Genomic DNA, 72,089 nt, shown 5'->3' with positions numbered 1-72,089 from the left:
CTCTAGAATAAATAAACTCATAAGGAAATCAGAATAAAGTTATTAGGACCTAAGAGAAGCAGGGTGGGGAACTCATTTACTTACTATGTGTAGAGTTTTTGGTGTGAATGATGAAAATATTTTGAATATGGCTGTGAGCGTTGTGTGACATTAATATTATTTAATGCCACATCACATATTTATGTTTAATGCTATTGGATGTGGCATTTAATGCTGTATATGCTTATGACTGGTCAGAATGACATGCATCATCCTTATTGTAATAAAAATGCAAAAAATTTGCCAAAGTAATATCTGAAGGACAGCGACAGCAAGTAAGGAGAGATCCACATCACGTCATGGTTAAGGTGTGGGCACAAAACCATCTGATGGAGAAGGCAAAGTCTGCAGCTCCTGGCACTTTCATTCACCTTCTGAACAAAGTTCCTACTTAAGTGTTGCAGGAAAAAAGGCAAGCTTGGATCTGGAAATATACAGAAACTATAAAAGATGACATAGTGCATTTGAAATAGGACCAAACTGGTATCTTAGCTTTAAAGCATAGTAACTGAAGGGCCAGCGTTGTGCAAGCTAAGCCACCACCTGTGGCTCCGGTGTCCCGTATGAGAGTGCCAGTTTGAGCGGTGGCTGCTCTGCCTCTGATCCAGCTTCATCACCTGTAAGATTCCTGGAAGCTCATTTGGCTAGCTCAGAGGGCCTAGCAAGCACATCCTTAAAGCCTGGAGTCCTTAGGTAAGCCTTGTTCAGCTCTACCTTGTGTAATCGTTATCCTAGTGCTGGCCACTGCTCACTGGGAGAGATTGTCGCTGGTTGGAGAAGCTGATGCTGAGAAACAGTTTTATTTTATGACCCAGTTAGTCCTGGACCCTTGAGTTTCTTCTCAGTTTTGCTGGCAGCATGAAGAGTTCCCTCAAGGTCATTGCTAGGCTGTGTGTGCCCTGTGTCTTATCCTATGCAGATATTCTCAGCGTTCCCTCTGGGCATCTCAGCCACAATCATCATTTCCTAAATAGGATATATTTTTTCCCCCCTCTCTGCCAAGTTACTGCCAATTTGCTACAATCTGGAAGTTCTTGCTTCCTACCTCCCAACTTCACATATTGGAATCCCAGCTCCAAAATGATGGTGCTGGGAGCTGGGATTTTTGGGTGGTGCTCCAGGAGTAAGAATAGTGCTCCAGGATAGGGCACAGGGAGAAGACAAAGGTGTATTAAGCAGGAAACAGACCATGGTGCCTTGATCTTATACTTCTCAACCTCCAGAACTTTGAGAAATGAATTTTGATTGTTTATGAACCACCTAATTTATCAGGTTTTGCTACAGCAGCTTGAATGGACGAGAACACGATTGCTTCCCTCCATAACCCAATGGCTGCCTTTTCAACAGCTGCCAGGAAATGTTGCTCCAGCCTCCTCTGATTGGCTGTTCATCATAGCTCCAGGCTGTATCAACAGTTCTGTGCCTGACTTCTCAGCTTCCACCTGCTGTCTAGTTTCCAAACCAACTCCCCACATCACAGTTTTTTTTTAAAGGTTTTTCTGCCTCTGCTTATGGGTACCAACTTCTGTTTAAGTCGTAACTAGTGACTCTGACACTCCAGGGTTTTAAACAATCTGTGGGCAGACTAGAAGATTCTTCTGTCAGTGCCTCCTTATGTTCACTTATCTGACTATATTCATGTGAGCTGGCTGGATGCAGGATCCAACTCTGATGCCTGGAATAGTGTGTGGAGCCTTTCTCACCCCAGAGTAATAGCAAGAACTGTGATTCATGGGGGACCCTTAACATTGTCGTGTACCCCACACCTTTAAAGGACCAGCAGCTTTGTTGAGAGCAGTTGCTGCAATAGGAATGAGGGTACTGAGAGCAGCAAAAGTGACAGCTTCAGTACCTTGAAACCAAACCAAAAACCACAAAAAACCAACCAACCATGAATTCCATTCCCAGTGAACCTATCTGTCCAAGTGAAAACAACATCCATGCATCTTTAGACGACCAAGACTGAGAAAGTTTGCTGCAAGCAAATGCCCCCTAGAGAGAACTGCAAAGGATGAACTTCAGGCAGATGGAAAGTCATCTCAGAGGGAAAATCTGAGATGGAGTTTGAAACGCAGTAAAGGAAACTGAAGCAATATCTGCAGGGATTATAAACAGGGTGGCTCCAGTGCGTGCTCACACAAAGATGTTTAGTTGGAAATGGAGGCAAGTGCTTTAAGTTTTTGGTTTGTGGACAATCCAGCAGTATGCCTATTGATGAAATCCAGGATTTGTTAAGCAGCTACTCAAGGATTAAAGAGAAATGTAGGGTGGGTTGAATCACTGTATAGCACAAAATGATGGAGTTGACAAAAGTCAAAATATCTCACGATACATTTTGGGCAGTATAACCCATCCAATCTCAACATACAGAAAATGTGTGAATGTAAGGAGGAAAAAAATACAAGCTGACAGTTCCAGCAGATGAGTTTAACAAATATTTCTGAATAATTGATGAACTTAGCAGGAAAGAGCTGGTTAAACCATTGAAGCTTTTCATTGCATGATTAACAAACTTGACCTAATGAACATAGACAGAAAACCATACCCACAGTAGTATACATGGAACAAGGACTCAAAACCAGAGCGTAGAGTAAGCTTGGCTTAATTACGGTGTAACTAAACCAAAAAAAAAATCAACAAGATAATATGAACTCTATACATTTTAGTAATTAAAATATACCTTACATACACAGTGATCGAGAAAGCATTGTAACAAAAATTAGGTAATATTTTGAACTGGCATTAGTACACACTTAGCTGCCTGAGGAAGGCAGCTAACATATTTTATAAAGAAAAATGTTAACCTTTAAATGTATATTAGATAAGAAGGGTTGCTTAAAATTAGTGAGCTAAGTATCTGTCATAAAAAGTTAGGCAAAAATCAATAAAATGGTCCTCCCCTCAAAATGAAGGACGGGACATAGAGTACAGAGGTAAATGTGCAGCAAAGGAAGACGTCGTAATAAACAGATGGTGGAGGATGGTTTTTGAGAACAGAATTAAAGCCAAATGTCCCGAAAGATTGAGTAGGACCAAAATAATAGTGTGTAAATAACCGACAGAGTGAGTGAGCGTGTTGACTAAGGATGCTGTAGTTATTTTGGAAATAAAGAAGATAATAAAAGCAATTTTCTAAAATTTCTGAACGTCTGCATCCTAAGCTGATGACTTCATCTCTTCCCCGAGAAACTTGAAACAACCAGAACTTCATGGAGCTCCACTGTGCCACCTGCTTCCTCAGGAGCCTCCCGATCTGTCTGTCCATACAACAAATTTATGCTGCCTCCCACCTGAACACATATTTCCATTTGTACACCAGATTTAATCCCTCTCTCCTGCTTAAGGAGAGTTTGAATACCTATTCTTCTCTCTTAATTCTGTTTCAATTAATTAATTTGAAAGGGCAAGAGGGAGGGAGAGAGAGAAATTCATTCCCCATCCACTGGTTTATTCCCACTAAATCTGTAACATGCAGGTTGTTCCAGGTCTAAGCCAGGAATCTGAGACTCAATCCGGGGCTCCCACAGAGGTAGCAGGGACCCAGGTACTAGAGCCATTACCTGTTGCCTCTTGGTGTGCGCATGAGTAGCAACCTGAAATAGAGTGGAGTTGGAACTCAAACCCAGGTACTCTAACAGGAGCTGCGGGAGTCCCAAGCAACAGTGCAACTGCTGCACCAAACGCCCACCCACAGTGCTTGTTGGGGTTATTTCTGTAAGCAGATATGAGCTTGCTATTCATCCTGGTGGCCTGACTCTCCTTAGCCATCGGTTTCTGTATTCTCTTTGTATCCCCAAAGGCTCTGAATGGTTTCTATAGAGTCTCCCCAGGGTCCTTATCTCCCCCTCTCCACTCACCCCTCATTCTTTTTATCTGATGGCTCCACCCAAACAGCTCTTGACAAGGGGCATCAGCAACCTTGTTAAGTCTAATCAGTCACAAATATTGGTATATGATGCGCAAGTTAGGTTTGTGTAAGGAATATGTGGCATTTTAACATTAGAAAAATCAATATATGCTGTCACCAGATTAAATTCTTGCAGATGACATACCATAGTGTTTCCTTAATAAATATTTATAAAAATGTCTGCTTGATAGCATTATAGTTTATTCATAATAATAACATGAAAACCACTTTGAATCAACTAAGAATAAATGGAACTTTCTTATGTCAGTGAGGGCATCTAGAAATTCTACAACAAATACCACACTTGATGAAAAATGAAAAACTTTCCTTTGCTTAGGATTAAACCTGAACGTTTATTCTTGCCATAACTTTTTTACCGGACGTTTAAGTTGGAATAGTAAGACAAGAAGACAGTGGAGGAAAATTTCACAGGGTTAATACAGGAAGGAAAAAATAAAACTGCAATTACATAAGACTATACATACAAATTATTAGAACAAATAAATACAATCTATCAATGTTTTTGGGTTCAAAGTTAGTACGAAATATGTACTTATAACTGTATGCTAGCCACAAGCATAAAAATGAAAATTTTAGAAAATGAAGCAAGAAATATTTCTACAGGGGCACATAATCATACTTAGAAATAAATATAACAAAAATGTGCAAAAGATTCCTATGGAGAAGATACTAAAATACTATTGAACAGCAGAGAAAGTCTAAATAAATGGAGAGATATACTATGACTGTGAAAAGATTCAGTGTGCATGCCAATTCACTCTAAATCAAATTATGCAATCCTTTCGGTTCTGACAAAAATTGTAACAGATTGCTATTGAAATTGACTTGTTGCTTCTAACATGCATAAAGTGCAGATGATTAAAAAGAACACTTTTGCAGGAAAAACCACATGGTGTAGTTAATTTACCTAATTCTATAGGGGCCATCACTGTGGTGCAGTAGGCTACATTTCTGGCCTACAAGGCTGGTGTCTCTTATACGTGTCAGTTTGGGTTCCAGCTGCTCCACTTCTGATCCAGTCCCCGGCTTATGGCCTGGGAAAGCAGCAGAAGATGATCCAAGGCCTTGGAACCCTGCACCCATGTGGGAGACCTGGAAGAAACTCCTGACTCCTGGCTTTGAATCTGCATGGCTCTGGCCATTGTGACCACTTGGGGAATGAACTAGCAGATGGAAGATCTTTCTCTCTGCCTCCTTCTCATTGCAAATCTGCCTTCCAGCTAAAAATGAATACACCCTTTCTTAAAAAAACTGTTTATTTGAAAGGCAAAGACTAGGCATGTCAAGGGTAGGAAGGTGACAGTCAGAAGCAAGCTTCCAGCCACTAGGTCACTCCCCAGGTATTCACCACAGCCTGGGCTCGGTCAGCCTGAATCCAGGAGCTGGAATTCCCCCTGTATCCTGCGTGCATGGCAGGGACCCGAGCACTTGGTCTGTCACTTGCTGCCTCTCTTTAGCAGGGACCTGGATCAGAATCAGGACACTGATCTGGGGTGCCAGTTTCAGAAACTGCTGGGGCACGGTGCCAGCCCTAAGATCCTATACATTACAAGACTTGGAGCTATCGAATCAAGTATCATTGGATTTTGATTCAAAGAAGCAGCTTATAAAAATTAAGAGGTACACATCTATCGTGAACAATTGGAGGTTTGGATACTGAATACTAACAATTGATGATACTGTGCAATGGTTTTAATGTTGAGCGATAAGATAATTATAGTTCATTGTAAGATTCCTTTTTCTCATTCATAGGGAGGATCAGAGACCCAACATTTACAATCACATTGAACCTAATCACCTTTGCAAAGTCCTATCTCCAAACAGAGTCACAAGGAGAATTGGTGCTTCAACATACGGATTTGAGGGGATGTATTCCCACTCGTGGTCCTCCTCGTGCAGGCCTCTGCTGCCCAGGCGGGGTCTTTGTTGATAACTCAGTACCTGGCAGCACCAGATGTGGGAATATTTGTCGGACTTCACGACAGTCCATATGGCTTGGCACCTCTTCTAGAGCTTGGCTAAATTAATCAGAACAAATCAGATCAGAGCATCTGATAGGATATTGCTTTCCGTTAGTTCTTCCCATCACGAGAGTGAATACAGAACATAATTCATCGGTCACAGGGCAGAGATGGGAAAGGTGGTGTGTATATGTGTGTGAGAGAGATTTCAGTTTTGAAAACTTTTTCTGTGAAAGCAGTGTACAGAGATTTAGCTCAGCTGCTTTGGAATGTTTTCATTTTTATTTATTTGAGAGGAAGAGAGAGAGCAAGGGGCAGAGACAGAGAAGAAAAGTGCTCCAACCCAACTGACTCGCTCCACCAATGCCCATAACATCTGGAGTTGGGCTGGGCTGACCAGGTTCTAGGCACTCAAACCACGCCTCCCACACAGGTGGCAGGGACCTAACACCATCTCCTGCTGCCTCCAGGGACTGTATTGGCAGCAGAAAGTTCAAATCCGGAGCAGAGCTGGAACTCTTACATGTGCTTTCAGCATCTTGAGTGGTATATTTGCTTTTTTCCATTGCAGATTTATTTATTTATTTGAAAGAGCAATGGAGAGAGAGAATCTTCTTCCTGCTTATTCACTCCCCAGATGACTTTAACAGCCAGGGCTGGGTCAGGCTGAAGTCAGGGGACCAGAAGCTTCTTTACAGGTCTCCCATATGGGTTCAGGGGTCCAAGCACTTGAATCATCTTCCACTTGTTTTTTCCAGGTCGTTAGCAGGGAGCTGGGTTGGGAGTGGAACAGCCAGGACAAGAACCAGCACCCATATGGGATGCCAGCATTACAAAGGTTTGGTTCTTACCTTCTGCGTCACAATGCTGACCCCTAAGTGTCCTTTATAACTTGGGCCGAATGCCAGCTCCTTACTTGCTTTTGGAAGTGAGAATGAAGAACACAGCAATAATAGCACTTTGTACCAGCCGTACTTCAATACTAGAAGCACTTGAAAGGAGGAGTGGGATAGCAAGAAAGGACAGGAAAGGCAGAAGAAAGAAAGCAAGAAAGACCAAGAGCACAAGAGCAGGTACGGAGTAAGGGAACACCACAAGGAAGCAGGAGCCCTGGAGAGCTTCCTGGAACACACACGGACATCCCTGATGGCATCCGCTGCCACTGGGTTTCCCATCAGCAGCCATTCTGACTGGCGTGAGATGACATGTCAGCGTAGCTTTGATTGACATTTCCTTGAAGATTAGCAATGTTAATACATTTTTTTTTTTTTTGGCATTCTTATGAGGCCATTTATCTAATTTTAAATCAGGTTAGTTTCTGTTTTTTTTTTTTTTTTTTTTTCAGCTGAGTTGATTGAATTGTTTGTATATTCTGAATAATTAATCCCCTATCAGACAGGTAGTTTGCAAATATCTTCACCTGGGTCAGTCTTTGATGCAGCAGTTAAGTTCATGTAATACATGGGTTTGAGTCCCAATTCTATTCTGATCCCAGCTCCCTGCTAATACATGTCCTGGGTGGCAGCAGAGGACGGTTCCAGCACCTGGCTTCCCATCATTCACATGGAAGACCCTGGTAGGGTTCTGGGCTCCTGGCTTCAGTCTGGCTCAACCATAGCTCCTTCAGGCATTTGAAGGAGTAAATTAGATGAATGGTCTCTCTCCTTTTTTCTCTCTCTCCGACTTTCAAAAACCTAAAAATAAACAAGATTTTAAAGCCGTCGAGAAGGTATTTTCTCCCATTTTGCAGTTTGCCTCTTTGTTCTGGTGACTGTTGGCGAGGAGGTGCAGGAAGGAGCGCCCTTACACAATGTTGAGGACAATGTAAATTAGTGGAGGAGCCATTATAGAAACAGCATAGCGGCTCCTCGGCAAACCAAAAATAGGACTGCTGTGTGATCCCAAGTCCCTACCACTGGGCATAGAACTGGAGGAAATGAAATCATTGTATCACAGAGATAGTTTGCAATAGCTCAGCTCTCATGCCTGTGCAGGGCGGGTGGATGGGGACTGGGAAACGCCCATTCAGTGTCAAGGAAGATTGTGGGGGTGATCTTGGCTGTTGGGAGCTGGTAGATGGGAGGGAAGAAGGACTAGGTTCTTGTAGTGAGGTCTCTCCAAAGATATTCAAATTCTGGACCTGGAGGACCTCAGAGGTGAAAAATTTCTTCTTTCTCAGGAGAGATATGCCTTGTCCTTAAATACTTCTCCAATCAAACTGTAGCAAGGAATGATTTCTCTTGAAAGACACTCTTTAAAAGTGGCAATGTTTTGGGGCTGGCATTGTGGAGTGATGTTGGCATCCTAGGTACGTGTCGTTTCGAGTCCTGGCTGCTCCACATTAGCTCCCAGCTAAAGCTCCTGGGAAGACAGCAGGTACTGCCACCCACATGGCAGAGCTGGAGAGAGTTCCTGGCTCTTAGCTGGTCCAGTCCAGCCATTGTTGTCATTTCTCTCTCTGTGTCTCTCTCTCTCTTTCTCCCTCCCTCCCTGCCTCCTTCCCTCCCTCCTTTCTTCTTTTTTTCTTTGTAACTCTGCCTTTCCAAAAAATAATCGGGCAAATGGTGGTGACATCTTTTCAAATGAGAGCCATATGATTTTCTTTGAGGCCTTGATGTATTCGAGCCTCATGTAGGAAATTGGGGCTTTGATAATGGGATGGGAAAGTAGAGGGAAGAGGTGAGACTTAGTGAGGTAGGGAAGACATGAAGGAAAAAATGGGTGTGTGTGTTAAACTTTGGTATCATGCGTGGAAGGGATGCTGAAAGGTCTCTAATCCACATTAGTGTCTGGCTGTAATGAGTTACTAAGGCCTTGGTCAATACTGATTCTCACGGAGTTCTGGAGGTTGGAAATCCGAAGTCAAGGTGTCTGCAGGGGCATGCTTCTTCTGAAGGTTAATCTCCCTCGCCTCTTCCAAGCTCTGGTGGCTCCTGGTGCTGCAGCATAAACTGTCTTTTCTGTCCATGCACAGGACCCCTCATTGTTTAAAGAACAAATCAGTAGCTTTCCTTCTAAGAGCCATCCTCTAAATCCAGGATGGTTTCCTCTCAAAATCCTTGATTGTTACATTTATAAAGAAGCTATTTCCGTACAAGTCACCCTCTGAGGCTTTGCTTGAACATGAACTTAAGGTGGGTAGGGAACCAGTATTCAACTTGTCACACAGGTATTTTAGGGAGCAAGGAGCAGGACTGGGAGTGCTCAGCTGATGGGGCAAATAGGTCATGGAACAAAACTGCTGAGTTAAATGTTTTTCCCAGAACTCACTCATCTTCATTTGCTGGGTGGGGGGTTGGGTAGAGTAGTTGTGGCATTCACTCCTGTAAATGACCATCTCTAACCATCTAGGGATGTATTCCACCTTGCTGTGTGTCTCCTCAACCTTTCTAGTAAGTACCACTTGGGCGATCCCAGCTCTGACAATCGAAGGTTTGGAGCTTGCAGGTGTATCTGGAGTTCCTCTCTGGGCAGTGCAGTCAGACCAGAGGTGGAACGTGGGCTTCCTATGGGCCAGGCTGTGTGCTCTATGCAGATGGGCTGGCTGCTTTCCTTTTATGTAAATGTCTGAGCCACAGCAGCATCCCTTTCTGCTTTCATCTCAGCCCTTTTAAGGTAGGAATTATTTGGCAGCTCTATCAGAGATGTTGGCCTCCTTATATCAAGAGCTACAATTTCTGACACAGCCCTGAGATGCCTTGAGACAAACAGTTCATATATTTTCAGTTTGATAGCACGTTAATCATGAGGGTTTTTTTTTTTCTTCCCTTTGGATGTGATGAAAGATCTAGTCAAATTAGCTTAAGTTCATGAAGTAATTTAATACGATAGTGGTGGAGTTCCTTACATAATCATAAGAAGGGTTACAGAAGCAGCCAAACAGAAGAAGGGCAAGGATACAGCTGCACCCAAGGAAAAGCTGTGAGTGGAAGTTTGAACATCACAAGAAAAGCTTGGTCTCTGCTTTCCTTTACCTATGGCTTCCATTGTCATTGCAAGCTGGCCCAAGTTTGATACTTGGCTGTCCTCACAGCCAGAACAGAATAGACACTCTCTCTTTCTGGTCCCAAGGTCAAATAAAATGCCAGGGAAGGGGCTGTGCTTGCCCCATGGAATACCTGTCTGGAGATGCTCCTGCTTTCAGACAGCTTCTCAGCTTGTGCCGCAACATGGGAGCCTGACAATGTCTATCCCCATCTGGGTTGAGTATGGTGTTTGATTTCTCTGATAGACTCCTGGTATAAGTAGACATATTCTTCTGCTCCAACTTGATTGAAGCAAGTCTGAAATTTTGGTGAAAGTTCCCTGCAAAGTGCTATCAGGTAAAGGTTAGTTGGTGTTATGGAAAATCTACAGATTTAATAAGCATTACTTTCAGCAGATCTCTCACAAGCATGGCAGGGACCTAAGTACTTGACCTAGCATCTGCTGCCTCTTGGGATGCTGTTAGAAAAGCATTTGAATTGAAGGCAGAGCCGAGACTCAACCCCAGAGACAGGAATATGGGGTGCAAGTGCCCAAATGGTATGCTAAAGGCCAACCTTTGTGGTTCTCTTTTAAAAGCTATGGGTTGGTAGATTCCTCAGGTTTCTATGTTCGTGTCAAGGCTCTTTTCAAGTACCCCATCATTGGGGTATTTTTCTGAGAAAGTAGAGAGTGTCCAGGGAACATTGCCAGTGCAGATCAAGGATCACTGTGTTGAAGGGTCAGGGGGTTGGCTAACTCTATGAATGACTGACTTGACCGCTAGAGCATAACAAGAAAGAGAACCGACAGGCCATCAGAGACAGTGTCATGTAAACATTCAGGCATAGAGATCCTCATCTAATGAACTGTTATAAATGTCAAGTGCATCGCAATTGCTGAGGCAGAATCAGAGAGTGGCCAAACACCAGGCTATGCCAATGCAGGGATGAAATAATACTGCTGTATTCTCTACTCATTCATGCCCATTTTTTTTCCCTGGAGAGACATTTCTCTTGGCATTAGAGGGATAAAGACATGGATGGCATTGATCTTCTCTGGTTCTAGATATCAACCTTGGTTTTATAACTAAAGCATCCAAAGATATCGCAATAGTCTATATACATATCAATGATAGGCACCAGAAAGAAAAAAAATTGATGAGGCAGGGTCTATATCAATGGATACAGTTTGGTGGAAGGGTAAGAATCTTGCCCTTTCCAGGGTGACTAAAAAAATGACAGAGGACTCTGGGAATTCTGATCCAGATCCAGCTTCCTGAGACTTGTACAGCCATAATGGACAGTGACTGCATCTGGAGAGATGTGGCTGAGCTCCACCTGTCTGTTGCTGAATTTGGAATGTCATTCTAGCCAAGGACTCAACCTCCTGCTCAGAAGCTATCCCACGCACTTCTGCTAAGAGCCAGGAACACTTTCCATTTAATCTCTCCTCCAATAACAGTCTGATGCCTTAACTCATACAAAACTTACACAATTCTTGGAGGGCTGAACAGTGTGTGTGTGTGTGTGTGTGTGTGTGCGTGCGTGCGCGCACAGGTGATGGGAGTTATCTTTCATTATTGGCATTGATCGAAAAAGTAGTAACTCATTGTCTGTAAGACAAAGCCCACAAAACCATCTAAAGCCTGTGACAGTCTTAGCAATTGAGGGGCAATACAGCAGAATTCAATAAGATAATAACGAAAAGTTTTGAAATTATGATGACAACAGTGATTTGGTGGTTATAAATATTGTTCCAGTGGGTCTTTCTCAATTAGCAAGAGGGAAGAAAACCATTTCTGATTGCTTTTGATGCAGATCTTGATCAAGTAGCCATTTTGCCACAAAATATGGCTTGAGTTTACCTGCAGAGACACCATGGGACATTTGTCCTGGCAGACTGGCAAGTTAGGATTTGTACAGAGCCCCACCTGAAGAACAGCTAACTAAATACTGCTGCAAAAAGCCTCAGCATCCACAGTGCTATGAGTTAAGCTGGTTGTTCAGTAAAGTGAAAACTTGCTTTAACTCTGTTTCTAAATAGTACTTCTGATCTGCACATGTGTATGCATTTTTGTATATTGCCTTAGTAACATAGCAAACAATCAGCCAGTTTTTGGATAAATTGGAATATAAAGTGTTTTAAGGTGGAGCTGGTGTCAGAGAGATAAAGCATATAGATCTTCACAAGCCCAGCCTTGCCAAGTGTGTGTTGTCATCAGATCTGCTCTTGTGGATTTGAACATTTACTTATTTTTATTGGAAAGGCAAATCAGATTTACAGAAGTAAGGAGAGACAGAAAGGTCTTCCATCTGCTGGTTCACTCCTCAAATGACCGCATTGGCTAGATCTGAGCTGATCCAAAACCAGGAGCCAGGAGCTTCTTCCAAGACTCCCACACGGGTACAGGGGCCCAAGGTTTTGGGTCAACCTCCACTGCTTTCTCAGGCCACGGAAAGGAAGCTGGGTGGGAAGTGGAGCAGCCAGTACACGAAGTGGTAGCCAAAAGGGATGCCAGTGGTTGCAAGGTGAGGAGTTAGCCACTGAGCCATTGTGCTGGGCCCAGATCTCTGTTTTATACCAATTACCTATTAATGACAAAACTGCAGAAAAATTCTGATTAAGTTGGTGCCACCAGTTGATCAAGTTACAGTTAGTGAAAACAGACATGAGAGCTGCTTAAAGTCAGTGGAGGTGCCATCATGGTGGCTCCACAGGCTAATCCTTTGTGTGCTAATCCTTTGGCAGCTCATATGGGAGGCTGCTTAGTGTCTCAGCTGCTCCATTTCCAATCCAGCCTCCTCCTATGGACTGGGGAAGAAGCAGAGGATGGCTCAAGTGCTTACACTTCTACACCTTGTGGGAGACCCAAAAGAAGCTCCTGGCTTTTGGTTTTGGATCGGCTCGTCTCTGGCAGTTCCAGTTATTCAGGGAATGAAACAGCAGCTGAAAGATCTCTCTTTCTTTGTGTCTCTATTCTCTCTGTAAATCTGCCTTTTAAATAAAAATTGAATCAAACTTTAAAAAATAAAGTCATTGGACAAATTGGATTCAGAGATCGGTTCAGTTTGGTGGAAGCATGTTTTCAACTTCAAGCAGTTTTTGTGATATATGTTTTTTAAGATTTATTTTTATTGGAAAATCAGATTTCACAGGCAGAAGGACAGACTTAAAGATCTTCTGTCTGTTGGTTCACTCCCCAAGTGGCCAGTGGGATCCCGTAGGGGGACCTTGGGACCCTGCACCCGTGTGGAGACTTGGAAGAAGCTCTGGGCTCCTGGCTTTGGACCAGCTCCAGCTATTGAGGCCACTTGGGAAGTGAATCTATGGATGGAAGATCTTCCTCTCCATCCTCCTTTCTGTATATATGACTTTCCACTAAAAATAATTTTTTTTAAAAAAAAAAAAGCTGTTTTATTAATACTCAAAGTTAGTGGTGATGCAGTGAAGTTGATATCAATGAACTAAATCCAATTGGCCAAACAACTTGATGATATGAATCAAGAATTAGATAGTATTTTTTTAAATCATTTATTTATTTTTAGCGAAATAATATACAGAGAGAAAGGTCTTCCAACTGCTGGCTCACTCCCCAAGTGGCCGCAGTGTCCAGAGCTGAGCCGATCTGAAGCCAGGAGCCAAGAGCCAGGAGCTTCTTCTGGGTCTCCCATACAGATGCAGGGTGCCAAGGCTGTAGGCTGTCCTTGACAGCTTTCCTAGGCCACAGGCAGGGAGTGGGATGCGAAGTGGAGCAGCCGGGTCATGAATCAGTGCCCATTTGAGTTCCTAGGGTGTGCACGGCAAGGATTTAGCCGCTGAGCCATCGTGCTGGGCCCAAAACATGTATTCTTATTCTTTGACCCCACAATTCCCTTCCTGGGAGTCTATTCTAAGGGAACAATTTATAACATGGGAAAATCTGCCCGGAAAGAGATGTTCCTCATGGTGATCTCCACGGATCCAATACCAAAAACAGTCACATATTCATCTGTAAGGAAAAGTTTTTTTTTTTTTATTAATAAAATTTATTTTGATATTCTTTACATACTTAGTTAGAGTAAGAAGGTTCAAGGGCTACAGGAAAGTGGATAATACTAGTATGTTTTCCACATTGTTACCTTCATGTTAAAAAGGGGGGTATTAAGGGAGAAGGCCCACCCAATTTCCCACCCACAGGTGTGGTAGCTCTGCCTAGTCTGGTCTGCCCCCATCCCAGCCCATGCTCTCCTGCGGAAGTAGCTGTCCTGCAAAGGAACCCTCCCTTATTCCCCTGCTGGCTCTGCCTACTTCCTTTCTTGTTCTCAGGCTGGTTGGACGCTGCGGTCCCCTCCGGTACAGGCAACCTCACCTCGGCATTCCATATTGTGCACTAGTCTTTGTTGCGACCGAACCTGGGTCGACCCACACTGGTGCCTGGATTTGCCAGTGGATGACGTGGACAGATTCAGCCTGGTCTTGCCCCCACGTCTGCCAAGTGTATGCCAGTGGGTAGCTTTCCATGGCCTTTTCTGGGCTGTTTCCTATCATGTTTCTTGCACTGACCTGCCAGGTCTGTGTCCTGCCAGAGGAGTTGCCCAGGCTCCTCCATCAGAACCTCTCCCAATGCCAGGTTTCACGCTTACCAGTGGGTCCATGAGCCAACCCTACTCAGTCCACCTCCTGTCATAGCAGGAACTGTGGCTTTTCCTGACTGGCCTTCCACCCAATCTGGTTCTTGCCGTTGGATGTTCCAGCCCAGCCATGGTTTGTCCATACCTACGTATGGCTCACACATGGCTCAGTAGGGGTTTGAGACCTTGCCTAGTCTATCACACATCTGCCCTGGTCCTCCAGAACACCAGGGGGAGTCGGGGTCCAGCCCAGTTCGGTGCATCCAATCCCAGTGCGACATTGGACGCAGTATGGTGTTTCCACTGTGAAAATGGAACGAACGACAATCGTCTCGTATGTAGAGATGTTTATGCTCCAACGCTCACCAAGTCCCTATGTGGTGTTGTTTGTAATCGATGACATCACCTGCACTTTGAAAAGGCGGTCCAGGATCTCTTCAGCATCCCGATTCTGACACAGCACACGTTGACATCATGCGGCAGGAGGCTTAATGACAGCGCCATTTGGGTCTTGGCTCTTTAAACTGCCCATCCTTGGAAAAAGCTGCTGGTCTTTTTTGTCCACCATCACCATGGGAACAGATGCTTTTTCATTTGTTAGCAACCTCTCTGGTAGCACTGTAGGAGGGGTACGGGAGGTGGTGAAAGCCAGTGAAAGTTCTTTCTGTATACTGCCGATGGGAGACATGAGAAAACACAATGAGTTCATCTTCCAGTTCATCTATGCCTGGGATCCCATCGCTTCAACTAGAAACTTCCAGATGTTCTTAAAGGGCTTGCCAAGCAGCTCAAAATGCTGTGGGAGGATCTGGCTCATTCCAGAAGGTCCAGAACCTGTAGTTTGAGTGATGTGAAAATAACTGAACATAAATCTGACTGCACAGGTGGGCAACTGCAAGAAAACGTCCAAGAAGTACCTTGAAAATCCACCTGTGATCATTGCAGAACGGATATGGGTAGTGAAGCTTGGTGGTAGAAACCTTTGCTCCCTGCAGGGCCATGGTCCATCTGCAGCCCAGCTAGAGCACCCAGACCATAAAAGACTGAGCAACGGATAATCCAGAGCCCCCTGAGACCCTCTCCTTGGGCAAATGCACACCCAGTTGTGATAGAGTGCTTGACGAACATGGCTAACTTACCAATCAAAGTCATGAAACCTCTATTTGAAAAATTATTTAGTCCCAATATTTTCTACTAAGGGATGTGTAAGGGGGTTTCGTAAAACTTCTGTAGAAATTAAATTTTAAAATGAGCTTCCTTTGGAGAAAAGAAACTTAGGATTTCATGTATAGTTTTTCACAATATTTTTTTTCCACCTGTTCTTTGAAGGTCTCCAATAGATGTGGTTTTTCAAATTATTTTGCCCCAAAATAAGCTTATGGGTTAATTCCACTCCCACGAAATTTTTGAAGTGCCTGTGTATTTGGAAAATAAAGGTCCAACATAAAAAGAAAATGACAGGCCGATATTCTTGATAAACACAGATTTTCAGAAAAACCCTCTGTCAAATACCAGCAAACAAAACCCAACATGTCACAAAGACCATTTATTGTGATCAAGGGGGATTTATCCCAGAAGCCTGAGGGATCAATATATTCAGTCATTGCCAATCAATAAATGCCATAAACCACATCAACAGAACAAAAAAGAAAAACAGTGGGATGACCTCAGTAAAAGAAGAACAATTTTTTTAAAAATCTTTAACAAAGAGGATTTTCCATTCTAACAAGTAAAATTCTTCTACACCATGATGCAATTCTAGAAAACCCATTCTTACTTTTTGGCTAATGTTTCCTTCTAGACTGGACTCTGCATATTTGGCATGTTCTCTTGTGTGGCCTTGTGACTGTTTAGCTTTGCGGAGTCCAGTTTGTTGCCATGGAATACCTGCAGACAGTAATTACTCATACTTTCATAAACAGCTTCGCTCAGATGTCTCATTGCTCCTACGTGATGTATTAGATTTTGCCCGACCTGCTCCCCATCTTCTTTTGAGAGCAGTTTGCTCATCGTGTCTTTCCAAGTTCAAGGACAAGTGTAGCTTTCGGCTTACTTTTTGTGCAGGCTGGTGATGTGATCAGGGAAGACAGAGTCAAGTTGAGGTTAGTGTCTGTGCCTGGGGATGATCAGTCATAAAAATGCATTGAGAACGTCGAGTGCGACAGGGCCCACGTGGCCCATGGGGGCTGTGCACTCACCTCCCTAAAGGTTTGGCTCCTTACCCTCAGCTCAACACGATGTCTTGGAGGTGGGAGACCCTGGCGTCCACCCTGGCGTCTCTTCAGATCTCCCAGGGATGTGAGCCCAGGCCATCGGCCCACTTGTTTGCACATCAGAAGGCATGTGCAAGAAGGCTCCAAGTAGCGTGAACCTAGCTCTGCTCCTCACTCGTGCCTCTCAGGAGACAGAAGCTACACAGTGTCTTGGGCTTTCTGTCAACAGCTCTTGGAACACTTAAGACGGGAAGCTGTCCATGGTAGGGGCTCTCGTTGCAAGTTTGTGTGTCTTCCCTTTTGGCCTTTGTGTTTGTTTACAGAGCTGCACCCACTGTGCTAGCTTCTGGGAGCTGGCTTTGTTCTGCCATCTGTTCCTGCCAGTCCAACTCGATCATTCTCATTACCACACTTGGTGATCTTCTCTCAGGAACTACCTCCTCCCCCTCCTTGTCAGCAGTTCCATACCCTTGACTCTGACCTCACCTGACTTGTTGTTACAGGATATCCTTTTCCACTTTGCCCGGAGGTCTCTTTTTGCCAAAAGGTTTTCTCCTGCAAGTGTTGGATTCAAGGACAGGGTTTCTGTGAGGGGTTCCCCCTAGGATTCCTCCAGGGCAACAATTTAGAGCTCCGCTTCAGGCATTGTCAAGCAATGAGCCCTAGGTGGAGTCTGGACTTCCGTTATATTAAAACAAAAACAAACCCACAACTCTCCAAGGGACTTGAAAGAGTGACCTGATCAGATTGGAGAAGCAGGGGGGGGGGGGGGGCGAGGGACGAGGGGCAGGCTCCACGCAGCGACAGCCCTTCCCGCCACTGCTGCAAGCATCCAGGCAGCCTGGGAGGGGCTCCCCAGTCACCCCCACAAGCTAGACAATCTGCGCCAGAGAGACAAGTCTATGAACCAATCATAGATTACCAAGGTGTAGAGACAGCAGAGGAAGTAAGGTCCCCAAGGGACATGGGTCTTCCCTTGCCAGGTCTGGGGAGGGCGTTGGAAGGTGGATAAGTGAAAAAACCAACCCGCTAATTTCAGTCTCTGGAGAGATTTTGGAACAGCCGGCCTAGGTGGGCTAGGCTGGTCTCCGGCCTAGGAGGCTCTCGCAAGGGTCTCACCCATCCTTCCTGCCCTTGACGCACACCTCTGGCTTTCTTTAGGGGGTGGTGGAAGGTTCTGGAGAGGAGGCTGAGCTCTGGAGGGAATCAACTGCACTCCGGTCTGCCTCAGGCTGCCTTCCCCTCTTCACTCCAGTGGAACCCAAAGCCCCCCAGGCACCCCAAATAACCAGATGCTCTTAGGATTTCCTGGGGACTTGTACCTTGCAGATTCAGAAGTCTGGAATTTTTTGCCAAGAGGCGATGCTGTTGCTGACATGGGATCACTCTTTGAGAGGTACCACAGCTGCCTATCCTCTTCCCCTCCCTGCCCCAAACAGATGGGTGCTGCCTTCAGCCATGACCGAAAACCTGGGCCAGGGGTGCCCATCGCCCAGGGACTCAGGCCTACCATCCTTGCCAGCAGCATACTGCTCCTCTTGGCGCCCCCGGCTCTGGCAGGCCAGCATCTTCCATCATGTCACCAGGATGTACTTCTCACACCCCCAGCCTTTGCTCCCACAGTTCTCCCCCTGGAGTCTTCGCCTCTTTCTATCTTGGGCAGACTCCCACTCATCAGCCAAGATTCCGCTTGAATGTCACTTTCTCACGACACCTTCACAGAATCCTTCAGAACAAGTTCTCTCCTTTAGAACCTTGTCTCCATGCCCTCCGAGGGCCTGTCTGCAGCTCTCTCCCACCCCACCACCCACCTTGTGGATCCCGAGTCCCTGGGAAATCGAGTTAACTTGATTGATCTCTGCAGCCGTGGGTTGCCTGCATCCCTGAGACTCAACACGGCCTCCAGCTCAGGATGTAACCGCATACACACGGCCCAAAGGAGACACTGCAGGAGGGTTCTTCAAAAAAGAACATGGAGTGAGAGTGGAATCTCATCTGAGATTCTGCTCCTTGGATATTTCCCTTTCATCCCCATGTTCAGTGAAGGCGCTGGGGAGGCAGAGAGCCCCCAGGACACGTCCAGTTGAGGTGCTCTTGGCACCTCTCGGTGGGATCTGGACTCAGGGGAAAGAGGACCTAGGAGGTAGATGGAGCTTGGGAAGAAAGTACAGGCTGGTACCCAGAGGGCATGGTGAATAAAAGCAAGGAGCTTACCGGCACAAAGTGGTGGAAAGCCCGATAGAGAGCGGGCACTGGTGATGAGGACAGGGGCCACATGAAGGACTGACATCCTGGTGTAGCTGAGTCAGGGTAGGTTTCAACGAGGAGTGTGGACAGAGCATCCACACCCATACGGAAGGTCACAGACATGACCACGAGCGACATGAACGCAGGCAGGTACATGAATGGCCATGGGGGTTGCTGGGAGTAAGGCTGGAGATGCTGGAAGCTCTCTCCTGGGAACTTCTGGTTTCTCAGTGACAACGTAGGCAGCATACTTACCTCCCAGGCTGACTTGCGTAAGGAGATGGAGGAAGAGAAGCAGGTTTGGCAGTTGTTGCCTTTGGGTCATTCAGGGCGGAGCTGAGTGAGTGGACTGGACTTGCAGAGAGCCCACAGCATGTCAGGTCATCCTGAGTCCAAGGAGTGTCTTGTCTGCAGGGGTAGAAAGAGTCTTTCAGAAAGAGATCGCTGTAGAAGAGCAGGTTAAGGAATTGAAGGGTGAGGACCTCAAAGACTGTAGCCATGTGGACGCTGGAAACACCAAGGGTTGGGACAAGAGACGTGTGGGGGAGAGTAGTAGCGGGGCAGGAGTTAAAGTATTCTAGGTGTCAGTGGCCATGGTTTTGCCGGTTATACAACCAGATAGAATGACTGCAAGATCCAACAATGGCTATAAATTCCAATAAATCTTAGTGCAACCTGCCATTTCCCATCAATTATCCTTTAGCGCCACCTGCTGGACACAGACCAGAGCAAAAACTAGAAGAAAGTTGAAGCTTAAAAAAAAAACAAAAAGTCCTTGAAATTTTAATAAATTTACAGTAGGTGGAGAGAAAGAGGAAAGTCCTTATTAAACCGCGATCATCTTAGAATTTCAAAAGAGGTAATACGTTTCACAAATCTGGGTCTCTGGAAGAGCTATGGAAGAAATCCATGTGTTGTGTTTGCATAATGTGTTTTCCCATGAGCCTTTTTAAGATCCCCTCTATAAGGAAGTAGACGGATGCCTGAAAAGGAGAAAATGGAGGGCCCGGAGTGGTAACCAAGCAGCTAAAGTCCTCACCTTGCACTCGCCGGGATCCCATATGGGCGCTGGTTCTATTCCTGGCAGCTCCACTTCCCACCCATCTCCCTGGGAAAGCAGCAGAGGACGGTCCAAAGCCTTGAGACCCTGCACCCGCATGGGAGACCCGGAAGAAGCTCCTGGCTCCTGGCTCCTGGCTTCAGATCGGCTCAGCTCTGGACACTGCAGCCACTTGGGGAATGAACCATCAGATGGAGGATCTTCCTCTCTGTCTCTCCTCTTCTCTGTATAGTTCCAATAAAAATAGAATAAATCTTTTTAAAAAATGGATGGAAGTGGAGTCTGATGATACAGATCTAGGAACACAAAGGGATAAAAGAAAAAGTAGCAAAAATGAGGTGGTGGCGTCGTCCAGCTATTCCCTGACTTGTCTTTTGGGGAACCATGTTATCTTTTGGTGTGTACATATAGTTCCTCCATCCCAGGAAGTTAGTGTTTGCATCCTATTAAAAGAAAAAAACCTATTGATTTTTTAAATTGAAGGACAGAGGGACGGGGGAGATAGACACAGGCGGAGATCTCCCATCTCTTTGTTCATTCCTCAAACGGATGGAGCAAACCAGGGCCGGGTCCAGCTGATCAATGCCTGGGGCTGGGATTCAGTGCCGGAGCTCCTGTGGGAATGGCAGGGAGTCAAGCGCTTATGCTTTCACCCACCTGCTGTACATTTGCAGGAAACTGGAAATGGAAACAGAGCCGGGGTTCCAATTCAGACAATCTGATGTGGTATGTGGGTGTCCCAAAGGGCACCTTGATGTGTGAGCCAGACACCTCCACCATGTAGCTTGTTTTAAACATTGCTTGTGCAATTTCACCCTCCTATTGCCTCCTGAATGGATGCAATATTAATATTTCAAAGAAGCAGCTAAGATGAAATTTAATTATACAACATTGTGAGTATACTTGTCGCTACTCAACTTTAAAGTATTGAGATGGTGGGACTGGTACTGTGGTGTGACAGGTTATGCCTTTGCCCACGCTGCTGGGATCCCATACAGGCACTGCTTCCTGTCCCAGCTGCTCTACTGCCCAAGAACAGGGAAAACAGCAGAGAATGGTCCAAGTCCTTGGGCCCCTGCACCCACATGGGAGACACGGAGGAGGCTTCTGGCTCCTGGTCTCAGGCTCAGCTCCAGCCGTTGTAGCCATTTGGAGAGTGAACCAGCAGATGGAAGACCTCTCTCTGTATCTCCTTCTCTTTGCAAAATCTACCTTTCAAATAAAAATAAGCAAATCCTTCAAAAAAGTTAAGATGGTAAATGTGTATGTCATTTTAAAATCATAATTAAAATGGTTTGAAAACAGGGAGGAGCCCTGTGGGGAGGGAGTTTTTGTTGACAGTGTCAATGTCAGAAGCCTGTTTGTGAGGTTTCCCTGGAGATTTGCAAGCTGTGACCACTGCACGAAAGGGGGCCAGGGATCTTCCCTGTAATATTTCTTGTGAGCACAAAATAAAGAAGGTAGTAACAGGAATACATGTGTCATGACATTAATTTGATATTAAAAATATGCCAAGTTAAGGCCAGGAGCCTTGATATAGCGGTTGAATTAAAAAGTTCACCTAACACTCACCATTTGGCTTCCTCAAATTCTGCTAAGTTGAGGCATAGCGTGGGAACCGGCTGATGACAGGTAGTTGGTGGGGGCAGTATCAGGAAGCTGCCAGAGCCGAATGTCACAGCTTGGGGGAAGGTGGGTGAATACTTTAGCCTCTGGAACAAAATTCTTAAGCTACAGTTTCCATGAGCTCAGATAGTAATAGAGAAAACCACATAGGAAGGACACGCAGCGTGTGAGTCCAGCACTAAATCCAAACGGTGACATCGCGCGACAGTGGTTGATGCTTCCCACCCTACCCAACTTCCCTTGGTTCCATTCCGAATGGAACTTAACTTCATTACCCAGGATCCACCTGTTCCCACCTGCCTCCGGGAAAGCCGGCCCACCCCCTGCTCCAGGTGTAAGGGTGACCTTTCCTCCTTTGAGGGTGACCAGGCTAGGAGCTGTCCAGGAAGACCTTTCAGGGAGGCCCAGGAAACTGCTCCTTGTGTTTGTGGAGGGAGTCTGCTGGCATGATGCCCTGCTCGATGGAAGGCAGCAGGCAGGCAGCCCCGGTGGCTCCCGGGAGCCCTCCTGGGATGCAAGCCGTGATCCTCTCAGAACGAAGCGTATGTTATGGGAGGAAGAGAAGAAGATAACAGCTGCATGTCCAGCGTTGCCTGGAGCAGCCATGAAGATGCCTTGCCTTTTGAGTTCCCCATCACCCACCCGTCTTCCTTCTGACTCCCTGGCCCACCCACATGGGTCGCTTGAGCTGAACACCATTGAGTCCCTATGGGTAACTGGACCAAAGCAAGGGCGTAGGCTTGGCCAGATCCCAGCAGAGAGAACACTCCGCGTGCCAGCTCCGGCTCTGTGCCCTCTCCCATCTGACCAATCCTCTACCGTTGTGTAGCACTCTTAGTAACCAATGGACAAATCAAAGTAAAGTGTTCCCCTGAATATCCTGGGTGTGGGGTCATCCTAGCAAGCTAGTGTAACCAGAGAAAGAGGTGGTTACAAATTTTGATGTCAGCAGGTAGACCAGAAGTACAGGTGACAACCCACTACTTGCAATTGGCATCTTGTGTGGCCAGAGATGGAAGTGTTGTCCCGTGTCATATTTTGTTATGATTTTTTGATTCTTTCCTATCTAGAAATAGCCAATTAGGGAGTCTTAAACAATCATGCATTTGCACCTTAAGTATTTTACTTTAAGATATTTAAGTATACTTTCACCTGGAAATGCTTTGATGTGAACCAATGCATGATTATAATCATACCCAAATTAGTTTCAGTCCATTTAAATTAGGGGTGAAATTTGAACATTTGAATCTTTTTTTTTTTTTTTAACAAAATTTTTCCCCTAGACAAGGCACATTTCTAAAATGGCTGTCAATGAGCAAATAGAATAGCCAAGACAAATAGAACGCATAGATCTTCAGATAAACAAAACTGACTGCTGGCAATTATTCAACTTGAACATGAAAAACGACTTGCCCTAGGGCCCTGTGCAGTAGCATTTCAGGCCAAGCCCCTGCCTGCAATTCCAGCAGTCTATAAAGGTGCTGATTCAAGTCCTGTCTGCTCCACTTCCGATCCAGCCCCCCCGTGACGGCTTGGGGAAACAGTGGAGGCTGGGTCAAGACATTGGGCCCCTATGAACACCTGTGGCTCTTGGAAGAAGCTCCAGGTTCCTGGCTTCAACTGGCTGAGATCAAGCTATTGCAGCCATATGGGGAGTGAAGCTGTTTATCTCTCTCTCTGCCCCTCCTCTGTCGCTCTCTGTAATTCTTAAAAACAAAACAAACAAGCCAAAGCCTTGCCTTGCAGTCTGGGGTACACAGCTTCGGGGGAGCCTTGCTTGCTAAGCTTTGCTTAGATGGGTGGAAAGCAGAAAGCAACAGAAGTGTCAAAATCAAGTGGAGGGAGAGGTGTGGTAAAGTGGATTAATCCAACATCTGGAACACTATCCTGTGTCAGAGAGTCTGGTTCGAGTCCTGGCTGCTCCACTTCTGATCCCGCTTCCTGCTAATGCTCAGCTACCCATGAGGGCGACCCAGATCGAATTCCAGGCTCCTGGCTTTGGCTTGGCTCAGCACAGCTAATACAAAAGATTTAGCTTTTTTCTCTTTCTCTCCTTCCTTCTTCCCTCTTTCCCCCACTATCTGCCTTGTTAACACTCAGACTGCCGGAGGGGCCTGAGAACTTGCGTTTATTGGAAGATTGCAGTTGCCAACATGGGATTACGCGCTGAGAACCAGCACTGCTGGCCAGTACAGCAAGCTGGTGAGTGGTATAGATGCAACCACAGCCCTCTGCCCAGCCTTCCTGCGAATGTCATGCATGAACAACACTGTTCATTTTAAATGAAGTGGGAATAAGCCTTGTTTTTTTGTCAGATGATTTTTTTTTCTGTGCTATATTGTGCTTGGTGTACAGATTGAATTATATCATAAATCTAGAGACGTTGTATACTGATTATTAGGATTTATTACTGCTTTTATGACCTTGATAGTTGGATTGATCATATTTTGTGGTTAAAATAATATAACACTAGATTTCTTAAATATTTATTTTCATCTTATTTGAAAGGAAGAGAGAGAAACAGAGGGAGAGAAATCTTTTATCCACTACCTCACTCCTCAATTGTCCAGCATAGTCAGGACAAAGCTTGGGTTTCAGTTTGGGTCATATGAGTAGCAGGGACCTAAGTACTTGAACCATTAGCTGCTGCCTCCCAAAGCTTGCATCAGCAGGACGTTGGAGTTGGAAATAGAGCTGGGATTGAACTCGGGATGTGAGTGTCTCGATGGCGCCTCCAACACAGCACCCAATGCACTTGATTTTCACATCTGTAATTTCTTCTATGAAAGCCAGAGAACAAGATTCTGACTTGTAACTTCAAACACCTCTCTGCCAATAGCACTTTGCAAAAGTAGCTCGTCTTTATTCTGGAGCCACGAAAAGTCCATGTGAATGGAAGGGTACAGCCATCCTTCTATTTTCTCTCTTTCTGCTATGGGCTTTGGAAGTACGTATGAGATCTCGGCGTCCTAAAGAAAATTCTCACAAGAAGAGGGCAGCGAAGAGCCTGGTGGTGGGTTGAAAAAGCTGGTGGCGTCTGATGGTCTGTATTCCTCAGCATATGTTGGCATACATCACACGGTAGCCATCAAGAATAACCACAGGGCAAGTGCTGTGGCACAGTGAGCTAAACCACCACCTACAACACCGTCATTCCATTTGATTGTTGGTTCGAATCCTGGCTGCTCTACTTCTGGTCCAGCTTCCTGTTCCTGTGCCTTAGAAAGCATTAGATGGACCCCAGCTTGGGCCTGAGCCACACTCAGCTATTTTGGCCATTTGAATGGGAGTGATCCAATGGATGGAAGATTCTCTCTCTCTTTCTCTGTCTTTCTGTCTTCCTGCCTCTCTCTATAACTCTGCCTTTCAAGTAAATAAAACAAAAATTTTTTTAAAGATTTCTTTTTTATTGGAAAATTAGAATTATAGAGAGAAGGAGAAACTGAGAGAAAACTTTTCCATCTACCGGTTCACTTCCCAAATGGTCACAACAATGAAAACTGAGTCAATCCGAAGCCAGGAGCCAGAAGCTTCTTCCAAATGCAGGGTCCCAAGGCACTGGACAATTCTCCACTGCTTTCCCAGGACATAAGCAGAGAGGTGGATGGGAAGTAGAGTAGTTGACACATGAATTTTGGCCCATAAGGGATGCTGGTGCCTGCAGGTGGAGGACAAGCCAGTTGAGCCAATTGTCTCAGACATGAGTACCAGGTCTGAGATCATTTTAAAAATATATATCTATTTTATTTATTTATTCAAAAAGGCAGATGTACAAAGAGAAGGAGGTACAGAGAGCAAGATCGTCTGTCCACAGGTTCATTCCCCAAGTGGCTACAATGGCTGGGGCTCTGAGCCAATCCAAAACCAGGAGCTTCTTCTGAGTCTCCCCCATGGGTGCAGGGTCCCAAGGTTTTCAGCCATCCTCTACTGCTTTCCCAGGCCACAAGCAGGGAGCTGGAAGGGAAGTGGAGCAGCTGGAACATGAGCTGGCATCCACATGGGATCTTGGCAGGAGCAAGATGAGGATTTAGTCGCTAGGCTATCACACTGGACATGACAAATCTAAAAAATAATAAAAACAAAAAGGAACATATCCAAAGCCAAGGAGTACATGGAGAAAAATGACAACGGTAGTCTCTGCACCACAAGGTGCATAGTTTGTTGTGTTTTGGTGACACTGGCAGGTGAGAGCGAATGGTTCGGGTTACTTACTGAGCAATGTTGTCCGAGTAGAGAGGAAAGTATGTAGGATGATTATCTTTCACTATGAGAACCCTCCTTAACAGAACAGGGAAACTAAACAAAGTTGCATTACTAAGATACCCCGGACATAGAGGGGTTTTTGTTGGTTTGTTAGTTTTTGAACAATATGTTAGAAGAATGTTAGTAGAAGCACATGTATTATTAAGTGAAAAAAGTAAAGTATAAAATAACTAGTGGAGTATGAGTCAATGATTGCAAAGAAAGAGTATCGAAGTCATTTTGTTAAATGTGACTGGCAGTAATTTTAAATGCAGGGGAAACTGTTCAATGCTTTGGCTTTTTGACTCTTAATGTGTTTCATTACCTATTGCTTGCTATGTTTTTTTTTTTTTAACTTTGTTTAGGTTTTTATCTTTTTCCATTTTGTTATCATTTCTAAAAGCAAATGTGATACAGAGAGAGTACAATTTTCTTATGCCACCATTTAGTTTAAAATTATGCCATGAGACTTGTGTTGTAGCAAAGAGGGTTAAGTTGTGGTTTGCAACACCAGCTTCCCTTATCAGAGTGCCATTTCCAATCCCAGCTGCTCCTTTTCTGGTCCTCCCTGCTAAGGCACCTGGGAAAGCAGCAGAAGATGGTCCAAGAGCATGGATGCCTGTCACCTATATGGGGAAACGAGTTAATATTGCCTTGCTTTATTTAGCCTAGCCCAGCCCTGGCTGCTATAGGCATTTAGGAAGTGAACCAGCAGATAGAAGATCTCTCTCTCTCTCTCTCTCTCTCTCTCTCTCTGTCTCTCTCTCTCTCTCTCTCTAATGTTCTGCTTTTCAAGTCAATAAACAAATCAATCTTTAAAAATAGTGTCCTGGGCCCGGCGCGGTGGTGCAAGTGATTAAGGTCCTCACCTTGCACGCCCGGGATCCCATATGGGCGCCGGTTCTATCCCGGCAGCCCCGCTTCCCTTCCAGCTCCCTGCCTGTGGCCCGGGAAGGCAGTCGAGGACGGCCCAAAGCTTTGGGACCCTGCACCCGCGTGGGAGACCTGGAAGAGTCTCCTGGCTTCGGATCGGCATAGTATCGGCCCGTTGCGCTCACTTGGGGAGTGAATCATCGGACGGAAGATCTTCCTCTCTGTCTCTCCTCTCTGTATATCCGCCTTTCCAATGAAAAAATAATAAAAAATAAATCTTTAAAAAAAAATAAAAATAGTGTCCTGCATCCCCGGTAAGTGCCGTTATGTTCTACAGGAAGGTCCTGGCTTGTTACAAAAACAGTGATGAAGATACTGCAACAATTTAGCATCACCCGTCTTTAGAAGGTAGCAGTTATAATTATTCCCTCAAATGCTAGCTATTTATTGGTAATGGGATAAAAAGAAACAGATATGGTCATAAATGACTACTAGTTACTATAGCAACACTCTAGGATCTATTCTATTTTCAACCCTGTAATTGCAAACTTACCAACACAGTGTCTTACAACTTGTATTATTTTAAGTATATTACCTTAAACACGACTTACACAAAACATCCTCCCCCAGGCTATGATGCTAAATATTAAAGCACCTTCTATTACTTACAGCTTTTTTGTTTTCACAAGGAGAACTACTTGGGCATTTTCTGAGTTGTCCAAGACACTAAGATGGTTTTAGACACATTTATCAAATCTTAACTTCCTGAAAGATTTGATTTTGGTTGAACTATACTTGATGTTTTAAGAATGAGAATCAATTGAATGTTATTTTAATGTGCAAAAGTAATGTGACCCCAGAATCTAAACTGTTGTAATTTGGAAGGGTTATTTATTTTCATTGGAAAGGCAGATTTACAGAGAGAAGGAGAGACAGAAAGATTGTTCGTTCACTGGTTTGCTTTCGAATGGCCAATAATGACTGGAGCTGAGCTGATCAGAAGCCAGAAGCCAGGAAAGTCTTCTGGGTCTCCCAAGTGGATTCAGGATCCTAAGGCTTTGGGTCATCCTCCACTGCTTTTCCAAACTATAAATAGGGAGCTGGAAGGGAAGTAGAGTAGCCAGGACACAAACCGGTGCCCGTATGGGATCCTGGCACTTTGAGGTGGATGATTACCCAGTTGAGCCATTGCACCGGGCCCTCAACTGTAGAAATCTTAATCTTTTGGATGATTCTTCCACACTTATCACTCTGTAAAAGGAGAGGAACATTTGCAACTGAGGTCTTTAAGCAAGGTGTCAGGGTCAGGAGGCAGAGCTGGATTTGTGGCAGAGCTTCCTCGTGACGGCAGGAAGCAGGTTACCACTTTGAAGTCTTCCGTTGTCATAGCTAGCAACCTATTTCAAGCTTGCAGACTGTCCCTGGCTCCTCTCCCTTCCTAGCCCAGGATGGCAGCGCCTGCCACTAGCATAACACACAGAGCATCATTAGGGTGTGCACCTCTTTGCGTATTCACTTCTGCAAGTGCGGAGAGGTTTTCAAATCAGGGTATCAATATCGTCATATCTTCATCTCATGGGGGTCTAGTTCCTGGAAGGTCCTTGGAGTCTAGCACCTGTGAAGTTCAAGTCCCTTAGGTTAAAACACTGTAGTATTTTCGCATAACCTGGACAATCCTCTCAAATATTTTGAGTATACTCCGGAGTACCCACCATACCCAGTACAATGTGAAAGTTGTGGAACACTTGCCACACAGCATTGCTGGGATGATCATGGTGCAATGTATTTTTGAGCCACAGTTCGCTGAATCTTTGTAGGTGGAATCCATGAACGTGGAAACCTTTTGGGTATATTTTAAAATCCCACAAAGTGCCATCTAAGCCAGTGATTTCAAGAGGAAGTCTTACATCGGTGTTAATCTATTTGTGAACTGAGTGTACACTGAGTACTAGAAAATGTTATTGAGCATATTTTGCACTCATTGAACTGTCACCTTGGGCAGGTATGTGATTGACACTCAGATCTTCTAGGTCTTCTCAGACAAATGTTTAGCTACCCTAATAGTTAGTAAGATTTGGGCCCGGGCAGCGTGGCCTAGCGGCTGAAGTCCTCGCCTTGAACTCCCCGGGATCCCATATGGGCGCTAGTTCTGATCCTGGCAGCTCCACTTTCCATCCAGCTCCCTGCTTGTGGCCTGGGAAAGCAGTCGAGGATGGCCCAAAGCCTTGGGACCCTGCACCCACGTGGGAGACCTAGAGGAGGTTCCTGGTTCCTGGCTCCTGGCTTCAGATTGGCATAGCATCGGCCGTTGCTCTCACTTGGGGAGTGAATCATGGGACGGAAGATCTTCCTCTCTGTCTCTTCTCCTCTCTGTAGATCTGACTTTTCAATAAATAAATAAATCTTTAAAAATAATAATTAGTAAGATTTGCACTTGACCCCAGGGGCTTACCGAAAAGGTGTAGATGGATGCTGAACATGATTTTGCTCTCTTGAAGTTTTATGTAAACAATTATGCCATAAATATCGGCAAACTCTACATGGCTCTTTTTTCTTTATACATTAACAGCTGTGATGAGTGCTAATTCCAAATTGATGTAAGAGGGTCTTTAAAAAAAGTTCATGGAACGTACTTACTCTAAAAAAAGACCGCATGGATTTCAAATATTTTTAAAAGATCTATTCATTTATTTGCAAGGCTCACAGAAAGGGAGAGCCATCTTTCTTTCATTGATTCACTCCCTAACTGGCCACAAGCTGGAGTTTAAAGTTCTACCTTGGTCTTCAATGAGGGCAAACACTTGAACCCTGTTCCACTGCTTGTCCCAAAGACTTAAAGCAGGGAGCTGAATTGAAAGTGGAGCAGCCAGAACTCAAACTGGTGCCCATATGGGATACTGGCATCGCAGGTGGCAGTTTAACCCACTACGCCACAGGTCCCTCCCGTATTTCAAAATCTTTTGCAGCAAAATAAACACGCTCCAGTTCTGTTTCCCTAGACTTTTAGAAATATTTCCGCACGAGGAAACAGGTTCACAAAAAGGGTGTATCAGTTTCCCAGGTCACTCAGTAGGTAGATGCTAGAGCAGGGCCTTGGACTTGGCAGATAGGATGGTTGCATCCCGGGTCAGAGTGCCTGAGTGTGATGCCAGTTTTCTGCTGGTGCACACCCTAGGAGGCAGCGGATGATGGCTCAAGTCGAGTCGCCTCGAGTCCCTGCCACTCCTGGAGTTAGAGTTAGGGTTAGGGTTGGCCCTGGTTGGCCCTGCCCAAGCTGTCTCAGGGGTTTGGATGTAAATAAGTCAGTGGGAGCTCTGTCTACCTCATAAATAAATCTAAAATGAAACAAAACAAACAAACAAAAACAGAAGTGCATGCTGCTTCTAAAGGTTTTGGTTCTACAAAGACTCCAGCTGTCACTCCCTGTCACCCCTCACTGGTTGCAGGACACTGAAGTCCAATAAGCTGCAGGAACAGTAAGTTAAACCCCAAAAGGGCTGCTCAAAGAGGAGGTGCTGAGTGAGCCTCAAGTCTGCTCCAGTCACCAGTTCGCAGGAAGGTAAGCCACCTCCTGGAGTATGATGGACAGACACGCTAACCCATCTGCTGAAACAGCACCCGGGCACAGTGCACACCCCTGGGATCACACCGTGAACACCCTGCCACTGTGACACGTCCCCGTGCTGAAGGTGAACAGGGGAAGGTGGCTGAGAAGGAGAGGCAGCTACCCTGGACCAGAGGTTGCATGGAGAGGCATCGACATGGGACATGAAACATAAGATGGCTCTGTGAAGTCAAACAGCCTTAAGGGGTGAAGGGTGGGAAGGGCATGGCAGGTGCAAGGGCTCAGCGGCTAGGGAGAATCCTGAGTTTGAGGACCTGGGAGAAGGTCAGTTTCAGTGAGCTGTGAAAGCACAGACCCTCAGCAGCCAAAAGGAGTGTGGACTTTCTCTTGACCCATTGGAATGGGTCAACAGGGCTTAGTAGTGGAACAGCATTACACAGATGCGGTCACCCAGTCAATGACAGTGGAGTGATCTAACCTGGGGAGTGATGGGGATGGGGGAAGCATGAATGCCAAGACAAGAGGTTTTCGGGATGAGGGCTCGTCCCACTTGGTCAGGACTGTGAGAGGAGGACAGCGGACGGAGTTCAGGGAAGCCCGGGGGAAGCCGGGCAGGTGGTGGGCCAGCTCCCAGTGCCCCAGACCCCGCTGCCTGACCCTAGCCTGAAACCCCTTTTTTTTTATCCACATCAAGAAAGCATGCCATTGTTGACATAATTCTGAGAACTGGATATTGCCTCTTTAGATGAAATGAATTTGGCCAACTTTAAGATACTGCTTTATTCTTTGATAACACAAATAAAGGTGATAAAATCATAAACACAATTTCAAGTGATTGGTTTTGGAGGAGCATCTGAAGGGGGGACACAGCTGAGGAGCAGTAACGAAAAGCCCACTTTCCTTTGGCACCAACATAGCCATATAAGCTCACTAGGGTCAAATATCCTCAGTGTGTTCCAAGTTATACCAGAAGGAGGGGCCCGCCTCCCTCCTCTTTTGTTCTACATTCATGGCCATTTAGCTCCCACCACCGTCCCTAAGGCCAAGGCAGAAACCCCAGTGGAATGACATCTGATGCTAAAAGGACACCAGAAGACACTCAGTTATCCCACAAAAGCTGCTTCTTAGAAAATGTCCTCCTCTCGGTTGTAGGACAGGTCCGACTCCACGATGCCAAAGCTTGCGTAATTGGAGTTACTGTCGGTAGAGGGTGTCTCACTTGGATCTTGCTTCGTCTTCACGGGCTCTCCTCTCTGCAGCACAGGCTCCGGGGCTTCAAGGGAGGCCGAACTGATGTGATGTGCTTTGGCAAATAGAACCTCAGCCCCGCCCACTTGGGCAGAGTCTGTGCGGCCAGCTGGGGACCAAAGGCGCTCACTCCGTAGTCTTTTTCTTATTTGCTGTTCTTTAGTCTAAAAAGGCAGTATAAAAGAATGAAAAAGAGAGTCAATAATTTTAACTTTAATTTCTTGTTTGAAAAGCAGAGAAAGAGAGGGTAAGAAGGAGAAAAACAGACACATCCCACCCAAAACAACCATGAATGGCCCGGACAGGGCCAGGCTAAAGTTGGGAGGTGGGAACTCATCTCCCAAGTACTTGATCTGTCACCAGCTGCCTCCCAGGTATGCAGTGGGAGCGAATGTGACACAAAAACCCAAGCGTGCCACTATGGTATGGTCATCCTCAATGGTGTCTTAATTGCCCGGCCAAATTCCTGTCCTCAAGCCCGATTAACTTCCTACGAGTTCTCCTTAACCTTGCCCATCACTTAGGATTTTGGCCTCTCTCCTCTATTACTCAGTCAAGTGACAGAGCACTGGGTAAATCCCGCTGAATCTGACAGCTGCAAGGCCCACCATCATGGAACTGGGAGAAGTTCCTCTCTGCATGGAGAGGCCAAATGAGAAATGGGGAATGAAGGTTGTCCGGCTACATTTCTGAAAGTTTGGTTCCTGGCGGAGGCTGTCAGGGCTCACAGGTCCCGGGCACATCTGAAGACAGGTGTTAGCCCAACTCCCTGTCGCTCCTCCTCCTCCTCCCCCAACCCCAACCGATGAAGACATAGGAAGACAATGTTATGCTTCACTGAAGCATTACAGGAATGTTTCAAAAACTTCATGGAAAATGTGTTATGGAAAAACTAGGAACGGATGACTTTTTTTTTTTTTTTTTTTTGGCACCAAAATAAACATCAGTTCATTCCATTTTCCACAAACTTTCTGAAATATCCTACTAGCTTTTGCTTACTTAGGTTATATATCTAAAATTCACTTTTAACTAATCTCAGGCTATCCCTTTGCTCACGCCTAACACACAGATCATTGAAAACAAGCCCGAAACACGCAGTTTCAGGAGCAGGCAGCTCATTTACAAGGCATCTCCGTCCATGCAGTTTGACACACGCTCTTGCCCACGCGCGCCTCCTGCTGGTTACCTTGCGCCGTGCCTCTGCTGCCTGCATTCTCTCGTGGATATCCTGCATTGTGAGGTCCTTCACGGCCTTTTTGATCTTGAGCTTTTTCAGTCTGGCTGGTGGTTTTCTCAATGGCTTCTCGGCGGTGTCGACCTGAAGCAGAGAAACCACCATACTTGTAAGAGGACCAAGGCAGGAGAGGCAGAACCAACACAGTGGAAAATATGTATCATAAACGTCTCAACTCGCCAGGGGTGGATAGAACACAACACGAAAAGCAGACAGCAACCGAGTTCTTAAAAGTAAGACCTTAAGTTCTTAAGAGAACGTCAGGTGTTCGGGACCTGGATGGATAAGGACTCTTGAGAAAGAAAAACATAAAAGGAAACACACAGGCAAGAGAAGGAGAAGGAAGAGGAAGAAGGAAAAGTTTTTTGTTTTTTGTTTTTTGTTTTTTTTTTAAGATTTATTTATCGCAAACTCAAATACACAGAGAGGAGGAGAGACAGAGAAGAAGATCTTTTGCCGAATGATTCACTCCCCAAGTGGCTGCAACAGCAGAGCTGAGCTGACCTGAAGCCAGGAGCCAGGAGCCTCTTCTGGGTCTCCCAGTTTGGTACAGGGTCCCAAAGCTGTGAGCCGTCCTTGACTGCTTTCCCAGGCCACAAGCAGGGAGCTGGGTGGGAAGCGAGGCCACCAGGATTAGAACCAGTGCCCATATGGGATCCCAGCACATGCAAGGTGAGGACTTCAGCCACTAGGCTACCACGTTGGGCCCAAGAAGGAAAAGTTTAAGAGTTTCAGAGGGAAAGTAGAGGCCAACAAGAAATAAATTTGTAGTTCAAGGTAAAAAATTCAAGGTAATATTCTGCAGGCTCTAACTTACTTCCATTTGGGGTAGGGATTACTCTTAGTCTTACAGGCCAGAGAGACAACTAACATTGACTAAGCAATCATTCCATACGGGGACTTGCTGCTAGTCCTTTATAAATGTTTTCATGGCAGGAGGAAAAAAATTTCAAATTTCATATGGCTGACGACATTCTCTTCATTCCCAAGCAGTAATGATTTTTTTGTATTAGTTTCTAGCTACAAAAAAAGGCACAACTATTGTCAGGCATTTAGGAACAAAATTATAAAATGTTTACATGTCTTTCTTTAAAAATGCACATTTTTATAATATACATACTGTGAAAAATTAAAATAGTACATACAAGATTTCCAGGTTCTCTGTTTAACCACCTGGCTTTTCATCCCACTCCCTGCCAGGAAGCATGGTGAGTTCTGTGTGTGTTTTTAACAAAGCTTTTGTGTTCACGTCCACAGGCGTACGTCAGGGCTACTGCAGGCTCCCTACAAGGTCATTGTCACATGGCAAGCATTGCACACCATGAAGGGGTACACAATTCCCTTGGTTTCCCGGTACTCGTACAAGTTATATTTGCTTCTCGTAGCCTCGCTGCAAGCTAGGTTTTGGTTTAAGGGGATGCTTAAGTTGGTTTCATTTTTTTCTCTAGACCATTAAGACTTTTTCCATATCAGCAGTAAGGTGGCTCCACTTTCTTTCCTGTGTTCATGAGAGCAGCGATTTTAAATGCTTTCCAAAACTTTTCCTTTGCGTTCACAGTCTAGTTTGGTGCAAGAGGCCCGAGCCTAAGGCCCATCATGGTTTCCAACATATGTTCCCTTTTAAGCTTAATCATTCCCAGCTTTCAATTTAAAGACATGCAACTCTTGCTTTCATGGGACCCCTTAGAGGCCACTGCAGGGTTATAATTGACCTTACAGTTACTTAAATATGATCATGTCTCAGGGAAGAGATGAGCCTGAGTAGACAGAAATGAGCAAATAGCCGGTGGGTAGAATAACCACAACACACATAGCAATTACCGGTGAATTTCCCCAGCACACAGGGTACAGCTGTACCATCAAAGATCTCTGATCACAGATCACAGGGAGCCCGTCGGAAATATTGTAAACAGTGCCAACATGGGATGCAGAGACAAGAGGCGAGCACACACTCTTGGATAAATAGTGCCAACGGACTGGCCTGACGCAGGGCTATCACAAATGTCAATTTCTGAAAAACACATCATCTACGAAGTGTAATAAAGCAAAGCATGCCACGTATGTGCGGGATGCTGTAACACGAAACAACCTCAATGAGATTATAGCCTACAATTTTCTTTCCTTAATTTAATATGAATCTCTTTCTAGGTCAATATATAGAAACCTATCATGATGGGGAAGATCTGAACGAATTCCAAGTCATCATCCTAAAAGGAACTGAGTATGACTCTAGATAAACACCTCTGAAGATTTTTGAAAGGACATTTTGCATTTATTTTAATTTCCAACAGACTGTCTGCTCAGAATACAATGCTATACGCAGTGAGAAAGTCCAGCGAAAAGTGTGTGTAGCACAGTGAAAAAGACCCATCTGATTGGAACTCAATAAGACCTGGGTTTGAATCCCAGCTTGGCCACAGAGTAACTTTCTCTAGCTTTTTAAACTCTGCAGGCTTTGATTTCCTGTGGCTTAATAACATTCAAGCTGATTTCCCAGAATTGATTACAAGAAGGGAAGGGGGAATATTCAGATACCACCTGATAAACCTTATATTAACTGCTTTGGGCCTAGCGCGGTAGTCTAGTGGCTGAAGTCCTTGCCTTTCATGCACCAAGATCTGATTTGGGTACCAGTTTGTATCCTGGCTTCTCCACTTCCACCCAGCCCCCTGCTTGTGGCCTGGGAAAGCAGTTGAGGATGGCCCTAAGCCTTGGGATACTGTACTCACGTGGGAGACCTGGAGGAAGCTCCTGGCTTCAAATCAGCTTGGCTCTGTTGCGGCCACTTGGGGAGTGAACCAGCGGGTGGAAGACCTTTCTCTCTGTCTTTCCTTCTCTTTATAAATCTGACTTTCCAATAATAATAATAATAAAAAATCTTTACACATGAACTGCCTTTTATTCCCTGAGAGCAGTGACTGTTTCCAGCGATGGTGCAGGAGGTTACAGGAGGGCATACCGGCTGCAGAACTCTCACTGTGGAGACTGAAGTGCACAGGAGCCCAAGTGGGAACCGCGAGTGGAAGGCCACTCCACTCAGGTGTGACCTGAGGACAGGTACTTCTGTCCAGGCTCGGTGCTCTCCACCGTAACATGCGGACCCGGCTTTTTCTCCCGCTCTCAAATCCGCAATCCTCAGGCAGTCTTTTAAAGGAAGGACACTTCTCCAAGTTTGAACTCTGTCACAGCCAACACTCTTACAAGGTGCCAAGCAAGTCTTCCCTTCTCTATGCGCATGGTTTTTGTGCTCATCGGCTCTTAGGCTTCTTGTTGGCAAAAGCCATTTGCTAAAAAGAAGTACACACTTGCATTGTGGGTTCAACTACACAGAGGACATAATACAAGTAGGAAAAGTATCCTGGTGATGCTCACTAAGAGGAAATTTAAGCACAATCCAAGATTCAATAAAGAGATGCTTGGCCATGCTTTCTGTAGCCACCCGAACCTTGACTAAGATGACAAGAGCATCCTAAAAGAGTTTGGATTTTCTGGTTTGGGACTTTATTCCCAAAGGATACGTGTGAGATCCCATTCTTCCTAAATCTTTCAGAAAGTTAATCCTCTCTGGAAGGCCCTTATCTTCGCTGGAGCCTGACATTTTAAGCCAAAGACCTGAAAGATCTATAGAAGGACCAACGGGTTCTGGATTGCCAAGTTTCATGCAGTGAGAATATATCAACTATTGGGACTTAAAATGATCACAATGAGCTCAATCGGCTCACAGAGGTGTTCCGAGAAGTTCCGAGCTGAGCCATTTTCTATGAAAACACCAGGTGGTCCACCCAGCTCAGAGAGGCTGCGGTAGCCTCCGAGTCCTGTTTCTGGCGAACCTGATGTGTATCCGTATGTGTTCCCTCTGTCTGTTGCCTGTGTCTCAGAACCACTCTAATTCACCAACGACCCAGGGATGAGCACACCTTGTTCTTGTTACCTTAAGGGAGTTCTGTGCATAGAGTAGGCCAAAGTTTCAAAGTTTCTGCCAAACAACTGGTCACTCCTGTTCTGCCTCCTGGGGATCTCTCTCTGGTCCTTAACTGGTGTCCTTGAGAAGCGACTCAGTCAACTTCTTCCCCCTTAAAAAAAATCAACTCCCCAGGATGTTCAACAGAAAACTTAGGGAAACTTTTGGTGCCTAGTGAACAGACTCCCTGATGACCTAAAAGGTCATCAAGGAGAAAAGTCCCACAGAGAGGAGACAGAGCCCTGAGCAGACACAGGAGGAATGAACAAAGGGTCCACCCTGCTTGATGGCACTGGAGGCAAAGGACGTGCTGAAAGGCTGGGATCAAAGACACCTGAAGTCAACATCAACTATGTGGATAAATGAGAGCCAGCCACCTGCCTCTGAAGACGTCTACCCCAGTGGGGTCGCTAGGACCTGAGGCATAAACTCAGTACACCTCCACACCAGATCTGACACGAAGCTACTGAACGGCAAGTTCCTTGTGTATCGTTTAATTCTTTAAGTACATAAGAAATCTACCCCTAGGAACATGCTTGAACGTATTTGGGCAATACTACTGGTCCATAGAAGAAATCTTATTTTAGGTATGATTGTCTTTATTGCACTCTTCCAATATTTTATTTAAAAAAAAAATCCCCACTAGCAGAATGTATCAATGATGTTTACAATCTGTTGTGCCCATTATATTTAGTCACTGCTCACAGCAATAGCCTTTTATTTATTTTTTTAAAATCTTCTTCTTCCTGTTTTCCTTGTCTCTGGGTTTGGTTTTTAGCCAATTTTATCAAAATTTCCCTCTAAAAATTTAAGTATTAAATAGGTAAAAATTATTAACAGTCTATTAATATGGTTTCCTTCTGTCCTCCCACACTCCTTCTCATCTTTCGATAGTGGCTTCAAACTCTGCCGTTTCCCGGTGTCAATTTGGCACATTTACAAAGTCCTTCAAATAGTTCATGAAAAATGCAATTAGAGAGAGTTAATTCTAACGGAAAAAGCTTCAAAATCTTTGAGGTTGAAGAGTTTTCAAAATTCATGGGAAACGTGTTTTTGAAAAAGCTTTGCAATGTTTTGAACACCTTTTTTTTTTTTTTTGCAACAACATACACCTCTTCTTTAATTCCATCACTTCCTGAACTTTCTGAAACACCCTTGGGTGCTCTCAGCTATGTCCCAATGGGAGACTATCTGTAACACTGAGCAGCTTGTGTATCTTCTCTATTTCCGGAGCCTATCTCCATCCCTATTCCTGAAATGCTATATTTTCAAGAATATGTTCAAACCCTCTTTCACAAAGTGCTGGGTGTAGACTGTATGCTTTTGAAATCCCTGCAACCTGTCACATTAGCATCTTTTGCGGATGGCCCAACCCCCTCCTAACAACCATTCCATATCCAGGTAATAGGGAAGCCTTGCTTTTGGGTCATGGTACGATGTTGTTGAAAGCCAAGCCCATGGCTCTTGGTTTTTCATTTCTTAGTGTAGCTTGTACCCGTTAGCCTTGCCAGCTCTCTCTTTCAAGGTCTAAGTCAGAACTTGAGTTCTGGAAACTGAGTCACTCAGAAATGCTCTCGTGTGATTATTACTGGCCTTGTTAACATCAGGCAGCTGTGTTTTCATCAGGACACTTTTTGTAGCCACTGACGGTCGGCCGTGCTGCCCTGCTTGGACCTCTGCTTGCTCATCTTTTCATGTAGCCCTTTGTTTCTGATCGTCCAGGAGACTCATGCGCAGAAAGGTAAAATCCACTCCTCTTTCACATCACAGATCCATTCCTCTTCCAGCATTTACCACTGAGATTTTGACCTTTTCAGCCTGGCCTTCCAGCATTACTGGTGGGAATCTAGGCGTGTTGGCTGAATGAACACACAGGACAAAACAACAGCAAAAACCAAGCCCGATAACCTCAGGTGTAAGCAGAACTTATTAAACATTTTGAACTCTAGATTTTAGCCAAGTCGGTTAAACATGAGAGTAAAAAAATATTACGCATGCTGAAGAAAAGCAATGACGGGCTAGTCAAGCTGACTCAACAAAGGAAAATAATAATATGGCAATTTCCAGGGTTGTGTTGATTTCCTCATGGTTGATTATGCACATGTGTATCTGTTTTAGTTTTAGCATTGATGTCTACTTTGTTGGATAAGTAAGGATCCAGCTTTATATTCCTAAAGGCAATGCTTAATAAGAAATTGCTCTAAGAACCTAGGCATGTTAGGCAACGGGGCTTATTGCACCTAAAATTTAGTAAAAAGCAAGAAAAGCATCATTGGCCTCAATCTTTGTTAATTATGGAAGAAATTCCCACAGAAAGAGATAATGTGCAGAGATGTGAGGGGAATTATGGAATTTATGGAGGTAAAAAAACATGATGGTTTCTGTACTGGAAATCAAACATGTTGAACTAATGACCATCAATCACATTCTACTGCTACTTTTAAGTATAAGCTAATTCTAGTTACACGAATACTTGCCATGACATCGTATGATTCGCCATTTCTAAATACTTTGTTGCGGCTCTGTATTATTCCTTGCACAATTAGTTCCTCCAGGATGTCTGACGACTTTGGTCGCTCTCCACTCTCTAGGGCTTGGGGCTTATTGGTTAGTCCATTGATCGCCAGGTCTTCCAGAGGGAAAGAGAAAAGAAAGTGAAATTTAAAAGCACAGATTTTATGAATCAAACGCTAAAGAGATGCTTTAGAGATCAAGTCAATTCAATTCTGATGGCAATACTGCAACTTAAATATTTTTATCATAAACCTCTTCATACTTTCAAATTCTTTTCTCAGATTATTTAAATCTTTTCTCTTAAAGCACAATACGCATATCAAGACATGTCCATAAATGTCTAGAGGAATGAAGTTTTTGTTCTTTGAGCACATGCATAACTAACATCCATTGCTAGTACCCCAAAACTTCTCACTATTCAACCTTCTCTTTTTCTTTTGCTTAAATCTGGGGAACGGCTAGTGCATGGTCCTGTATGTGGTATGACTCGGTGAAGCAATATTTACAAGTAAATACTAAATGATATGACATCCACACAGCTCTTATATCCTCTAATTTCTTAATCTTCTTACAGAGGACACACATCAACAATGGTATGTTGTTTACTCGGCAGGTCATATGTTAGAATGACAAGAAGTCTTTGGGGTGCTGCTGTGAGCTACCTTTCTGTTGTAACAACAGCGGTACACTTGGGTACCAGGGTTCCCTCCACTAATTATGAAGCTGAACCCTGGCTAAGAATCAAATAGCATTTTGGCGAGCCCTGTGAGTTGCAGTTTGGTTTCTATGCTTTGTATACAAAGGATAAACAGCGTGATGTTGCCAAGAAACTTCTAGTTCCCCAACCCTGAGTTTACAATTACACCATCTGCTAAATCTACATACAGAAAAAGAAAACCATGCCTCTTTGAGAAGTCTTTGAATTCAATCAGAACTGCCCTTAGAGTGACATCAGCTTACGTTTTTATTAGTGATTCTAAAGATGAATGGCAAGACAGCTCATAGGGGAGCCTCAGAGAAGCTGGAACATTGAGAATGGCCTTCTCCATTACAAATCCCCCACTAAATATAAATTTTCAAATGAACAATGACTTCTGTGTCATCAGATTAAAAAAAAATGAGCACTGGCTTGTTTGGTCAAAGACAGTTCTGCCTGTCCTGCCACGGACGTTGCAAAGGCAGAGTCCTCCGAAACGGGTACTTGTAGCTTACAATCAACAGGGAGCCCTGAGAGTAACCAAGCCCACCCCATTTCTGGACAGAGTCTCTTGATGAACATTTTGAAGCTCAACAGTTGACAAAACATAGCTTTCTTCATACCAGCACGGATGCAGAATGTAGGAGCCAGGGGTCTCTCACAAGTTATTCCTTTGGCTATCAGAGATTTCTCTGATTGATCACGCAAATAATTTCAACGAACTCCCTACTTTCTCAGGACTTTGCAAGGACTGATTTTTGCATCCTTGCAAACATTTGAAATACAGCTAGCAGGCCCAGCGCGAGGGCGCAGTGGTTAAGGTCCTTGCCTTGCATGCCTGGGATCCCATATGGACGCCGGTTCTATCCCAGCAGCCCCGCTTCCCATCCAGCTCCCTGTCTGTGGCCTGGGAAAGCAGTCGAGGACGGCCCAAAGCTTTGGCACCCTGCACCGGGGTGGGAGACCCGGAAGAGGCTCCTGGCTTCGGATTGGCTCAGCTCCAGCTGTTGTGGCCACCTGGGGAGTGAATCATCAGAGGGAAGATCTTCCTCTCTGTCTCTCCTCTCTGTATATCCACCTTTCCAATAAAAATATAATAAATCTTAAAAAAAAAAAAAAAGAAATACAGCCAGTCCCCATCTGAAAGTACTGTATGCAGATCAAGGAATAACATGTGCCCCAGGTAGGTAAAAATAGAAACTTAAAACACTAGAGAAAAACTTAAAAAGAAGGTCAGAGGTGATGCAAACTCAAAGAACGAGCATGACGCTTTGGTTGTGGCCAGAACTGGTATGAAAGGGCTAAACTAACAAGAACCTGTATCAGGCCAACTACAGGGATCGCTCGATCTCAGTGGGGGCGGGGTACCGGAACACCCATGGATACCCAAATCCCAGATCTGTAAGAGCTCAACTCCCTTCTACAAAGTTGTATTTGCACATGCCCTGGCAACGTGCTCTTGTATACTTTCGGTCAACTCAGGATGACTTAGAGTAGCTACTACTTTATAAATGCAATGTAAGGGGCTCTTGTACTGAAGTATTTAGGGAATAGTGACAAAAAGTTTGCATATGTTCAGTACAGATGTAATTTGTCTTCCAAATACTTTCATCATTTACATTTACAGATGTGGAAGTCATCTTTCATACTTGATTCAAATATAACTTGGCGCGAGATGTATTATTATCTCCGTCTACACATAAGCACACTCTTTGAAGGGAAATTAATTAGGTTGCTCAAGCTGACCCGACACCAGGACTGGATTCAGGTCTGTGTAACTTTACTATTATTTTTTAAATATTTATTTATTTTTTTATTACAAAGTCAAATCTACAGAGAGGAGGAGAGTCAGAGAGGAAGATCTTGCATGCAATGATTCACTCTCCCAGTGACCTAAATGGCTGGAGCTACACCGATCCAAAGCCAGGAACCAGGAACTTCTTACAAATCTCCCACACAGGTGCAGTGTCCCAAGTCTTTGGGCCATCCTCCACTGCCTTCCCAGGCCACAAGCAGGGAGCTGGATGGGAAGTGGGGCTGCTGGGATTAGAACCGGCGCCCATATGGGATCCCAGCGTGTTCGAGGTGAGGACTTTAGCCACTAGGCCACGGCGTCAGGCCCTGTCTGTAACTTTAGCACCCAGGTTCTCACCACCTCTCTGTTTTCCTTCCCAAAAATGTCATAGACAGAACTCCATTCTCTGTGGCCCACTGTATTTCTTCCAGGATGTTTCTAGAAGGAAAGTCATGTTTGACATTTACTACTAACATAATAAAATTATTGTAACCACTGTGACCCACTCTTTGCTCAGTCTGCTCAAGTATTTGGCTTGACATTTATGGTAGTTACCCTACACAGAAATTCTTGGAATATATCAGACACTTCAGCTAATTTTAATTTCTTGGCACATTGGAGAATATTGGGGGATGCTTGAAATAAAATTGTACCTCCTTTTGGTTATAATAATCATATGTGGCGATGGTAGCAAAATTTAGAATATAATAAAATAAAATGCTATATTCTCACTATCTAAAGAGTGCTAGTGTTACCAAATAAAATTCTGTTTTTATAAATTTCACATGGCATTGGACACGCAGTTTTGTTTCTCACATAGCTAACATTTACATTAGCGTTTTTTCTCATGTCAGCGGAAATTCTTCGTAAGTGTGCAAGTGAAATTAGGTAAGAAGACATGGGAAAATCCATCTTTGACCTTGGTGTGGACAAAGGCTTCATAACTAGGACTCAATATTCAAATTTGATAAAGGAAAATATTGAGACATTTTGCTATATTAAAAAACACTCAAGGCAAAAAAAAAAGAATTAAATACAGATATTATGTGCTGCTTAATATGATACATTATGGCACAGTAGCGTTTTGGGAAATCTAGCCCAAAATATATGCTCTGAACCTAATCATGAGGAAACCTGAGACACATCCGAATTCAGGGACAGTCTGTAAAATAAGAACCTGTAGCTATCATATTGAGATCACAGAAGACAAAGAAAAGGTGCTAGACTTGAGATGAAGAGAAAACTAGAACCTCACTGACAGGTACATGGTGCACCTGATGTGGGATTCCTAGTAGATTCTGAATTAGAACCATAGTTGTAAAAGATACTTCTGAGACAACTGATAACACTAAACAAATGAGGAAGTGATACGATTTCCTGACTTGGATTCTTGCATGGAGAAGAACATGAGAAGAATATCCTTGTGTTCAGGGAATACAAACTGATGTATTTAGAAGTACAGTATCTTTATGTCTGAAGTTTCTTCTCAGAATAAATGTGCATCTATATGGGGGAGCAATATGACTGTGCAAACAGAGTATCAGGTGAGATCTTGGGTGATCTGGATCAAAGATTCTGAAATTATACGGAATATAGAAGACTTTTTTTTTTTCCCCTAAATGAGAGACATAGTAATACAGAGAGCTAGGAGAATGTTCTCTGGTTTATTCCCGAAAATGCCTGTTAGGGGCCAGGCCTGGGCAGGGCCGTGGCAAGGAGACAGGAACTCAATCCAGGTCCCCTGCATTGGTGGTTTATCCAGTTACCTGAATCATCCATGCTGCTTCCCAAGGTCTGTACTGACCGGAAGCTGAAGGTGGAGGTCAGAGCGAGACATCATACCCAGGTACTGTGATGTAGAACCTGAGAACCTGACCATTTTAATCAACGTCTTGCATAACAGACCACAAACACAGAGGCGCTCTAACTTACAACGGTTTGACTTGTGATTCCTTGACTCATTTAGGAGAAACCATAATGAACTTGAATTTTGAATTTCAACCCTTCCCCAGCTTGTGCTCTGTGGGGCAACAAGTGCAGCTCCCACTTAGCCCCATGGGCTGCAGAGAAACCTCTACTGCCTGGCAGTGCCTAGGGCAGCCGAGCTGGGACATGCGAGGGGTCAAGTGCATTACAGCGTTTTCATCTCACATTGAGTTTATTGCCTTTCACGGCGGTCGCAGGGCAGAACTGACTATTTGGGGGATACTTGCGCCCTTTCTGCCTGACAACCTGTGGTGTGCAACCAGCACATCTATTTGGCTCTCGTGCTACCATTTAGAAGACAGTCCAATCAATTATCAGAGAAAAAAAAAAGATGTCCCTACTGGCTCAGAACCATGTCCTCTAACTCCTCAGCACTGTCAAAACTCACATCACACAAGGGTGAATATAAAAATCTGTGCTCACCTGAGGTGGCTGGGAAGCCCCCCAAAAGATTCTTTTGGCATGAGGGCATTGTGAAGGTTCATGGAAATGGGATTAAAAGACAAGTTTACTTTGGTGCCACAGAATTTTAAAGTGCATGCATAAGTTTTCCATAATATATACTTTTATAAACTTTTGAAGATCCCTTGCATTCAACCATCTATTTCTCAATCTTAGCTCATGTCTAGGGAAGAAATTACAGTCAACAGGAACAAAATGAATCTTTTCCCTACCCCTCAAATAGAGTACTTTTCCTTGAGATCTGCGCAGTTTAATTTGATTCAAAGGCTGATCAAACATAAATAAGAAGTCTTACATCAACACCAGGGGGTAACTCAAGCAAAGGGAAAACACACCCCAGGATAAACCACAAATGGCCTCTAAACAGCACTTTGGGCTGTGATTACTTCTTTCGCATTTTAAGGATTCTTTTATTGTTCATGAACTGCTACTTCAGATGAGCAGACACAAGGAAATGGTTTGATGAAGGCTTTATTTATTTTTGTAAATGTAGGCTCTCCCTTAGGGAGATGTGACCCTGTGGAGTTCGAATTTACACTGTGTAACTCCTATTTCTAAGGAACAGTCCCAACTGCATATAAAGGCTTTTAGTTTAAAAAAAAAAAATGGTGGTTTTCATTATTTCATTGGCAAGAAGATTAGGAGTTAGTATTATTTACTTGCATAATGAAGGCCTAGGGCTAAGTTGCAATGTAGTAGAGATAAGAACCTTGCCATTTAAAGTACTTCATGGCCCACAAAGCAATAATAAAAGGACCAACAAATCCACATTACATAATATATTTGGAGAAATGGCATTTTGTGAAGATCAACATGAAAGGGAGGATTTTACCTGAATTTCTTCTTCTGTTTCTTTCATTTGGAGATGGAGAGCTTTCTGGAAGGGTCCCAGGTATGTTTCCCACCTGGTCTTGTGGCTCTTGGTCTTCTGCATGATTCACCGTGTGCCTGGGCAATGCACCTTCTATCTGGGGGCTGCAGCTCTCCCAGGAACTGATCTTCCTGGCATCAGCCTGTGACAGGGAAATAATGACTTTGTGAGAGTCAAGATTTCCTGGAACCTGAAGATGGAGTCGTTGGGTTTGTTTTGGAGGATATTTAGTGAACTCAGAAATCTGCAGACTTTAGTAGTGTCCATGGTTACATGATGTAGTAGACGTGATTAAGTTAAGGTTGCTGAGATGGCAAGATTATTCAGAATTATCCACGTGGACCCTAAGCGCAGCAACCAGGACCCTCATCAGAGTGGGGCAAAGGGAATTTCAAGACACAAGGAAAAAAGTAAGGTGGCAACGGAAGCAGGGACAGATTGAGAGAGGGCTGCGGTTCTGAAGCTGAAGAAGGAGGAAGAGGATTTGAGCCAAGGAGTAGAAGGAAGCTCTAAAAGCTACAAAAGACAAGCAAAAGGATCCTCTCTTCAAAGCCTCCGTGAGGTTCCAGCCTTGCCAACACCTTGAACTTAGCCCAATGCTTCTGACTTCCAGATCAGTTTGAGAATATATATATATGTATATATATATTTAGTTTATTTAATTTTATTGGAAAGGCAGATCAGATTTACAGAGACAAGGCAAGACGGAGGGAAAGATCTTCCATCCACTAGTTTGTTGTGCCAGATTTTGAAATCCCCAGACAATCATCAAGTCTGAAGTCGGTGCTAAGGCATAAAGGTGGTTTATTCAGGTTAGCCTAGGTCTCCCAGTCACCTCCCCCAGCCCAGCATGGCTGGGCAGGGGAGGGGCAGCCGCAGCCGAGGCAGCTGCAGGATCAGCAGGGAGGACAAAAGAGAAGGAGAGAGAGTCAGCAAGCGAGCCCCCAGTTGAGCAGCACAGGGGTTCTTATACATTTTAGGCTATTAATTATACAGTCATTATTTAGTAGGCTTCTATTGGTGGGTTTGAAGCAAGCTACTTTCAAAAAGTACAAATTGATGAGTTATAGGGCAGTGGATCTTATCAAACACCAGGGACCTCCCTCCTGAGGAGTGGTCTGCTTACGTGACCTGCCAGGTGTCCTGCTGGGTGTCACGTAGACTATCAGGCCTGGAGCTCACACAGCCCCCAGCCAAGCCATTAAGGCAGGAATTACACAAGGCAGAAAACATCTAGGTTCTTCAAGTTCACTCCCCAAATGACAGTAATGGCTGGGGTAGAGCCGATCCGAAGCCAGGATCCAGGAGCTTCTTCTGCAGTGCAGGGTCCAAGGCTTTGGGCTATCTTCTATTGCTTTTCCAGGGCACAAGCAGGAAGTTGGATGGGAAGTGGAGCAGCCAGGACAAAAACCAGTGCCCATATGGGATCCCAATGGTTGCTAGGGAAGGATTTAGCTATTAAGCCATTGTACCATGCCCTAGAATACATGTATGTTTTAAAACATTAAACTGGTACTGATTTGCAGAATCAGCAATAGAAAAACAAATGCTTGTACTAAATCACATTCACATTTAATATGAACCCCCAGGTAGCAGGTTCTTACACTAAGTATCCTGAAGGATACCAACATAAAGTCCTTAATAATCAGCTGTAAAAGCAGAAGTGCTACTGCAATTTTTAAATGTGTGCTTTTGTTGTTGTTGTTGTTAATTCTTAACAGGTTCACTGTAAAAATAAATAATGTGGAAGGAAGTTGGAACACATCCATCTAGGGATTGCTGGAAGGGCGTTTGAAGACATGATTAACAACTACTGGTCTTATCCAATCAGTTGGAAAGTTTCATGGACTTAAATGAGGCATCCTTAAGGAAAAAAGTTCTGTCTGCTTTAGCTCCATTCATCCCCTTCTGACTGCATGTCCTATCCTATGGATTTGGTGTTTGTCTAGCCAGCCCTGTGACTGTCTCAGTCTAGTCCTTGCTATCTATCATCAATCAATCTGTCTACTACCCTCCCCTCCATTCTTCCTATTAAATTCTGATACAGTAACAAAACAAAAAGTAAGAAACACCATCCCTGGGGCCCGGCGCGATGGCGCAGTGGTTAAGGTCCTCGCCTTGCACGCCCGGGATCCCATATGGGCGCCGGTTCTAATCCCGGCAGCCCTGCTTCCCTTCCAGCTCCCTGCTTGTGGCCTGGGAAAGCAGTCGAGGACGGCCCAAAGCTTTGGGACCCTGCACCCACGTGGGAGACCCGGAAGAGGCTCCTGGCTTCGGATTGGCATAGTATCGGCCATTGCGCTCACTTGGGGAGTGAATCATCGGACGGAAGATCTTCCTCTCTGTCTCTTCTCTCTGTATATCCACCTTTCCAATAAAAATAAAATAAATCTTAAAAAAAAAAACCACCATCCCTTAGATAAAGCACTATTAACATGTTAGTACTCACTTCCCTGATATTTGCTTAGATAACTTCTAGAAATTAGTTGGAATCGGACACTAAGTACGTGAAAAGACACTCACTCTCATAGGTCCTTAGTGAAACGCAAATCAGAAACAGAATGAGAGACTTTGCATCCTCTAGCATGACTATAATGAAGAAAAGATACACGATAGCAATTGCTGGTGAGGATGTGGAAAAACTGGAATTGCTCTGGGAATAAAGAGTGGCGTGGGAAGCGGGTGTTTGGGCTGTCAGTACAGCTTGTCAGGTCTCACATCAGGATGTCTGGGTTTAATTCCTGGCTCCATTTTCTGACTCCTACTTCCTGCCAACACAGGTCCTGGGAGGCAAGGATGATGGCTCAAGAAATTGGGTTCCAGCCACCCACGTGGGAGACCTGAGTTGAGTTCCCAGCTCCTGGCTCTGGTTCACTGAGGATGTTTGGAAAACGAATAAACAGATGGGAGCTCCCCCCCTGCCTCCTCGTCTCTCTCTCTCTCTCTCTCCTGATCAAATTAAGAAAAAATGATGCCGACACTGTGAAGACAATTGTTAAATACAAAAAGTTAAATACAGCTACCAAATAAACTGGAAATTCCACCCCCAGCAATATACCCAAGCAAAACAAAAACCTGTTTACACGAAAATATACACGCAAATGGCCATCGTTATTATTAATAACATCTCCAAAAGAGGAAACACTCTAAATTTCCATGAATGGAAGTGAATGGAAAAATAAATGGATGAATGGATAAATAAAACACGATAGTGTCAAAGATATACTTATTTGGCGATTAAAAAAGACACGTATATTGCAACAAACTATGCTTAAAAAACACTGTGATAAATAAGAGAAGTTAGACACAAATATTACTCATATTAAAAAGAGGCAGGCATACAAGAGCAGGACATGTTTAGTACTTGCTCATGGCTGGTGGTGGGGTGGGTGGGCTGGGGAAAGTCATGCCGGACTGTTAATGGGTAGTTGCTTCTTACAAAGGCAACAAAAATGTTCTAAAATTAGGTTGTGGTAAGATAGTGGTGAGTGGTGAATTTTATGTGGGAGATTGTGCATTATGTGAGTTCTATTTCAATAATGTTGTTAAGAGAAGTCAGATTATATATGAAATGATATATTTCTATATCTCATTTATTTCCATAATGACATCACTATATATGTTTATCTCATTCTATTTAATGATGAGGAATGAGAGGTTTCAGTATAGTCCATGGCCTAACTATGCCACCATTTGTTTACTTAACCAATTCCTGATGAAAGAGCTCTTTTTATTTATTTGCAAAGAAGGGAGAGAGACAGAGAGAGAGTGCAGGAAAGATCTTTTATCTGTTGATTGCTCCTTCAAATGCCCTCAGTCACTGGAGACTTTGAGTGTCCCACACAGGGAAGCAAGGACCTCATGCCTTCCCCGGTGCAAGTTATCAGAAAACTGGAATTGGAAACAGAACTGGGATTTGAACCTAGGCACAAGGAATGCCATCCAAAGTGGCATCTTAATTGTTGTGGTTAATGTTGAGGTTGTTTGTCGCTTTGCAGTGTGATAAGAAATGCCTAGATAATGTCTGTGCATACAATTCCATCAGTGTGAATATGTAAGAAAGAATTCGTAGGCACAGACATGTGGGGACCAAAGCTATGCCCATTTTATAGTAATGTGGTGTGAATTTCCAACATCAGTTTGGTGCCCTTCTCTCCAAAGATGTCTGTGAGGGGTCTTCAAAAAGCTTGTGGAAAATGTGCTTTGAGAGAGAACTATGCATGGATTTCAAAATATTCTTTGTGGCAAAATAAGCATCTTTTAATTCACTCTTGCAACACACTTTTTGAAGCAGTTTTCTATTTCTTCTCCCTACAGTACCATTGCTTGCAAAAATAGGATCTATGACTTGGTAAAGCAGTGACACCAGGACATTGTCCATGTCAAACTTTTCACAGTTCCACAGCAAAAGAAGAAAAACAGGACAAATGTAACGATTTTTCCATAAATCTATATTAATCCAATTTAAAGAGCTGTCATTTATTTTAAGGAGTACATGTTAAATATTGATATGTTCAGGAAGACATTTCTCATATCCCCTCCGGCTACCATGTCTGCTCTCTCTAGGGCCCCTGTTTCACAATCTGGGCTGCATTATTTCTCAACTCAGTGGAAGTTGTATGCCCCTCCACCTTGACAAGCGATGGAATTCTGCTGAGTCAGCCAGCTCCTTCTGGCCCTGCATCCTGCTTAGATGGCCTGTGATGCTCTCTGAATCATGGAACAGCGTCAGTGCTTCACCCTGTACCTCTCAGTCTGGGAGACCTGGCCCTGCTGTCCTGTGTATATAGCAGAAGGCGTCCTGAGTGAGCTTCCAGTGGGCCAAGGGAAGAGGGTGGAGCAGACAGAGAGGAAAACACACAGCAACCCTGTGGAAAGGCGCCACCGTGGGTGTCCAGGAACTGGAATTTCCCAGGAAACAGATTGAGGTGGACAGCAGAAGGTGCTGAGGTTGGGAAATGTAGGTCTCTTGGGACAGAAAAGGAGGTTACTTTCATTTTGAATGCAACAGGAATGTTTTGTAGGGTTTTTACTAATAGAAGTGAAATGAAAAGATCAGTCTTTTTTTTTTTTTTTGGTAAGTCACACTTCATAGTGATGGTGGAGTGAAAAGGGACAGAAAAAAAAATTAGGGAGTCCATCCAGCAATGATTATTCCAGCTGTCCGGGTGATATTGGACTCGATGTGAATGGGGATGGTGGCAGAGAAAATAGGGCAAACAGGTCGACTCAGGGATATTAGTCAAGTCAAAACTGGACCTTCTGGAGCTGCAGTTTGCAGAAGGGCGGTTCTTCCAAGCTCGAAATTATGACATTAGGAAGTACTAGGCAAATATTCCCTTTAGAAAGCTGAATAAAAACACAGGACATTGTTACGAAATTCTTGATACTTTTACAGTAAATATGATACACATATTTCAAAACTAAACCACAAGCACATTTGGTCATTTTCTGGATGCACTCCAAAGTTGCTAAGTCTTTCAAACTTAGGGACTAAGTAGAAATCACCCTGGCAGGATTATAGGGGCAGCTATCACCCTTGGATTCTCAACAGTTGTTCCTGATGTTCATGGAGAGAATGACATGTCATAAGCAGTACAGTCGAACCAACATTCCTTCATTGTGTTGAGGGTTAATTGGTACTGCGGCTCAAGGTTACATGGGGACAGATGAACCACTGACCAAATAACCAACAAACCAAACAACAAACAAGAAGCAAACCAAAACTCAGTGGATCTGAAATAGGAATCAGTACCAAGAGAAAGGCAGAAAACAACTAGAAGCTTGCTTTCTTTCCTCTTCGAGCTTTCAGGTCAAAGACTTCCCAGAGACTCTACAGGAATAAGTGTGTCCAGAAAATGGTGACAAGAAATCTATCACTGTCACACACGACTCACAACACACACACATGCTCCATCTATTTGTTTCACGTGCCAAGCAGAAGGAGACTTGTCTGATGCATTGCTTAGATGCACTCATCTTGAAAGTAAAAAATGCAATTCATATCACATCATATTTCCTTTCTTCCTCAATAAATCATTAAAAGCCCACCTCTGCAGTGACAAGTGCCTTTTGGGTTGCAGGTCTGTTCTTTTGTTGAACCTGGCAAAACACAGAGCTACATGCAGGGACTAAGTTTGTCGTGGGACCTCTCCAGGCTGTGACCCTGAAGGCCAGTGGTCGGCTTAGCAGCAGCAGTCACGGCAACAACCAAAAGTCCACCATGAGTTTGAGAGCAACCGGGATTGATCCCAGCCCACCAGGTCACTTTTCAGAAAGACGCTCTATGGCAACAGCTTGCAAGAGATTTAAATAGCACGACCCTGAACGACCTCGCGATTGTCTCACCAAGGCTGTCGTAGCTACTTGGATCTGAAATCCGGGCTTTAACAAGGATCGCTACCCATCTGTGCTTATTTGAAGGCAGTTTGCCTTGAAGCGCAGTTGTGACCAAAACTTAAATTACAGCAGACGAAACACAATCTTCTAGCATAAAATAACACATATCAGCCTTCCGTTTCCAGAGGAAGGGGGAGAAAGCTTCTTCTCTCAGGGAAACTCAGAATGCTTTTCAAATATTTTATCTACATGCAACACATTCTGGAAATTTTAACCCCATTTGATAATCCAGACTGGAGAATCAACCTAGTTCAAAGACCAGAGATATTTACAAATTAATTAAATTTATGCCTCTTGGGAATACGGCAAACAGTGTTCCTCTCCCACCCATACATGCAGAATCCTTATTTTCATACCAGCAAGAAACCTGCATTACATAAATAATAGTACTAAGGGAGGGGGTGCGAGGTAGGTACAAGGGGTTATGTTTCCCCGAAGACCAAGTTACAGAGAACAGAGTTAATGTGTTTCTACATTTCATATCAGTTTACTTCCTATCTCAGTGTATTGAAGATATGACTTCTACCAGTTCTAGATGGAAATCTTGGTGAATTTCAGGATGGCCATTGTGTATATTACTCAGCATCCCCAAAAGATAGTCCTTTTGAGCATAGGCTGGTGGCTTTGTTGGCTTGTTTGTTGCTCATTCTTTGGTCTAGGGGTAGTCCAGTTTGGGGGAAACATGTTTGCTAAATAGCTTGGTGGGAATAATTTGTTGAGGTTCCCCTTCTAAAAATCAAATTACCAGCAGATACAGTTTACAAATAGATTTGCTCATGGGCTTGTACAAGGAATTTGTCCTTTGAAATCTGATATATATTTTTCTACTTTGCCTCTAATAAACAGCAACTCTCCAACAATACTTATCAATATAATGTTTTGAAAAGTTGGGCTTTATGGAGTAATTTAGTCCCATTACAGACAATTAATAAGAATTTTCTTATCAGCTATTTGAACATCATTCATTCCAATCTGGCCTCTTTGGATAGCAGACAAGGAAGTTCAAATTGTTCATGTAAGAGAAGACTATTTCTCCAAATGAGAAAAATTATCCATGCTTTCCTTTTCCTTATGCATTGCTTACACTATTGTGTCTTCTTGTTACTTTAGAAGGTAAAAGTAAATAGCAGGAAGTGCTGTTTACTAGTAGTTTGAGTTAGGAAACTTTAAAGCTGTGCAACTAAGAAACATACATGTTTCGGGCCTGGTGGCGTGGCCTAGTGGCTAAAGTTCTTGCCTTGAACGCCTCGGGATCCCATATAGGCACCAGTTCTAATCCCGGCAGCTCCACTTCCCATCCAGCTCCCTGCTTGTGGCCTGGGAAAGCAGTCGAGGATGGCCCAAAGCTTTGGGATCCTGCACCTGCGTGGGATACCCGGAAAAAGTTCCTGCCTCCTGGCTTCGATCGGCACAGCACTGGCTGTTACGGTCACTTGGGGAGTGAATCATCAGATGGAAGATCTTCCCCTCTGTCTCTCCTCCTCTCTGTATATCTGACTTTGTAATAAAAAATAAATAAATAAAGAAAGAAACATACATATTTCATGCAAGCAAACATGTTCATATCATTTTAAAGATATTGCTGAACTATCCCATGTTGTCTGCATCCAAGAAGGGGTTGAAAGCATTATTATTCAGAAAACTCTAGTGTTTAATCAATAATTCTCACACCTTTCCCAGACCAAATTTCCAAAACCAAACACTTGGAGTGGGGAAAGAGAAGCTATATGTGTTAAGTCATCTTGAATTCTTTGAACATTGGATTTACTCCTGGCGGATTGTCATTGGGCTAGGTATCCTACTAGGAGTCAAGAACATGCTAAGGAACTTAGGAAACTGAGTCGACATGCAGTCATGGGTTTCGATCAGTGCCTTGGCCGCAGGAGGCAATGCAGACAGCACTGGAGACACGACGATGATTCAAGATAGTTCCTACCCTCTCGAGGTAACAGCTCAGGATGGGAGGTGGACATGGAAACACAAACAGAAGACAAGGCTTTGAAATCTGATAGGAGTGGGGAAAAGATCAATCCTGGAAGAGGCAGGAGTTGAGGCAAGGGGAGTCAGAGGAGCTTAGGAAGGAGTAGTCTTGAGTGACTTGAAAGATGGGTGCATGCTTGTCATGCACCCTGGAGAGGGAGATAAAGATGAAGAGAAAACAGGGGGTGCCAAGTGTCAGAGGTAGGAACAGAATGGGCTTGGGGAACAAACAGCAGGAACTTGGCCCAGCACCGGAGCATGGGGAGGGATGCAATCGGAGAAGTTGGTACGAGCCAGCTCAATGATGGGCTTGGGTGGCATGCTAAGAATTCCAGATTTTAACTCATCATAATCATAATAGTAATCATATTAAGTTATTAGTATGAGCACTTTATGGGAACTGAATTCACTTAATCCTCACAACCAATCTTCACCTTCAGTACTGTTTTGGTGATCCTTGTTTTATTTATGTATTATTTATTTTTTAAAAAAAGTTTTTTTTTTTTTTTTTAAACTGAAAAGGCAGATTTACAGACAGAAGGAGAGACACAGAGAGAAAAGTTTTTCCATCCACTGGTTCACTCCCAAAATGGCTGTAATGGCTAGAGCTGTGCCAATCTGAAGCCAGGAGCCAGGAGCCTCTGGGTCCTCTACACACATACAGGGTCCCAAGGCTTTGGGCCATTTTCCACTGCTTTTCTCTATTCCAAGAAGGGAGCTGGATGGGAAGTGTAGCAGCTGAGACACAAACAGGTGTCCATGATGAGATTCTGGCACTTGGAGATGTGGAAATAGCCAGTTGAGCCATCACACCAGCCGCATGGTATTCATTTAAAATTTTTTAGACAAGAAAACTGGGGCAGAGAGAGGTTGAAGAAGTTGACCAAGGTCATACCACAAAGAAGGAATGAATCTGGAAACCTGGTCTAGGTTGTCACCTTCATGACTGCGCGGTTATGTGCATCTCATGGGTTGGGGACAGACATAGATTTGCCTTTATAGAAAATACTCTGGAGGCCAGGCAGAAAGCTATCGTAGCGGACAGGTCAGACAGGTAGTAGCAGAAGGAGGAAGGGTGATCTGGACAAAAAACAAACAAAAAACAAAAAAAACCACACGCAAGAGGCAATGAAGAGGCAAGGACTGTCTTAGGAAATCCAGAAGAAAACCCCACAGCACTCACAGGCTTACAGGGGATGCACCCAGAGACACCTGGTAGACCTGACATATGCAGATTTTTTTTTTTTAAAGCATGTCCTTCTGTTCCATACAACAAATTATTTGCCGTAACAACTGTGCAGTGGATCAAATGATAATGTCCAAAAAAGAAACAATGAAAATTTTCTTCTATTGAAGTTTTGTATATAATCGTGCCAGCAAAACAAATTTACAAATACATATTTCTGCATGCACATGGGAAAAAAGAATCCTGGGTTAATCCTTGCAAGTGACATTAGTGTGTTGCGGGAAAAGGGAGGGGACAATGTTTCCGCAATCCCGGGCGGAAACAAGGTGTTCTCTCAGAGCCTACTGGTCTAAGAGAAAACAGGCTCTCTCAATGCAGGTAAGGGAGTGTCGTAGTGGTTGGTTGGAGCTCCGTTCTGAAGGATGGATAGTAGTTAACCCGCCCAGCGGGGCATGCAGCCCAAGGACGGCATTCCACAGAGAGGGCAAGACACTGTGCATTGCAAGTCATTTGGTTGGGAAGAAGCAGGAGTACGGGAAAGCAAGCTGGAGCAGAAGAGAGGGTGATGGCCAAGGGAAAGAACAGGAGCAAGCAGCAGACTGCTTTGCACACGACAGGATACCTTCCTCGGGAAGACGGGCAGCATGGTCAGGGCACAGGTGCACCCGGGTCACGTGGTGACAGGAGAAGCAGAAAGACCCAGCAGGAGGATGGGAAGCTCTGAATGCCAACCGCAGCAGTTTAGGGATGGAAGACAGGTGGCATTGTACACGTCACCACATGCCAAGCCCAGAGTCTCACCCTGGACCAGTTTGGCTCACTTGTCTTCCTCCAGAGTTACCAAATGTGGTCTAGACGTAGCAGGTGCCCCATGTGTGTTTTGCACTGAGACAAGGTGTGTGGCCCCAAAAGTTGTTGCAGAGAGCAAGGTGGTCCTAAGCCCCTGTTTGCTGGGAGTCAGCCAGACACTTTAGGGAAAATGTGCCCCTGGTTTCCCTATCATTGTAGGGAGTATGATTGAGATGAGGCCTTATGGTGACCCCATCTTTCTGTCACTCCCCCCTTGAGAGTTCCACTCCCAGTTTATGGGAATCTGGAGGGTGGCAACGATGAGAAGAAATCACGGGCCTACTTTTTGCATCTGTAAACCTATCCCTCCAAGCCCCAGGGTGGAAAAAAATTCCACAGTCAGAGAGGCCAGGCAACCCCAAGAGGATGGCGGGAGTGAGGTTCTTCAAAGTTAGATTCCGCTGTAGCTCTGCTCCACTCCCACCTCCCCAAGAAGCTGTACATCCCCCCTCTCTGGGCCTTACGGTCCCCTCTCAGAAGCAGCTGAGTCTCCTAGAAGCCAAAGATCTCCCAGCTCTAGGTAACCACCCATAGGGCTCAATTTCTAAAGCCAGTGACATGCGGCAGATCCCTGGCCAAATTCAGTTCTAGGCAAAACACTCCACCCATTCCCTTACATCTGTCTCCGCCCTGGGCTGTAACCACCCCAGCCAGATCATGGATACAAAAAGCTCTTAAAACCAATCCATAACCACACACACACTCACACTCAATCACACACACACACACACACACACACGCGCATGCTCACATACTCTTCTCCCTGGGCAAGACACCAGTACAACCTGGCCGAATACACTGATTCCCACCTGGTTCACCTCACAGCCTCCACACTTCCTGGGCGGGCAGGCAACCCTGGCAGATGCTGCTCCAGCAGAGCCCAGCTGTTCCTAACCCTGGGAATCCCGGGGCTTCCCGGGAAAAGACTTTTTTTTTTTTTGTCTGCTTCCTTTTATTTTTTTACCTTGAATCCTTCTTCCCAACCCCTTTTGCGCGCGGGGACGGGTTCCTGGCCTCCGGCAGGCTGCGAGGATCCACAGCCCATGCCGCGCACCTGCGGGCTCTGTTGCCCTCGCTACAGCTGCGCGCACCTGTTGGTGCCCCGCCCTTGGGTTCAGGCACCCCGCCCTTACAGGTTCCGCAGGAGACGCTTGGCGTCTGAGCAGTTGCCGGGCACCGTTGTCATAATAAAGGTTGTTACTGCGACTTGCAGCTCCAGCGAGGTCTAGGTCATTGCCCAAGTCCAGGAGTCAGAAGCACCTTGCAGGAACCTTTCCCTTTGAAAGGCTCCTTGGAATCCACTCTCCACCCCGGGCTGCCTGGGCTGGCTAGCAAGAAAGCTTTTCACCCGGGAGGCACGGTTGGTGAGGGCGGTTGCAACAGGAGGGCACCGCACCGGTCCCGCAGGTGGAGGCTGCTCCGAAAGCAGGTGTGCAGAATCGAAGAGTCCTGGGTAGCAGTTCAGAAGGGACGGTGCTACAAGCAAACCCGCTGCACCAGACGGGGCATACACAGCTCAGTAAGCCATCAAGTGGGTCATGCGATCAATTATAAGATGACCTGTTAGCATTTCAGTAAGGCACGTGGATACATATTTCTCGCTAAGAGTTATAAAATGGGGTAAGTCATCTAAAAACATTGCTCAAATGAACAACTTTGTCTTAAATTTTTTTCTATTTTATCCTATTTTCACCGATTGTAATTGGTGGTTTTTATTTTACAAAACATTATTTATTTGAAAGGCATTTATAGAGGGAGGAAGAGACAGAGAAAATGGGGAAGGCAGAGCAAAAGAGAGAGATCTTCAATTCCAGGCTCACTTTCCAAATGATCACGGCAGTGGGGATGGCCAGGCTGACCTGGAGCCTGGAACTCCATCCAGGTTCCCACATGGCTTTCGGGGGGCTCAGGCTGTGTTGCTTTGATGGGCACATTAGCAGGGAGCTAGCGCAGGGACTGGTCCAGGGCTCATATGGTTTGCTGGTGTCACAGGGAGCGTCTCAACACCAATGCCATTTTTGATAATTTAAAAGGAACTGAAAGAATTCTCGCCATCCACTCTGCTTTTTACGGTGACGTTGGGTGACTTTTCTCAGATTGCAGGGTATCTGGGATGAAGACTCAGGAGACCTGACTTGATCCAATTCCTGAAGCCAAATACCAGGAAAACACAACCGAAGTTTCTCGGAAATGTGAAAGTCCTGGATACTTCCAAGGAAAATCGTGATCAGCTGTGTCCTGGGAGCCCGGTATTTCCTTCTGAGCCTTTAAACACATCCCCCTCACTCTCCCACTTATGGCTTGGATGATGCTACTCTCAGTTTTCCTTGTGTTTACATGGAGGATAAGGAAGGGAGATGAGAAGAAAGATACAGCGTCATCACTGTAGAGCCACACACATTAAAGATTTATGCAGGGAGAGTTGAAGCAAGACTGTGGTGGTGTTCAGGGAATCCTCTCTCTAAATATTGACACCCCCCCCCCCCAGCTGTAGTGTCATGAAATGTTCTGCCTGGAAACTGGGACATCCTCAGCTATGATAATCTGACATTAAGAACACCTGTAACATGGAGAAAGTTTAGAGGATGTTTGTAGAACTGGAAGAATGAAACATTGAATGCAACTTTTTTTTTTTTCTTTTAAGGCAATCTGTGGACCCAGGACTGTCAGGAATGAGTGGGGTGTTCCTCGGATGTGCTATGCAGAAGCCTCTGGGAGCATTCCCAGGACAACAGTCCAGAGAGGTGAAAGAATGTGTTGAGGAGTACCTGAGTCCATTCATTGCACATGGCCATTACCCAAATTAGATCAGTTCCATAAAGCTTCTAGTTAAATTAATTATGTTAAAAACCAAGGTAGGAGCAGGCCTTTGACCTCATGGTTGAGCCAGCCGTCCAGAGTGCCCCCATCATATCCTGCTGATGAAGATCCTGCGAGGCAGCAGAATGGCTCAAGAGGTTGAGTCCCTGCTAGTCACTGAATTGAGCTCTTGATCCCAGCCTTTGGAACAGGAACCAGCAGGTAGAAGTTGGTTGGAATAACGATAAAGTAACTAATCCAATCACGCCTTGAATAGTAAGGGTATAGAATGCCTCTGAGTGTTGAATAAATCCTTGCTTCAAAAGGCAGAAACTAAAAGGCAGACAGGAAGGAAGGGGGAGAAAAGGAGAGGAGAGAAGAAAGGTGCCATCTGCTAGACAATCAGGGATGGAGGAAAGGAGATACTGCCTCATTGGATCATGGCATGACCTTGTCAATTTCCACAAACCAGTGCCCGTGCAAAATTGCAAAGCAGGAGGGAGCCCTGGTGAGGTGCAGCTTCGTATCCCTGTTCCCCAGGAAGGAGTCTGTTAGTGAGTCAAGGTGAAGGAGAAAAGAAAATCCTGCCTTGCTATTATCCAACAGCTCTGGAGTCACTTTTTCCACTCCCCTCTGTGCTGGCTAACCTGTGTGGGTTGGGGGCTATCCCAGGGGCACAGAACATGCATGGGTGAGGGCAGTGGGGTGCAGGATTGGGGAGTGACTTGCAGCTCTAGGATCTCAAATTCTGGCACCAAAAGCCTTCTTCCAACTTCAGTTCAGATCCTGAGGTTTGCTCTCTCTCTCTCTCTCTTTTAATTTATTTATTTGAAAGGCAGCATTACAGAGGTACAGGGAGAGAAAGAAAGGTATTGTACTCCCTAGTTTCCTGCCCAAGTGGCTACTATGGCCCTGCCAGGAGCCCACAATCCCGGGGTCCAATGCCTTGGGCCACTTGCATGCCCTTCCGTGGCACAGTAGCAGGTAGCTGGATTGGAAGTGCAGCAGTCAGGACTTGGACCAGCATTCTTTGGGGGAATGCTGACCTTGCAGTTGCTGATCTCCGTACCATACCATTTTTCCTATAAATAGGATTTTCCTTCTGTGCTGACTTTGCTTCTCAAATGCGTCCCAGCCAACTACTGATTACCACGATAGCTAACATTTTGAGGCCGAGGATAAGGTGAAAGGAGAGAAGCTGATGCTGATATTCTTAATTGTATGTTCTCATTGATTTTTTGGTTTAACGGCAACACTCAGAAAACTAGGACCCACACAGGCCAACACTGGCTCATGGCTAAGAACAGATTTGATATTTTTAAATTGTTGAAAAAAAAAAAATCCAAAGAATACTATCTTGTGACTTGTAAAAAAAAATTATATGAAATTCAAATGTCAGGGCTGTAAGTAAAGTTTCATTGGAACACAGACACTCCCTTTGGCCCTACGTTATACCTGGGCCTGCTTTCGTGTTGGGACAGCAGAGTTGAGTCCCAGTGACAGAGATCAGATGGCCTCCAAATCCTAAAATATTTTGTATTCAGCCTTTTATAGAAAACATTTGCTGATCTCTGATTTTCAGTGGTGAAGTAATTCCCACATGGATATGAAATAACGACGTGGAATCCTAATGGAATGAAAGAATTTGTGCAGCTTCCAGAAGGATGGGGGCGAAGGGGAGGGAGAACCCTCCCAGGGCCTAGTTGCCACACAGGGGGATTTTGTCTCATTAAATAACAGAACTTCCAGGCTTGTAAAACATTTGAAGTGGCTTCATTCAGCTGACAAAACCCTCTCATGGGTGCCGGGGGCATCCTGTTCAACAGGAGGGCTGCAGAGTGTCCTGTGAAACTTCTCGCCGCGACTCTGCTGTTTTGCATCTGAGCCGGAGTGCAGCAAGCGTTGTAGCTTCAGGAAAAAGAAGAGAGAGGCCCAGACTGCAAGAAGCAGGTGGCATTTCAAGTACCATCTTGAATTCAAAGACTTAATTTTCAAACCCCATGTTGTTCTGGTTCTTCACGTCCCTTTGTCAGGCGTTTCAACCCAAACATTGTATTTCTGGAAACCAGCCCCTTCCCAATATGCACAGGCACACACACACGGCACGCACACACACACACGGCACGCATGCACACACACACACACACACACGCATCATATGGCTCAGCTATGAGGGGCCTCTGAAGTTTCTGTCTCAGTAACACATGGGGCTAGGTTGCCTCAGTAACTGTGACAAGTGCAGTTAGAAGGTTCAGGAATCTGTCTGTGATGAAACTACTATTACAAAAGGAAAATTATAGCAGAATGCTATCATTAAACACACACACACACACCATATTTGCATAATCCACATCTTTGCCATCTATGTGCCAACCCTTGCGAGAACACTAGCAACGAATGCATGGAGTTGGCCCAAAAAAGCAGAGGGCAAGCTTATTTTAAATATCCCTTTAAGGGACTTGGAATGACAGCTTCTGACCGAGAACAACCAGAAAGAAATAAATAAGCCTACAAACAAGGGAGCAATTGTTGGCTGAACCTTGGCCGGAAGCCAACACTCCGAATGTTTGCTCATTCCACACAAACTGGGTAAATACACAGGGAAAAACAGCAATCTTAATCACTCAGAGGTCGGCATTTGAACAGTAAATTTAGCTGTAATAATCTCACAGAATTATAACACTTCCATTTACGTCTGCGCTGAAGGACCCATTCTGAACTGTGTTTAGAGATTGTATGGGGTCTAACGGCTGGGCTGAGAGCTTGCTGGGCAATGTGTGAAAAGGGGACCAAGACTTGGTGAATGAGAGTTGGAAAGGCAAACCTGAGTTTCAGAAAGCTCTTCACAACTCTGGAGGCTACACATGGCAATTTTCACACACTGATATTCTCACAATTAAAGTAATATTTAAATGATTCTCACTGCTTCCAATTTGGGCAAGACGTGGGCACAATGCACTGAGACGTTCGAATTAGTGGTGTGATTTTTTTTCAGGGCTGCCCTTGAACATATTGTTTGACGCTCCAGGGGAGTTTGGCTATGTGAAGAATTGAAAAAAAAAATAGAGCGAGAGAGTGGGGGGAGAGAGAGAGGAAGAACAAAACTTTCTAAGAGACTTACATATTTTCTCCACCAGAATGTGGTAGAAAGAACGCTGGCCCAGCTGGCTGGCTCCCCAACCCCACTCCTACTTTGGGCTTTAGGGCCAGCCCTGAGGAAGTCATTGCATCTCTGGGGGCACGTCCTTGGAAAGGAATATTGGAATATTCAGACAAGTTGAAAATTTCACAGCCCCTGGGTTTCTTTTTCTCAGGGTGAGGCTGTGGCACATCTATTCTTAAACCAATGTAATTATAGATTCCTAAACCCATGAGCAAATATACTGGACCAGAATCTCCACGATGGGTTGCCCCAATCCTGCCTTTTATAAAAAGTCAGTATCTCAGGTTATTCTTATGTACAAGCATGCTTGAGGAGAACAGAGGAACTCTAGGGCTTCCGAGGGAGACGAACCTGGGGTAGCCTTTGCCCTTTGGAAGTTATTTCAGTTCTTTAAGTGTTAGTTAACCACTGGAGACGGGTTGACAGCAGCAGTAGTATCTCCCTGTGTTGTTGGGAGAATTAAATCTGAGCATCCAAGAGCACTTCCCACCTGGTCATCACCCAATCGCCGGCAGCTGGAATGAGTTATATGCTTTCTTTTCCATTTAGGGTTTATGTATTTTTATTGTAAGGAAGGTAAAATAGTATATTTTGGCTGAAAGTGAATGGCTCAAATTATCCCCATAGCAAGGAAAGAAAAGCATTTTATTGGTCAAAAGATTGGTCTTTGGAAGATATTTAAGTGGGTTTAGTTGAGTGCTCTTTTTAAGAAAACTATATCTATGTGTATATACGTATATATACATTATATATAATATATATAAATCCAACCTTGATTATAGCTTATTTTTATATCAATCTAGTTCAACTACCCTCTAGTCTGAGCCAAAACATTTTAGGAGAAGTAACAAAAGCCAGTTCAAGTCCAATATCACTGGAAGACTGGTTCCACCCATTTTTACAGAGGTGTGTTCTCATTGCTTTTGCTCCTAGAGAAGCCTGGATGGAGTTGCATATCTCCTGGGATTCTCCACTTCTCACCCCTCCTGCCCTGTATTCTCCTTCACCAGGCCCCACAATTAGAGCAGCTACTGCGGCCTCCTTTGCTCCATTCTCCCTGGGAATGAGCTGCTGGGAGGGCCAGAGAGAGGCGTTTTGGAGGGACACGAGAGCTCTTCTGTCCCACAAAGTCAGTTGCATCTAACCAGAAGCCTCCAATGGGGAGACCCACTGCCTTTCTTTGCAAGCCAGTCCAGCGCTGATTGCTGGATATGGCAGCAGTGGGGCGGGGGGGAGGGGGAGGAAGCAATTCTTCCTTTTCCCTCTGCTTGAATGGGCATTACTCCCACACTGTGGAACATCAGTGTCTTAGATTGCAGGGCTGGTTTTGCTAAGTCTAATTTTTCTGTGCCATCTTGAGAAGAGGAGTTAAGACCAAATCCAGCTCAGTTTTCAACTGGAACTCAGGCTGCCAAAGGCTAGTCAACACGTAAGGGGTAATACACACCCACCACACTTACAGGTGGGTTTGACATACACAACAACCGCATCTATGCTGTTCCCCACTCCAGAGAGAACAGAGTCACTGTCTTTGGAAGATATTTTGCAGGATGCATGAATGAGTCTTCTATTACCTATTTCTTCTTAGGTGAGCATCTCAGACTGAAGTAACCTCACTTTTCTCACCAATTCATCTTTCCAGATTGCTACCTAAGCCTTTCTGTTTATAATATGTCCACTTGCCTGGTATGTCAGATTTTCAATGTGTGCCCAGACATTATTGATTGTTTCCATCTGACCAAGTCAGTTTTCTTATGATGCACATTTATTTATCTAGCTCACAATGCTTGCTTGCTTGTTTCTTCATTTGACAAGTATTTATTGGGTCTTTCTGGTAAGCTAGGTGCTAGCCCAGGTGCTAGGGAAATGGGTCAGAGCAAATGAAGTCTCTTCTTTGCCAGGCATAATGTGGAGATGGCTGAAGTTGTATGGGGGTTTGGCAGGTGTAGGGATGAGGTCAAAGAGAGCCAGTGTTGACAGAATAGCTTTTAGGATTGATCCCAGATGTAATGCCATGCAGTTGTTGTTCTCGAAGAGGTCATGCATTAGCACCATTACGCTGTGAGTTATCTAAAGACATCGACTTTATACAGCTCTGAGACTCGGATGTGGCTGCTCCCGATGCTCTGGATTCCACCTGACCTGCATCCATGCAGCTATTTCTTATTCCCTTAGCAGAACTTCCCCAGGACTCAGACAAGCACTGCGCAGCATGACAAAATGCCTTCATTTTTCTCCAAAATGTGTTTCACTTTACAGACTGGTGGTGCTCATCAGAAATGCTGCTCAGACAGTGCACGCTGCAGTGGGAGACAGTCCTCTCTCCGATAAGCCTTCGAGCCAACAACAGCACCAAAGAGGGTTAAGAGGGTTCTCAGGGCAAAGACTTAGAGGCAGTAATGGAAGAAACAGCTGTAATGGGCAGATCCCAACTTTGCCGTTGACCTCATTCTTGCTTCCCTCTAGAGTTAATCCCAGCTGACTGGACATTTACTAGCCAAGTGCTGGAAGGGCAACAGTGATGGATGATTGTGGTGATCACAGCAAAGGCATTCAGCTAGCAAGGGGAATCTCGATTTTAAAGGATGCTGACCCAGACAGCAGATTGTGCATTCTGTGGTTCAGAGTGAAAGTGATACCACTCGAAACAACGAGAAGGAAATATTCACCTTGGTATTGTCTCATACGTTTCTCTTGGGTTGCATTAAGAACAACAGTGATTGGACAATTCTTTTACTTCCCATTCAGTTAGGGAATAAAGTAAAACATTTTGAAAAGTGCTTCTGAGATGCCACGATGACCATCTCACCTACCCCTTTCCCTCAATCTGTTACTTAGAAAGAAAGAAACAGAAAAACAGAAAATGACCTCAATTGTATAATCGTCATGTACACACATTCAGGCCACCTCAGGAAATCCAGCAAAGTGTACCTGCCAACATTTTGCTCCTTTTTTTGCCTGATGTAACATAAGCCAGAATGACTTCTGCTTTTAGGCAGGATAGAGTGGGAACACCTGCCCATTTATGGACTGAAGTGGTGCCTGACTCCAGAATAGAAAGCAAAGCTAATTAAGACCTCAGGAGATGGAGCACCTTGTTTGCTCTCTCAAAGACAACAATTAAGAAGCAAACAAAACATAGGACATCTTGGTTGTCAAAGCTTTGAACTTCCAGTAATGAAGGGCAGTCACCTCTGAGAGATGGCAAACAAGGGACCCCGGGGTCACTCTTAGTTACCTACCATAAGAACATTCCAGGCGGTGGTACAGGGATAGCAAATCCCAGCAGAGCCTCATGGGCTGCCTGAATGGAGGAGAAGAAGCTGAAGATTCAGAGAGGAAAAAAGGTGGCTAGAGTTTACAGGGTAAAGTGCTTGAAAGAAGCTAGAGAGAAAATTCCAGAGAGTACAAGATTACCCCCCACCTCCCCGAACCCTGAAAGAACCCCTTTCCCAGAAGGATCTGTGGGTATGGCACTCAGGGCTTTTCATGCCTGTCCTACCAGCTGGACTGGAAAACCTTGTGGGGCACAGGTTAGAGCGCTAAGATGGGTTTGGCAGTAGCAGCGGGGAAACATTGGCTCTGCATGAACCATTGCTATGAAACCACCTAAAATATCCTGCAAACAAGCCTTGAAACAGTGTCAAAGGTAGGCAACTGCATCCCCAAATAAAGCTCAGGAATATTTAGAGGAACACAAAGCTTTCTGGCACCCAACGAGGTGGAACTGATATCAGACATCTAATAAAAAGCTTACCAATTATGCAGAGAGGCGGAAAAAATCTGACTCGACCTTAGGAGAAAAAGCAGCCAATCACAATTGAAATAGAATGGACACAGATGTTGGAATTACCGATCAGGCCTCAGAGCTTGTTAGGATAGCATTTCACATCTTCAAGAGGTTACAGGTCAGAATGACCATCTTAAGCAGAGATGTGAACGATATTTAGAAAGCTCCACACTGAAGTGTTGGAGATGAAAATGATATCTTCTCAGATTTGAAAGGTGAACTGAATGAAATTAATGAGTCGGTGCTTCAAAAGAAAATATTGTGAACTTGGAAACATAGCAATAGAAACTACTGGATCCAGTGCTGTGGCATGGCACATAACGCTACTGCTTGCAACGCCAGTGTCCCATTCAGGTGCCAGTTCATGACCCTGCTGCTCCACTTCTGATCCAGCTCCCTGCTAATGCCCTGGGGAAAGCAGAGAAAGATGGTCCTAGTGTTTGGGCCCCTGAATCCACATAGCTCCCAGCTCCTGCATGGTCCAGTGGTGGTCCTTGTAGCCATCTGGGGAGTGAACCGGTGATGGAAGATTCTCTTTCTTTGTCTCTCCCTCTCTAACTCTTTCAGATAAATAAATCTTGAAAAAAGGAAACTGTGCCAAGTGAAATATACTTGGAAAATAAAAATGAACTTCCTATCAGGAAACACATATAACCAGCCTCACAAAATCTATTGTACTTATTATTAGCATCCCCAAAGGAGAGGAGAGGAGAGAGCCTTAGATAGAGAGGGAAAATGTTTGGGAAATTAACAACACTAAAAGAAGTTCCAGGTTTGATGAAAATTAGAAACCTATACATCTGATGTACTTAAGGTACTCTTGGCACAAGAAATATAACAAGTAGACTTCAAGAAATGTCTTCATCAAGTTTCTCCAAATTAGGGATAAAGAGAAAAACCTTACAGACAGAGAAGGAGACTCCAGACGACTTTCAAAACATCTGGCACTTTATATACTGAGTGAAAAGTGTAGCATCCCATAGTTTTATGTACTTTTAGAATATCTCAAAAATAAAAGCAAGTGCATGGCGTCTTTAGACAGCAAAATCTGAAGAAGTGAGCACCATAAAATGTATGAGAGAAAGTCCTCGGGCTAGAGGAAAAGTGGCATTAGATGGGACACAGATTCATAAGAGGAAATGAAGAACATTGTAAAAGGGAACTGCACATGTAAGTAGGTAAACTTTTCTCCCCTTTTAATTCTCTTTAAAGATAATTGATGGCTGGACCAAAAATGAAGCAAGGCAGTGTGACGATTATGGTATGTGCAAATACAGTGTGTGACAACCACACCAGTGCAGACGCCAGGAGAGAAGTAGACCAATACTGAAAGTACGAGGACAAAATCAACAAGGGGATCTCTAGATAAATTCCCAAATATCTGAAAACTGAAAACAGTCTTCTTAAAAAAAAAAAAAAGCAATGAACTAAAGAAGCAATCCAAAAGTGAATTTCGAGTCATGCTATCTGGGTTCTTTTCCAGCTGATTTGAGAAATTAAAGCACCAGTGAGAGTTATATTAAGACTTTGTGGTGTTAGAGAAGGCATTAGTCTCCTGTAGCTACATCACAAGTTTCTATGAATGTATTGGCTTAAAGTAACATGTGCTTAAACTAACCTTTGGATTTCAGAATGGCTTGGCCAGATCTTCTGTTTGCAAGATGTCGGTTGGGGTGGCCTCTGGGATTTAGAATCTTCTTCCAACATGACTTAAGTTGTGAACAAGCAGTAAGGAAAGGAGGTAAAATTTTAACATGTAATGTCTGGTTTTTTAAATAAGACCAATACATTTTACAAAAGAGATTTATATGAAAGGTGAGTGCATACACACACACACAATGAGAGATGAGAGATTGAGAGAGAGGTCTTCTATCTGCTACAATAGCAAGGATGGGCCAGGCAGAAGCAAGGAAACCTGGAATGCCATGTGGGTCTTCCACGTGACTAGCAGAGCCTCCAAGTGCTTAGCCTATCCTCTGCTGCCTTCCCAGGTGCATTAGCAGGGAGCTGGATTGGAAGTAGAGCGACTGGGATTCAAGCCAGCACTTTAATCGTGATGCGGATGTATACCAAGCTATGACTCAACCCACTATATCATGTAGCCTGCCCCATTGGATCTTAGTCTTCATCCAGTGCTGTAGAGAAAAATATGGGTCATCTGAAGGCAGGGAAATCTATATTCCTACAGTTGGCTTTGTTAGCGAGTAGAGTCACTTGATTTTTTTTTTCCTACTGGGGATAAATGCAACTATTTCCAGATTTTTGGAAAGTCTCTATATCTTTGGGAAAAATGTAGAGCAAAAATAATAGCATATGCGTTTTCATGTATGTCAAAGCATTTTCCATCAGCAAGAAACAGTTCCCCCCTTCTACCTTTCTTCTATTTTATCTTACAGCCTAAAATAGGGGTAGACAACAATTGTCAGTAGTTGAATTACACCTCATAGATACATTTCTGGTTTAGTAAGTGACTACACATTTGGAAACATGAAGTCATACATGTAAGTCACAGCTTTAAAGAACAGATCACGGTTATTACACGTGAAATCACAGGTCTGGTCAGGGCAGTACTTTCATGACTTTGTACATTTGGAAAGCTTTTGCTTCCTGAAAGTTTACATCCATGAAAATGCCAGTTCCTATAGGATGGACTGGGCACAGATGTTCTTCTAAATGGAAATCGCAATCATTTGTCCTAGAAATGAAAAGAATTTATGCCCCTGGCCATTGCGTGGCTGAATGGTGTGCCTGAGAAAGATGCGAATGGTTTAGTGTGCCACCCTTAAGGAAAAGGTGTGAGTGGGGCTGACACAAAGCCGCTCTTGTACTATTTTTGTCTCCTATTTCATTCAGAGACAAGTAAGTACCCTGGTCTCCTTGTGGACCTTGGTGCACCTGCCCTCACCATTTGCATCTCCATAGTCTTAGGCTAAGTAATTAACATAGCCACCAGGGGGCAATCACATCACAGCAATGCTCGCATTCTTGCAAGTTTACCTTCCTTGGGTCCAAATCACCTCCAAGAACAGTCTTAGGTAAATGGATTTTTTGTGCTACTAACAGTCTGTTATAGAATTAAATATTAATACATTACATTCTTTTCCACTGTAACAACCATAACTTGTGTATGCAGTCTGTACAGTGGGCAGGCTTCCTTGGAAAACACTTCCTTTTCCCTCTACTGTTTTCCTCCTTTGAGGGAAATCCTGGTCACCAACAGGAATATGATGGGAATCATGGGACAGGGAATGAGTATGGTGAGCAGCAAGGAAAGGGGAAGCTTTCAGATAAAGAACATGAGATTCAAGGGTATGAGGAGTGAATCCCCTAGCATCCTTCTCGTGGACTCAGGACTGGAGTCCGAGAGACCTTGAGTGGCTCAGATGTGCAAGACCATGGAGATTTCTCAGTGAGGGCAAGGACATCCTCCTTTGCGTCATTGGATGCTATGAGAGAAAGCACACATCTCTGTGAGGTTGTAGAACAAGAAGGAGTGTTGCGAAAGTGACATTTAGCTTGAGGCTTGAAGAAAGGGACAAACAAGAAGACTGCAAGAGTATTTCAAGCTGATACTGAAGTCTGCTGGATGAGAGAGATAGAGAAGGAGAGAGAGAGAAAGAGAGGGAGGGAGGTGTCATTCGATATAAGGCTCCCTCTAGGCCATGTTAAGGATTTGGGAAGTTTCACTGTAAGTGCAATAATAAGTACAGTTTTGTATAGAGGATTCACATGGATCCAATTATATTTTTTAAAAGATCAGTCAGCTCCCATTTGGGGGAAGAATTGGAGGGGAACAGAGTTAAAGCAAGGAGAATGATTAGAATGTTCCTACAGTCTTCAGGTAATAAGGGATGTTGAGCAGTGAAAGAACTAAACAGATTCCAGATATGTGAGGAGATCTTCAGAAGATTCATGGAAAATTTGTATTTTGAGAAATCTTTGAATGGATTTCAATTTTTGGTGCCCAAATATATTTATCTTTTCATACCACTTTCCTCTGAACTTTCTGAAATACACTCATATTTTGAATGAGAGAAAGTGAGACTTGGGTCCAATGTTGGACAATAAAGGAGAGAGATGTCTAGGACATCCTTCCAGATATCTGACAAAAGACATAGTGGATGCAGGCAACATGTCTTCTATTTTAGACAAAATGGGGTGTCAAGAGGTGTCCCGGGGGAGTACATAGCTAGAGCTTAGTAGAAAGGTGTACATTTGAGATTCAAATTTAGGGATCAACATAAAATCCCCAAGAACAGAGCAGACTGTCGGGAAGATAGTAGAGAAAGAAGAAAGTCAAGAACTGGCTCAGGTGGACTGACTATTTAGGGGCCAGTCAGGACATGGGTAGCTAAGAAAGTGACTATGAAGGGATCACCAGACATGCAAGAAAAAACTCTATAGAAAAATGATGTCATGGAAGCCATGGTAAGAGGAAGTTCTCAAGAAGAAGGGTGTGTCAACAGTGTCGCAGGCTGCTGAGTGGTTATGTAAGACAAGAGAACTGGGCTAAGTGTTGTGGAGGACATTGGTCTCCTACCGAAGAACCATTTATGGGCAAAAGCCTGACTGGGGGTTTGGAGGAAGAAATGGGCACACAATACTATAGAGGAATCAACCATGTGAGGTTATTTCAAAAACCTGTGGGAAAATGCATTGTTTTCTTTTCACAATATGCATTTCCACGAACTTTCTGATGAGACCTCACACGTGTGGATTGCAAACTTCCTGTACCAAAACAAACTTTTAATCTCATTTCCATGCACTTTTTTTTTTTGGAAATAGATTCAATTAAAGGTGGAAAATGAAATCCTAGAAATTTTCAGGAAAAAATCATGGAAGAATATTCTCACGATTTTAGGGAAACAGCTGCTTAACACAGAGAAATGGACAAAGCATAAAAATAGAATATTCTCATACGAATTAAGGGCAGGTGTTTGAGTGATTAGGGAAGCATCCTACAGCCAAGGGACTGGGTTTCAGTCCTAATCCCAGGGTAATGCTGAAATGCACCCTGGGAGGCAACAGCTGATAGATTACTCAAATCTCCCCCTTTCAGATTTGGCCTGACCCAGCCTTGGCTGTTGCAACATTTGAGAGTGAACTAATGTCGGGAGATATCTGTTTCTCTGCTTTTCAAATAAAATAAATAAATTTTTTTAAAAAATGTCATTCTACATGAAGAATAAAGTGAAGAGGAAAAGAAGCTGAGGGTGTGCACCCTGGTGAATCTCCCGCTGTGTACCTGGGCGGGCAGTGAAGGGAAGGTCAAGGAGGCAGGAGAGGAGCTGGGGCATAATCCCCGACAAGGCAAGTGGGAGAAGGGACGCACAACATTGCAGACAGGATGTGACACAGGGGATGGATAGAGACACAGATAGTTGGGCAAAATGTGCACAGGGAAACTGAGTTAGCTTTTGTGTGATGGGATCAGCGTTCTCTTTCATGCCAAAGAAAAGATCATTTACGTAGGCAGATGGTTAGATTGGGGACAGTCAGAACTTCATGAATGGGAATGCAATGAATTAGTTGTGATAGAGTTGAGTCATGTTGAGCATCTACCCGACATCGGGGATTATAAGTTTGTAGCAGGAACAATGTCCTCAGTTGTCTAGGCACTGAGGCCAGAACATTTTGCTGGTTAACCTTTTAAGATGTATGATTGATTTATTTAAAGAGACGGGTGGGGAGAGAGAGAAAAAGAGATCGTCTCTCCACTGTTTCACTTCCCAAATGGCCACGATGGTCAGGACTGGAACCAGGAACTCCACACAGATCTTCCACTTGCATCATCTTCTGCTGTTCTCAACAGGTGCATTAGCAGGGAGTTGGAACTGAAGTGGAACAGTCTGGATATGAACTAACCCTCAAATATGGATTAAGACAGAACTTTAAGGGATGGATTAATTTGCCACACCATAATGCTGATCATGAGGATAGGACTTTAAAAATACATTTGTTCGTTTTAAACAGAGGATGGCAGAAGTGGGGAGAGGAAAAAAAAAAAGTAAGGGAGTAAGTGAGGGAGAAATACTGACCTATGAGTTTCTTCCTCAAATGTCCTCGATAGCCAGGATTAGGCAAGACTGATGCTAGGGGTCCGGGGCTCCTTTGAGGAGTGACAGGAAAGCAAGTCCTTGGCCCATCACTGATTGCCTCCCAGGTGCAGTAACAGGAATCAGGATCAGAAGCAGGGAGTAGATGGGCTTAATCTCCTGCACAGCAAAACCTATCCAAGAGGTTACAACTTTTTTTAAAGGGTTTATTTGTTTTTATTGCAAAGTCAGATATACAGAGAGGAGGAAAAACAAAGAAGGAGATCTTTTGTTCCTTGATTTATTCCCCAAGTGAAGGCAATGGTTGGAGCTGAGCCAATCTGAAGCTAGGAGCTCCCTCCAGGTCTTCCACACAGGTGCAGGGTCCCAAGGCTTTGGGCCATCCTTGACTGCTTTCGCAGGCCACAGGCAGGGAGTGAGATGGGAAGTGGGGCTGCCAGGGTTAGAATCAGTTCCCTTCATGGGATCCCAGTGTGTTCAAGGTGAGGACTTTAGCCAGCTACTAGACCACCGTGTTGGACCTGGTTACAACATTTTAAAATCATCCTACACAAGCCTTGGTGGTGTAGACTAGTGGCTAAGTTCCTTGCCTTGAATGTGCCGGGATCCCATACGGGCGCCAGTTCTAATCCCAGCAGCTACACTTCCCATCCAGCGCCCTGCTTGTGGCCTGGGAAAGCAGTCAAGGATGGCCCAAAGCCTTGGGACCCTGCATCCTTGTGGGAGATTAGGAAGAGGCTCTGAGCTCTTGGCTTCGGATCAGCGCAGC

At 44.4% G+C, this 72,089-nt stretch overlaps 1 protein-coding gene across 1 annotated transcript; it reads right to left on the bottom strand.

Moving 5' to 3' along the window:
- Nucleotides 1–31,075: 31,075 nt before the first annotated feature.
- Nucleotides 31,076–56,557, bottom strand: STMND1 (stathmin domain containing 1). Its single transcript, XM_040967648.1, has 5 exons — nt 56,477–56,557; nt 45,060–45,240; nt 39,251–39,402; nt 32,765–32,896; nt 31,076–31,742 (listed from the first exon to the last, which is right to left on the bottom strand). Exons 1-5 carry the CDS (start codon nt 56,555–56,557, stop codon nt 31,455–31,457), a joined length of 834 nt encoding a protein of 277 aa, XP_040823582.1. The 3' UTR covers nt 31,076–31,454.
- Between the last annotated feature and the right edge of the window lie 15,532 nt (nt 56,558–72,089).

The sequence above is a fragment of the Ochotona curzoniae genome, unplaced genomic scaffold (assembly GCF_017591425.1).
Source record: "Ochotona curzoniae isolate NIBS_2020 unplaced genomic scaffold, NIBS_Ocur_1.0 scaffold_461, whole genome shotgun sequence".
In the NCBI taxonomy this organism is placed as follows: Eukaryota; Metazoa; Chordata; class Mammalia; order Lagomorpha; family Ochotonidae; genus Ochotona; species Ochotona curzoniae.
The sequence above is the reverse complement of the archived record's forward strand: the minus strand, read 5'-3'. Positions and strand labels throughout refer to the sequence as shown.

Excerpts from the sequence above, each read along its gene's own strand:
- STMND1 (XM_040967648.1), bottom strand. The coding sequence starts at position 56,557 with ATGGGCTGTGGATCCTCGCAGCCTGCCGGAGGCCAGGAACCCGTCCCC. Across the intron at positions 45,241-56,476 it reads GTTGGGAAGAAGGATTCAAG|GCTGATGCCAGGAAGATCAG; the intron begins GTAAAAAAATAA and ends TCCCTGTCACAG. Across the intron at positions 31,743-32,764 it reads CAGCAGAGGCACGGCGCAAG|ACTAAAGAACAGCAAATAAG; the intron begins GTAACCAGCAGG and ends CTGCCTTTTTAG.